Source organism: Zingiber officinale, chromosome 1B (assembly GCF_018446385.1).
Source record: "Zingiber officinale cultivar Zhangliang chromosome 1B, Zo_v1.1, whole genome shotgun sequence".
Lineage (NCBI taxonomy): Eukaryota > Viridiplantae > Streptophyta > Magnoliopsida > Zingiberales > Zingiberaceae > Zingiber > Zingiber officinale.
In genome coordinates this window covers 153104760-153176848 of record NC_055986.1, presented here as the reverse complement: position 1 = coordinate 153176848, position 72089 = coordinate 153104760, and the positions used below count along the sequence as shown (strand labels likewise).

The following is a 72089-nucleotide window of genomic DNA, read 5'->3' as shown; positions in this document are numbered from 1 at the left end:
GGTCGTTAAGCCCTTGCCTCTCCACATCTACAACCTCAACGTCTTTAGCTAGTGTTTGTTGAATATAAGTGAATGGAGAAGAGGTGGAAAAGGAAAGAGACTCCATTGTGAATGGGACTTTAGTCCCATATTGAGAGTTTCATGGCATGATGGTTGGTTTATATTGATTCACATGCATTGAGGATGTGAACAAATGCATGGGGAGAGACTCTCTCTCACGCATGGGTGCGCAAGGGGGGTGTAAATTCAGGGCCCGGATTATACTGAACCATGTTGACTCGACACTCGCAGGGCTCGGTCAATTTTCCCGGTGAGTCTCTTCGTCTATCCGATCGGCCTGTCTGCTCGCCTGGTTTGCCTTTCGTCGGACCTGTCTACTGCTTTGTCAAGACCTGCTCTGTCATGATTTGCCCGCTCAACGACTCAGTCCACTCAACACGTGCAGATCCCCTCCGCCCCGATTAGAACTGTGTCAATCAACCACAGGGAAAAGCTAGAGAAGTTAAGTGGACTAAACTTCAAGAGGTGGTAGCAGAAGATGCTCTTCTACCTGACCACGCTCAACCTAGCTCGGTTCTTGACCGAGGACCCTCCCAAGCGTGCTGAGGATGTTGATGCGCAGACCATCAGTGAAGTGGAAGCATGAACTCATTCTGAGTTCCTTTGCCGAAACTACATCCTCAACTGCCTTGCCGACTCACTGTACACTGTGTATAGCATGAAGATAACGGCTAAGGAGCTGTGGGAGTCCCTGGACAAGAAAAACAAGAAGGAGGATTTAGGAGCTAAGAAGTTCATCGTGGATCGATTCCTGGACTACAAGATGGTTGACTCCAAGACGGTGATCATCCAAGTCCAGGAGTTTCAGGTGATCTTGCACGAGATCCACTCAGAAGGGATGGTTCTAAGTGAAACCTTCCAGGTGAATGCTATCATTGAAAAGTTACCTCCCGGCTGGAAGGACTTCAAGAACTTCCTGAAGCACAAGGGGAAGGAGATGAATGTGGAGGAACTCATTGTTCAACTTTGCATCGAAGAAGACAACAAGAGTTCAGAGAGAAAACTATTCTCTCAGGCTACTATGAAAGCCAACGTAGTCGAGCGTGGTCAAAGCTTGAAACGAAAAAAACCCTAAGTCTTCCAAGATGGGACCCAGAGGAGGCATCAACAAAAAGAAGTTCTATGGGAAGTGCTTCAACTGTGACCGAGTGGGTCACAAATCTTCAGAGTGTAGGAAGCCGAAGAAGAAGCAGGAGGCCAACCTGAACGAGGGACCAGAAATGGGCAACCTTTGCGCAGTGGTCTCAGCAACCTCGGATATCATGGGCCAAGGAAAGGTGGTGCTGAAGATGACCTCGGGCAAGGACCTTACTCTAAACAATGGGTTGTATGTTCTGGAGATTCGAAAGAGTCTAGTGTCTGAATCAATGCTAAGCAAGCATGGCTTTCGCATTGTTTTTAAGTCGGGCATAGTTGTATTGTCCAAAACTGGAGTGTTTGTAGGAAGGGGTTATGTATCTAATGGGTTGCTTAAGCTCAATGTAATGGTGATTAGGCCTAAGATAAATAAAACTGAAAGCTCTTCCACGAATATGCTTGAGTTTTCGTGTTTGTGGCATGGTAGACTAGGATATGTTAACTACGATGTGTTGCGTAGATTAATTAATATGCAAAGCATACCTACATTCCACCTTGACCCAAAACACAAGTGTGAGATTTGTGTTGAAGCCAAAATGACAAGGTCATCCTTTCAACATATTGAAAGAAGTAACGAACCACTTGACCTAATACATACTGATGTGTGCGACCTAAAAGGTACGCCAACACGTGGTGGTAATAAATACTTCATCACTTTTGAAGAAGATAACACAAAATACTGTTATGTGTATCTTTTCAAAAATAAGGATGAAGCTATAGAGAAATTCACTCTATATAAGACTGAGGTTGAAAACCAGCCTAATAGAAAGATTAAGGTGGTTTAAAGTAACCAAGGCAGTGAATATGTATCACCGTTTACTGAGTTGTGTGTTGAACATGGGATCAGACACGAAACAACAACTCCTTATACTCCTCAGCAAAATGGAGGTGCTGAGCGAATTGAACTCTAAAGGAGATGATGAATGCTCTTCTATTGAGCTCTAGATTGCCAAAGTCAATGTGGCGGGGGGGGGGGGGGAAGCTGTGTTAACAACTAATTATCTTTTAAATAAGGTGCCCCGGAAGAAAATAGATAAGAGCCCTTATGAGTTATGGAATTAAAGACAACCGTCCTACAAATATTTACGAATGTGGGGATGTCTTGCCAAAGTGTTGATGCTTGATCCGAAAAGGATTATGATAGGACCAAAGACTGTTGATTGCGTATTTATTGGATATGCACAGAACAGCAGTGTGTATCGATTTTGTGTGTATAAGTCACACGTGCCGGAGATACACAGGAACTCGATAATCGAATCGAGAAATGCCTCTTTCTTTGAGCATGTGTTTCCGTATAAGACCCGTGAGGATGCTAGCTCCTCAAAACGGGCATATGAAACACAAGATGAAGATGATGATAAGGAACCTGCGGAGGTTGAGCCTAGACGGAGCAAAAGAGATTGGGTAGAAAAATCCTATAGCTCGAATTTTATCAATTTCATGTTAGAGAGTGAACCCCAAAGTTACTCAGAAGCTGTAGGCTCTTCTGATGGACCTTATTGGAGAGAGGCAATTGCATCTAAGATAAAATCTATCTTGAAAAATCACACTTGGGAACTTGTGGATCTTCCTCCGGGAAGTAAACCATTAGGTTGCAAGTGGATTTTCAAGAAGAAAATGAAGTCAGACGGCATGATCGATAAGTATAAGGCCAGATTGGTAATCAAAGGATATCGACAACGAGAAGACCTCGATTACTTTGATACGTATTCTCCGGTGTCGAGAATAACTTCCATTAGAGTATTGTTGGCTATTGTCGCTCTATGGAATCTCAAAATACATTAAATGGATGTAAAGATTGTCTTTCTTAACGAGGATTTAGAAGATGAAATCTACATGGAGCAACCTGAGGGGTTTTCTATGCCAGGACAGAAAAACAAGGTATATAGATTGGTGAAGTCATTATATGGCTTGAAACAAGCACCAAAGCAGTGGCATGAAAAAATTTGATAATGCCATGAAGGAATGTGGATTCAAGATCAATGAATGTGATAAATGTGTCTACATGAAAGTCACAGAGAGTAACTATGTCATCTTGTGCCTCTATGTAGACGACATACTTCTCGTTGGAAGTAATGATAAGATAATAAAATCCACAAAAGGTATGTTGAGCTCAAGATTTGATATGAAAGACATGGGTCTAGCTGATGTGATTCTAAGAATCAAAATTCTTAAAACAACAGAAGGACTTGTTGTTAGTCAGTCTCATTACGTGGACAAAATTCTTGAGAAATTCACCCAGGATGATACTGTGTTGCATGAACGCCGATAGATACGAGTTAACATCTATCGAAAAATTGAGGTGAAAATATCTCTCAGTTAGAGTACCCTCGAGTGATTGAAAGTCTGATGTACCTAATGAGTTGTACACGGCCAGACTTGGCCTACGTAGTAAGTAAACTCAGTAGATACACGAGTAATCCCAGTGTTGAGCACTGGAAAGGGATAACAAGAGTACTGAGGTACTTAAGGTATACTCGTGAATATGGTTTGCACTATACGAGATATCCTGCTATGATCGAAGGATACAATGATGCAAGTTGGATATCTGACATAAAAGACTCTAAGTCTACGAGTGGATACGTATTTACTCTAACATGTACAGTCATTTCTTGGTAATCTTCTAAGAAAACCGTAATAACCAGATCCGCCATGGAATCTGAGTTTGTAGCTCTTGACAAAAGTGGTGAAGAGGTTGAATGACAACGACAATTCTTAGAAGATATTTCTAGATGACCGAAACCTGTGTCGGTAATTTACATACATTGCGATAGTCAATCATTAATTGGTCGGGCACAAAGCCATCTGTATAATGGTAAGTCTAGACATATACGTCGTAGATGTAATACCATTAGACAACTACTATCCACGGGAGTTATCACTGTTGACTATGTGAAGTCGAAGGATAACTTAGCGGACCTGCTAACCAAAGGGTTAAATTGAGAGGTAGTTGCAAGCTCATCACGAGGAATGGGCTTGATGTCGTGGTCAGCGATTAGTACAGAGGACACCCAACCTATGCTGACTGGAGATCCCAAGAACTAGGTTCAAAAGGGCAACTAATCTGCACTGATTAGACACACTTTAGGGGATAGCCCAATGAAACAGTGACTAGACGAGGGTAAGCCGATGGGCTTTAATGATCAAGAAGAGCATATGACAACTCTTGTGGGATCACCTATGTGAGAAAGAAGTGGGACCACTTCGAAGAAAATTGGAGGTACAATTCTTAAAGCTTCTCACAAAACCAGGCGTGTTCATGGTCACTCATGAGAACTGAGTTGTATCAGGAAAAGTCTTGGGTGAGATTTGTCACTGCTTACACAGACGGCAGTATAGTTCGAGGACATCGTGTCTACTTTCATCTTGTAACCAACCAGATCTTTACAAGGGAAGATTCAAAGGGTAAAACCTACCTATCCTTTACTTGACTCAACTGTTGAATGTTATCACATACTCTATCTCCATTCATGTGGGGGATTGTTGAATATAAGTGAATGGAGAAGAGGTGGAAGAGGAAAGAGACTCTATTATGAATGGGACTTTAGTACCACATTAGGAGTTTCATGGCATGATGGTTGGTTTATATTGATGCACATGCATTGAGGATGTGAACAAATGCATGGGGAGAGGCTCTTTCTCTCGTGTGGGTGCGCAGGGGGATGCAAATCCAGGACCCGGATTACACTGAACCATGTTGACTCGTGTGCGGGCATGACCTGCGCGCGCCAAATGTCGGACCGGTCAGGGCAAAATTCGCCCAAGTGAAACAATCAACGTTTTACCACGTAAACCTTTTGTTGCTGTGTAACGGATGCATTAAGTTTGAGATTAATGCAGAATCTAAACATTCGAGTAATAATGATTGAAACAGTAGATGTTTCACTGCTCAACTAGTAATGGTCATTAATCGACCATTAACGCTGTCGTTGATCTAAGCTCCTATATAAGGAGGCTGCGATCACAGGCAGAAGACACACGCAGCGAAGAAAGCAAAAGCTCTCCACCACATTCCCCTCCTCTGTTGTGCTGCTCCTGCTCGATAGAGTGCCCTTGATAGCGATCAGGTGCCACACAGTTCGCCGTGACCACCGGTGCTAGGTGGGGATCACGGTCAAACCGTTGTATCTTGGGAAACAGACGACCCGAGTAAGCCTCGAAGCACAACCGGAGGTGGGGAGAATCTGTTTCAAGGAAAGTGCGACTCTCGCAGGCCTCGATTAGTTTTCCCGGTCAGTCTCTTCATTCGCTCGGTCGACCTGTTTGCTCGCCCGGTCTGCCTTTCGCCATACCTATCTACTGCTTTGTCAAGACATGTTCTGTAAGATCAGCTATGTCAAGACCTACCCTATCAAGACCTGCTCTGTCAAGACCTGCTCTGTAAAGACCTGTTATGTCAAGACATTTTCTGTCAAGACCTGCTCTATTAAGACCTATTCTGTCAAGACCTGCTCTGTCAAGACTTGTTCTATCAAGACATGTTCTATCAAGACCTGCTCTTTCAAGACCTGCTCTGTCAGGACCTGCTCTGTCAAGACAAGACCTGATCTGTCAAGACCTGCTCTGTCAAGACTTGTTCTGTCAAGACCTGCTCTGTCAAGACTGCTCGGTCAAGACTGCTCTGTCAAGACCTGCTTTGTCGCTCTGCAGACTGCTCTGTCAATACCTGTTCTACAGACCTATTAAGAATAGGTTGTCTAGTTCATGAGGCACCTTATCCCCCTCTTTTATAATCCCTGGTCTTGGTAAAAAAGGAAATTTTAATTAAAATTTTCTTTTAATCTTCTTATGGCCGGCCACATCATGGTATACTAAAAAGGAAAAAAATTTACAACAAAAATTAAAGGTTCATTATAAACCATGATGTTTACAAAAGGGAAAGTTTTAAACATAATTAAAATTTCCTTATTTGTTACCTCCCTCTCAAAGAGGAAATTTTAATAACAATTAAAATATCTCTTTTTAAATTTCCTATTGTACATGGCAATAAAGGAAAATTTTAAAAATTAATATCTCTCTCTCTTTTAAAACATGTAGACAACTACAAAAAATGAAAGATTAATTAAAACTTCTCTTTTTAAATCATGGTTACATAAAAGGAAAGTTTTATCAAAAATTAAAATCTTTCTTTTAAACATTATAGACAACTACAAATAAGGAAAGATTTTAACAAAATTAAAATCTCTCTTTAATCTTTTGTAGATAGCTATAAAAGGAAAGATTTTAAAATCTAAAAATCTCTTTTTAAAACCATGAGAATGACTATAAAAGGAAATTTTAAAAATAAAATTTCTCTTTTAAATCCCTTTCATGAATGGCTATAAAAGGAAAACTTTTAACAAAAATTAAAATATCCTTTAATCCTATATGTGGTCGGCCCCATGCTTGGACACCAAGCATGATTTGGCCGGCCACTTCTTGGGCTCCAAGCCTATACTTGGTCGGCCCCTTTGTTCCAAGTAAGGTTGTGTCCGACCCATTACTTGGATAAGAAGTGGATTTAGTGGATACAAGGTTTTATAGAGGCTACAACAGGGACCGAGAGGAGAAATTAGTTTTGGTCTCCCGATGAGCTTGAGCTTAGGGATGGCAATTTTCCCCGCGGGTTTGGGGCCCCGCGGGGAAAACCCGAAATGGGGATGGGAATCCCCGATTTTTCGAGGATAGGGCGGGTTCGGGGCGGGTATGGGAATACTATCCCCATCCCCGAACCCGCCCCGAATATTATTATTATTAATATTAATAAATAATAATATGATTTTTTTTAAAAAAATATTAATAATAGTGTTAATATTAATATTAAAATGTTTGAAAATATTATTAATAATAATATTATTAATATTGATATTAATATTATCATTAATAATAATTATTAAATAATAATAATAATAATATAAATTAAATTTGGGAATGAAGCGGGGATGGGGATTTGATCCCCGTGGGTTCGGGTTTGGGGAATCCCCGAACCCGAAAAAATGAGAACGGGGCGGGGATGAGAATGGCAAACCCGCCCCGCCCCATTGCCATCCCTACTTGAGCTTCCTGTGTTCGCCCCGACCACCCAACTCATGTTCATCAATAATAACTCATACCACTAAAGAGTTATTATTGAACTACCGCACCAATTCCAAATTACATTATGAGCTCCTTATTATGAGTGCATTAATCTCCCTGTGTTTAAGATATTGAATGTCCACTAATTAAATGAGTTACTGACAACTCGATTAATATCTAGCTCCAAGAGTAGTACCACTCAACTTCATTGTCATGCCGGATTAGGTCCACCTGCAGGGTTTACATGACAATCCTTATGAGCTCCTCAAGGGGGCATCATCAACCTAGATTACTAAGACACAGTTTCATTCTATAATCAACAACACACCATATAAATAATATCATTTCTCAACTTATCGGGCCTTTTGATTTAACGAGCTAAATCACACCCTTTGATAAATTAAAGAAATAAATATTAAATATACGTGCTTGTTATTATATCATGATTAAGAGCACGCACTTCCATAATAATAGAGGTTTTGTTCTTTTATATAGTCAGTGTAAAAAAAAATTACCTCAAATGGTTCTGCTCAATACACTCATAGTGTACTAGTGTAATTTTATAGTATAGATAAACTAATACCAAATTACACTGCAACCTCTCCAATGGTTTGTCCATTCCATCTTGGTTGTGAGCTACTATTTATAATTTATAAGGATCTGATAACATGATCTTCTGTGTGTCTCCTCACACCATGTTATCTACAATATAAATTAAATGGACAACTACACTTAACATAAATGTAGACATTTGACCAATGTGATTCTTATTTCTAAATAAATATTTATACAAAAAGCTAGGCTTTTAGTATACATTTCAACATGGAGGTGGGGGCAAATCTGTTTCAAGGAAACTACGACTCTCGCAGGTCTCGGTCAGTTTTCCCGATCGGTCTCTTCATCCGCCCGGTCGACCTGTCTGCTCGCCCGGTCTGCCTTTCGCCATACCTGTCTACTGCTCTGTCAAGACCTACTCTATCAAGACCTGCTCTGTTAAGACATGCTCTGTCAAGACCTGCTTTGTCAAGACCTGCTTTGTCAAGACCTGTTCTGTCAAGACATGTTCTGTCAAGACTTGCTCTGTCAAGACTGCTCTGTCAAGACTTGCTCTGTCAAGACCTGCTCTGTCAAGACTTGCTCTGTCAAGACTGCTCTGTCAAAACTACTCTGTCAAGACTGTTCTGTCAAGACCTGCTCTGTCGCCCTGCAGACTGCTCTATCAAGACCTATTCTGCAAACCTGCTCTGTCGCTCTGCTAATCTGCCGATCTGCCCGCTCGACAATACAGACCTATTGCTTGGCTGATTTGCCCACTCAGCGACTCAGTCTGCTCTTCTGTACGTAACATAAACCAGCCCCTACTGGCAGCCTGAGATTATCTGCTCAGGTCATCTCTATTGTAAGTTGAATTTAATTCGAGTATTTGAATTCAGCTAATACCCCGTATAACTCCGGCAACAGATTGTTTTGATCTAATGGTGTTTTCACATAGTCACAATAATGCGGCGGTAAAAGTCTCACCATGATAATGAGGAGATAAAAATCCATCTCGTACCAAAGAGCGATGATATCAAAGCTTTCTTCTCGTGACATAGTTTACTCTTCAATGAATAGCACACGTACATCAACGGCTCATCGAGAGTCATGTCTCTGATACCTAAGTCATCAAGGAGTCCAAAAAATATAATAGAAAGGAGGCATGATAAAAATAAAAAATAATAATAATAAATTTAGTTAGTCTCATTGACTAGTCTTGGAAATGACCGGTCCAATTCCATGAAAATTTCTCACCGACCACCAAGATAAATCAGAAAGTAAAAGTAGATGATGACGTAGAGAGAATCCTCCTCTTATATAGGTAGACAAGCTCAAATTAAGGACACACCTAATGGAGAAGTTTATGGGTCGCACCTCCTTGAAGGATTCCGTTTTAACAGTGGTGTCCTTTTGCGCATTATGATAACTATCATGTCCCTTCACATATCATCAGGTCATACCAATTACAAGTCAGATGGTTAGACCAACGGTCATAAAGGTGTCAATTCTGATAGATCGTCTCAAATTTAGGTCGGGTTAAAAAAAATAAAAAAATCTCATCTCAAACCCAATCCGAACATGAATACAACCTACAACCTCTAAATATAAATTGGAATCCAACCAATTCAACTAACCCGAATAATTTGAATAACCCGATTAAAATTTTTTATTATTTTTCTTAAAATTCTTTATTTTTATCTCAACCTTCTATAATTATATCACATTAACATTTATATTGATATACTTAAAAATATCTTAATCCGGATTAACCTGACTCAAAAATTTCTAAACTGACAATTCTCTAATCCAAATCCAACAATCCAAAAATTTGTAATCCGAATCCAATATTTTTCTGATGGACTCTGATCGGTTTTTTTTTAGACGACGAAGAGCCACTAGGTTGGCAAGTCATCTTGGTGAGTCTGTAGTTCGGCGATTCGACATCTCGGATCAATTTGACAGTTCGTATATTGATGATATATGCGTTGACCGAGTCTTGAACGTATCACATGACCGAGAAAATTATATTTTCAAAAAAAAATTGTTGAAGTATAACTAACAGATAATGATTTTTATTAAAACTAATTTAGCCAAAACAAGTGCACAATTATTTTTTAAAAATAATTGAATTTAAATAAATAGACACGGTCATTGCATTTCAGTCATGCATTTGAAATAGCCAAAAGAATTTTAGAACAATAGCTATGTAGCCGCTCAAATCAAAACAATCATTTTCTCTGTAAAAATTAAATTTAATAGATAGATGCATCCTACCAAGTCATTGTAATATATTCATGACTAAAAGAATTTTAAAAACTATCGTATAATCATTTTTATTTTTATTTAGTTTAAATAAGTAGATGCAGTCGGTGAAATTGGAAATCATTCACACTTTTAAAGTGAACAAAAGATTCAAATGGTCATGTAATAATTTTGGCTAACTAACTACTATGTGGTCATTTTAATTTTCTTTTTTTTTAAATATCTAGACAGTAAGATAGATTTTTAGAGCATCCATTTCAGCTACTCTATCTAAAAATTTTACCCTAAATTTCAGATAGGGTAACTAAAAAATATTTGCATTAACTATTCTATCTATTCTTAAATTTAAATATGATATAATAGTGATTCTCGAAATTTAGGAAATCAAACATCTACCTTAAAAGTAAAATAATATTTTTTTAATCTCTCTCCTTCCCCTCATTTCATAAATATAATAATAAAATAATAGAAGAAAAAGAAGAAAATAATAAAAAAATTAAAGATAATAGAAATTTTAGAGTAGTTGATATAGTGTCTAGTGAAAAATAATTATCTAAATTTAATAAAGTAAATTATTTATCCTAAATTTTAGATATAGTGATAGAAAAAGTAACATGAGTGCTCTTGCTACGTGAAAGTCATTTGAAGCCACTGTACTTTCAAAGTATCAAAATGACCATGTACAAGTTTAAGTAAAATTGTTATGTAGTCATTTTTGAGTCTTTTCAAAATCAAAACGCAATATAAGATGTTATTTAAGTCCGTTCGTGCCCTTAAAATTAGTAAGACTCAAAAATGGGCCAAATTGTTATATGACTATTTTATTTTCAAATTTTGAATCAAAATAAATCGATAGATTTTAGGAGGTCATTGAAGTTTACTTAAACTTTCAAAGTGGCAAAAAGATTTAAAAAATGATTATATAACAATGTTGCCAAAAATTACTTTTCAAATGACTAAATTTGAATTAAAATTTGAATTTGAATAGATTGATTCATTTTAGGAGGTCGATCATTATAGTCTACATATATTTTAAAGTGACCAAATGACTTATAATTAATTTTTAATATGAATATATGATGCCCTCTAGAGGTAGTTAAAGTTCATAAATGAAATAAATGAAAATAATTATGCATCAATTTTTAGCTAAAAATATTATATAATTTTTCAATTAAATTTCAAATGTGAACAGATATATATACTCTAAAAGTTCATTAAAATATAATCTATTTTATAAGTGATCATATACTCAAAATAAATCATATAATAATTTGATCAAAATTAGTATAGGGCTATTTTCTCCTATGATATTGAATCTATATTGATAAATGCACCATAAAAATCAGAAGAATCTATTTATGTTACAAATGTAGTAATTTTCTGTTAAAAAAATAAAATAATGAATTTAGATTCTAAAACGCAATTCTAGCTCATTTTTTACTTTTAAAATAACTTAAGTAATCACAAAAAAAAAAAAAAAATAGCTCAAACTACTATCTAAAAGGTTTGATGCACAAAACTATCCCCATCATGACCAATTGTAAGTAGGCTTAGAACATCAATATCAATTTTTCTATCACATCTCTCAAATTTAGGATAAATTATTCATTTTATTAAATTTAGATAATTATTTTTCACTACACACTACATCAGCTATCCTAAAATTTTTATTATCTTTATTTTTTTATTATTTTCTTCTCTCTTCTATATTTTTATTATTATATTTGTAATAGTAGAGATTGTAGGAAGGAGAGAGATTGGAAAGAAATATTATTTTATTTTTAAATTTGAAAGTTTTATTCTCTATAATTGAAGAAATGCTATAGCATAAATTTAAATTGAGAATTGAATGTGAATACATGTAAGTGGTTTCTTTTTGACAAAAAAAAATATATAAAAATTATGATAATAAGTGATTTTATATAAATTAGTGTGGATGCTCTTACTCTTATTGTAAGAGATTATTTGTACAATTTAAAAATACAACGATAATAATTGTACTATTGTCAAGGGTTTCTACCTCAAACTAGTATATAATTGACCAATATATTAACAATTTAGTTTTAAGAAAATAATTTAATGTATCACTTTGATCTCTATTAATTTTATAAATTTATAATTTATAACTTTTAAAAATATATATGATGTTTTTTAAATTTATAATCCATTTTTAAAATTTATAAATAATTTACCAAGATATAATGACTTCTAAAAATCATTTTATAAAATTTATTATTATTAAATTTATAACACTTTGCCCTTTGAATAAAACTACTATATGAATTTTGAATAAAATTACTATGTGAATTAAAAAAATTGATTAACTAGACGAAATAACGTCGAGCTTGAGATGACTAACCTGACCCCATAAAAATTTTCCACCGACCAAACACTTACAATGAACGGTCCAAAAATACAATATCCCTTAATTGCAAGTCTCATTTAAAAAAAAATCTCTATAAATATATTATAACTAAAAATCAAATCATAAATATATACCAGATAACTGAGTAGTGAGTACCCTTAGTCGTCATAGAGTGATTGAGCGCCAAGTAATAGTTTTAAATAGGTTAATGATAAAGGTATTAATGGCAGAATGCATCCTTTTAACATTTTAAAAAAATAAAGGGGCCCTTTTTATTGATTAAAGAAAAAGACATTTGATTTAAAAATTCTCAACAAGACGTACTATCACTCTCACTAAATGTTAAAATCTAATAAAATTCTCAAATACTAAGTTGTATTATAAAGCCGCAAACTGAAATTGAGAAGCATGCAGGTGTATGAATAGCCCTTTTAATGTTTTGCTAGTTGAAACAGACAATCTCATGATAACTCTGAGCCAGTTTGTGCCAAATCAAACAACAAAATTGTAAGCAGACAGCATCAATGCCTTTCTCAAAAGGGGTTGAATGTTCTCTTTTTGTGCTCATCATTACTACACAGGTTATGAAAGAAGCATTTCAACGGCGATGATGGTTGGAAGATCCTACTGTTCTCAATTTATACTTCCTTGTCAACTTAATCATGAAGGATGGATCTTCGGAGCTAACCACAGTTTGACCTTTTTGTCAGAACCAGATGTAGATAAGACCAAGGCAGGTGCCCCTCCTGAAAAGAAAGGACCAATCAGTTGAAAAGAAAAAACTTGAGATTGCTTGGCATGATAAGCACCACTCTACACATTCAAATGGTCATATAAGAATCTGATCTCACATTTATCAGAAATGATATCGTGACTGCCCAGCTCACATTAATTACAACGGAAACCCATTTTTTAACTAGAACTAGGTATCTAGCTCTTCAGGTTGACTAATCCTAGGTTGATCGGTCTGATCCTATGGAAGTTTTTCACCGACCATCAAGATAAATCCGGAAGTCCGGAAATGCTCGCAACAGGCAGTCCAGCAGCCCAACAACCCAGGTTTGTCATTCCACTAGTGCGTCTTAGCTAGGAATCAAACTGTGGGTATTTGGAAAGCTGCATGGGTGCCCTACACTGCAACGCAGCCCGGGGGCGCAATGGAAACCCCTTGTAACTTAATAGGTTGCAGATAATCAGAACGATTAAATTCTGCAATTGCAGATATTATATACTTAACAACTACATCAACAGAGAAGCATTAGGCTGGCACAATGAAAATCTCAAGCCCAAATGATCCTTAGACAACAAGCATAAGTTGTGAAAATATAGTACAGACGGAAATCATGAATAGAAAAGTAATCCACAGATTCTTACCCACAGGAACCGATTGAGCAGCCCAAGCAATTCCAGTAATCTGACCTGAAGGCGACAAAAATAAGCCAATTATTGAGTAAGGCAGCATAATTTTTTGCACTTAAGATGCACTAAGACTTTCAAGATCACGAAATTAATTAGCTAACTAGCATGATATCAGTGGCATGCCTAATGTTACTGGTAAATCACGGAAGATATACAGGTCTACTTGCTACACAAAGATCAGGCTCAATTGAGAAAGTTATTTCAGTAAACAGAGGTAAACAGAGTTTGGTCGGATTGAGAACGGGTGTTGGGTCAGTTCAACCAAACTACGAGGAGCTCAGTCAAAGTGGACCTGAATTGACCAAAGTAAATTAGGTTTGGGTTAGGTGGAAATCCTAACGGAGTTGGCTTCAGAAGTAACTTATGAGATATCTTTGGCAGAGAACAAATGGAAAAAGGGCTAAGGGCAAGAGATAGGTTGACCAAGGTGGAGATAGCGACAAGTTCACCTAAAGCCACCCCAAATTTGTTTTAATTAATGCAGTAGATTGTGAATTCCCTACAGTTTTGCCCTTAGCCTTCTTTTAGACCTTAAAGTAGATGCCCAGCTAATGGCAAGGCTCCACATGGTTTAGGGTTAAAGTGGGGGAGAGAAGAAAAAAAGAATAACTGGGGGAAGGGTCTGAGAGTCATAATGAAGGTAAAAATATGTCGTATCAAATTTTAAAAAAATGCTTGTAGAAAGCAGAACACAAAACCCAGTATCAAATTTTACAAAAATGCTTGTAGAACTTCATTCAAAGAGGTATTGTTGATGTGTAGAAAGCAACCCCACTATTCTTATGAACCGTTGAGATGCTAGCATGTGTCCATGGTAACCAGTAGTATGAATGAAGTTTAATTCATAGTTTCATACGTCGCTGACATTGCTGAAGTCGAAGAATTGGATTCGGATTAAACGCATCAGGTAGAGGTGATGATTTGGATAGTGTGGATTCAAATAGAGGTTGATTTGGATTTGTTTTGACAAGTTTATGGCCGAACCAAAATTTTATAGTCAAGCTGGGATGAATCAAAAAATGTTTCTGAGGAGTTCGTCCTCACCCAAACACCATCTCCTTTATTCTCTCCTATCAACGTCTCCTTCCTCTTCTTCCCCATAAGACGCCAGCTATCAGACCAACACCAACCATTTTCTCTCAGTCCCCTTTCCACTGGCAACCTCTCTCAACGGCCAAACCAAGAAGGAACACCAACACTCCTTGTTTTCTAAGTTTCTCTGCTTCCCTAAATGAGGTTATTGCTCACATGTCAGCCAAATTAAAGGTAAGAATTTTATGAATAAATTGTATGGTTGCTATTGGAGAATAATTCGTTATTTTGGATTAATCGCCACTTTTTATTCAGGTTTGATTGACTCAAGTGTTTCATATTAGTGAAACACCTACCTTGTTTCATCATTTATGGAAAAATTATGAGGTAAATATTTTATTTTATTATATTATTATTTTAAATTGTCATATCTAGCTTAAGATTAGAAAACAAATTGTTATTTAACAGTAGTAGATGTGTAATTTTGTAATCAAGGTAGTGGGATCAAGATTAGATCCGTCAATATTGAATTCTAGTTAATTTCTAGCTTTTATATTATTATCATTATTAGAGATTTATTTAGAGTTTTTACTTTTCATATTATATTTGTAGATACTCATTTGAGTGGAGCACATTATTTTTAGACACTTGGATCTTTTGTTGTACATTGAAATGGATTATACATGTTCTCTTGTACATTGGACATGAATGAAAATACAAAATGGATTATATAAATGTTTATAATTCTTTTTGGAAAAGAGATTACTAATATTTAAAACAGTGAAATAGGTTTTAAAATGAAGTAAAATATTGGGGGTTGAATACTGGATATTCTTTTCATGTTCACAAGTGGGCTTCTTATGGGGGATTAATACGGGAAGTGTTTATTTTTAAAAAATTAAAAAAGATATTTTGATTTACTTTTCAGTGATAACTATCAATAAACTATAAACTGCTTTCCCTTTCATTTATGTGTTGTCTTAGATGTTGAAACTTGTACTTTATGATACATACCGCATATCTGCTTTAGTTGCAGACCAGATGTTTCTATTCAATTAAATTAGTATAATTTACATTAAAAAGTTGATTTATGTTAGTCATTCGGTGTTCATAATTATGTAAATATTTAGAGTGAATCAATATTTTAAATAACAACAACAACGACAACCAAACTTTTATCCCACAAGGTGAGGTTAACTATATAGATCTTCCTATACCATTGGGCTTAATGCCTTGATCTCCTACTATATCCTTGTCTATAATTAAATGAAATTTTCTTGTTTTATCATTGCAAACAAGTCTTCTTTGATTTCCCTCTTCCTCGATTAATATGCGTATTTGTCATGCCCTCAAATTGCCTAACTAGGATATTTATTGGTTGCCTAAGTACATGTTCACATTATATTAAACACATCTCTCGAAGTTTTCCCTCAATAGTCCGACATTCTTTCTAATATTTTTATTTCTTTTTATGCCCATCATCCACCTTAACATTATGATCTCTGCAACTCTCATCTTCTTTTTGTATGTTCAATTCATAAGCTCAACATTTAGCTTCAAATAACATATTAAGTCTAGCCATTGTTTTTCAAAACTTCTCTTTAAATTTTAAAAGACCTTACGATTCATATAACGTGCTTCTCCATTTCAATAATCTTGCTTACATCCTATGTAAAACATCTCTGTGAACCTTGCATCCTTTTACAGAAAAAGATCCTAGATACTTGAAGCTATCAATTAAAGGTAACTCGTTATCTTATATCTTAACAATTGTCTTATTACGTCTAATACTAAATTTAAATTTCATAGATTATATTTTTACTCTACTAAGCATAAAACCTTTCACGTCTAGTATTTCCTACCAAGATTTAAACTTAACATTTATGTCTTCATGTGTCTCATCTACCAAAACGTGGCACGGAATAAGGATCAACGCGCTGACATGGCACGAGGACCAGTCAAGGATAAGCCTTGCGAGACTGATGTGGCCATGGATCGACGTCAAGATGCTGAGGTGACATAAAAGCACTAGCGGGATAGAGGATCGGTCGACCAATAGACCAGATCTAGATCTAGTTATCAAGACGATCGATAAACTGATCGAGATGATCAGTAGACCGATCCTAGCCTATAAAAGAAGGCTTGACTAGAGCCTTCAAACATCAACTGTCATAAGTCCTATCGCTCCACGCAACACTTTGTGCTACTCCGACAACGAAGTTGTACTAAGATCCATACCTTGTCAGTATATTTTTATTATTGTCTCGTTGTGCTTTTCAAATCTACGGAGCGGTAAACTTGTTATTGCTTCCGATCTTTTTGGAAGAGACAAATCTCTATCTCTGAACAATTGTTCGGAAAGAGATTGTTAGTGGATTGTCCAATTGAAAAAGATCAACGATCGCGGGCCCTAAACTAGCAGTTGGAGGCTGTAACCAAGTAAAAAAGAAACTGAGTCTTTACTATGATTTACTTTTGCACTGTGCTTTTACTCTGAGTTTGAAAATGATAAAATGATGTGCACTATTCACCCCCCCCCCCCCCCCTCCCTCTCCCTTTAGCGTTATTTTCGATTGTACACTAACATCTTTTTTTTCTAGAATTCTTCTAATAATTTCCTTTGGACTCTGTTATAAGATTTTTCTAATCAATAATACCATATGTAAGTCTTATTTCTTTTCACAATAATTTCCAGTCAAACGTAAGATGTATAAATTCTATTATCGACCTTCTAGACATAAATCTAAATTGGTTTTCAATACCTTAGTCTCCTCCCTTAATATTTTTTGAATCACTGTTTCCCAAAATTTCATAGCATGGTTCATTAGCTTAATGTCCCTAGAATTCACACAATTTTGTACATCTCTTTTATTACTATACAAGGACTAGAGTCCTTATCCTACACTACTCAGACATTTTCTTCATTTTCAATATTAGATTAAATAACTTTATAAGTCGTTCAATATCATATTTCCCTTGGCACTTCTATTAAATATCATATGATCCAATCATTTTTCCATTTGCATACCATTTAACACATGCTATACTTCTGAAATTAAAATTCTAATAAAAATTTAAATTTCTATGCTCCTCTCACCTACTTAAATTTCCTAAGCTAAGTTGGTCCCTAAACTTTCATTAAAAAAGTTGATGAAAATGTCAATTTCATCGCTCCTTTATTTACTCATCCTTCACTAGTACCCCATTGGATTCATCTTTAATATATCTTATTTGGATAAGATCCCTTGCCTTTCTCTCTCTTACTTTAGCTATTCTATAGATGTTCTTTTCTCCTTTTGTATCACGCTTCACTCACTGCTTTACTGCTTTTTTAGTTTTTTTCTTAGCTACAACAAGTTTTCTTCATTCTTACAATTGTACAATAACTTATAGGTTGTTTGTTTTTCCGTCACTTTCTATTGTTCTTTCTCATTCCACCACTAAGATTCTTTATAATAGAATATGAAAAAAGTTGGATTTTACCTTCCTACATTCCAAGAAGATAAATGAAGATATAAAAGATGGGAACAAACATGTATATCGATTTCTTAGAAGCTTTATCTTGGGAGGACCATTGGCAAAACTGCACTATCAACAAATGAGGATGCAATGAACCGTACATGGTTTGTTTCTAATAAAGAAAATAAACCTAATCCTTGAAAAGGGCTTTCTCACCTACCTATTTACCTCCCTATTGCATAGGGTGCACGCCAACTCTCCATTAGTTGTTGATGGACAAGTGAGATGAATTCCGAAGCCTTTTTTTTCTTATTTTTGCGAATGGAATTTCTTTGGTTTAATTTGGGACTCGCCGACAGATTTATTTTTTCTACCCTAAACCAAAAGGAAGTGATAAGACCAAACCAATCCTTATATTTATTTGTGGCCGTATAGGAACCGTATGAGGCTAAGGTCTCATGTATGGTTTTGAAATAGCGATGGGAACAGTTCTATTTTTATCGACTATAAACATAGGAACCTAGGCATATTCAATAGGCCAAGTAGCTCATTGACAATATCATTAGAACAATTATTCCAAGTATACTGAAAGGTTAAAGGACTAAAGGACTTCAAATTCACATGGGAAGTTATCTTTTGTTTGCATTTGTGGACAAGTAATCATATGATTTCCTTATGAAATAGAGCCTGTAGAGATCAATTTGATACTCAAGCTCCAAGATGAAGTATACTCTATTCATTTTCCACATACATAAGCTGACAGTTAGTCAAACAGAAGAATATTTTGTTGAACATGGGATTCACTAGCCAAGTTGTTGAAAGCATAGACTTAGAAATTCAATATAATCTTACAGCTCCATTCGCTACTCAAGCTCTAACATGCAGGATACACACTTTCCATGTTTATAAGCTGACAGTTACTTGATCAAATAGAAGAATATTGAACATAGGATTCACTGGCCAAGTTATTCAAAGCATAGACTTGGAAATGATATGGCAATTGTTCACTGAATGATGCATATGAAAGTCACCACCTAGTATATATCACGATTGTCAATTAGTATTGGAAGTGTAAAAGGTTAGGAATTGGCCGCATTGAATTAGTGGGATCAACAAAATCAAAAAAGATAAATATATATATGTATATATATGGAAACAAAAAACAAACAATATTTAATAATAACATAAAAGAAGATATTTTAAAATTTTAGAAAAAAATACATCATATTTTTAATTAAAATATAAATACCACAGATTAGATACGTAAAAGTAAAGCAATCTTTAGAATCTCAAAAGTAAATCTTACCTTACTGTATTTTTTTTAATCAAGACAATGGTTTTGCAAACTTGTAAAAGGGCTGCAGCTTCTTAATTAATTTTTAAATGACAAGTTGATAAATAATTTAATTAACCGAATGAAATTAAATTAATCAAATTAATTTATAGTAAAATTAAATTAATTGACTTATTGAATTAAACTAAATTCTGATTTGATTATGTTTTGATTTAAACAAAATCTCATTAAATTAAATTAAATTAAATTAAATTAAATTAAATAATTTAAATTAATTTACAAATTTATTAAATTTTAATTATGAATTAAATTTAATTTTATTAATTTATTTTAGTTAATTAAATTGTCATTTATATAATTACATAGCACCTCGTAGAATCCAAGTTGTTAGCCTTCCTCGTATATCACCACATGTAGTCCAAACCTCCTCTACCCATCTCACAAATTGCTACACATCATAGTCTAATCCTCTTTAGAGACCATCACATGCCACATTCCTCAATTTGGTTGATTTTTTATTTTTTATTTATTGATTTACACTGACATTTCACCATAGTAAACTTGATTACTCGAGATTTGATGAAATTCCACGGTAGTAAATTGATAGATTCTTAGCAAGATATTTGTGAAATCACTAGGAATCATATTGGTCAACACTACCTAGATACAACTTGAACGATTTGTATCAAGATCAAGCTTCAAAATCTCGAGCAACATTAGAGTTTGATCTTTGACTGGAATGATATTGTGTCAACGTTCCAACATGTAGTGTCCATGGAAATTGAAGATGAAAGGTGAAAAAAAATGGAAGAAAAAAAAGAACAAGAGAAATAATTATATACCTAAATTTGAACTGTGTTCCATCTAAAATAATATAGTTTTGACATTGTGCTCAAACTAAAAAATAATAAACAATTTTCAATTCATTTTGACGTGTTGTAGCATGCCAAGGGGTGTCCCATGTAATATGACATGATATTCAGCAACATAATTGACATAGAAATATAGGACAGATTCCACGTGCCAAGCCAAGTAGTATTGAGTTTTTGTAATTTATTAGAACGATATATTTCGACAATACTGCATAGCATAGTATGAGATTTCAAACCAATATCGAGATCGTTCAAATTTGCCAACCATGGAATAAATGACAGCAGCAGTTACTGGGCTAATAGCATGTCTGTGAACTGCAAAAGGATGCATTGACGTTTAGAAATATACATTTGACTGTTCATGAACTGATTCCCCAAAGGCAGTCAAATAACTGTGGATGAGGAAATACAATGTGGTATGCATTCCACTTAGAAATCTCAGCATGCATTATCCAGTTTAGTAATCTTGGACATCAATGAAAATAGGAGATATAGTTGCAAAGGCAGTATTCGTAAATGTACAGATGATTAGATAATTCACATACCGTCATGTGCTTTATCAGCTGTATCTAGAACTTTTCCAGTCTCAGCACATAACCATTGCAAAGTAGACCCACTAGTCGTTGCCAAAATTATTCCATCAGGTGAGACACTGATATGATCATAGTTAGAAACTAATCCTTTGGAATCATGAAGTGGAATTGGAAACACCCTCAAGGTCTTGGGATCCTCATCAAGATGATAACGGACTGTAGAATGTACCCATCAGATGCAAAAGACAGTCAGAAGAACAAATCCATGCAAATCATTAAACCATGACAAATGAAGCCCAAGATACATACAGCCCATCCAAGGAATACAACAAACAGAAGTATATGAGCTCATCTAAGCCCAATGATACATGTTTGCATAAGGAGTACCACCAAAGCTTCTAGTTTAGCTGATATCGAAAAAAAATACTAAATTTTGCATGAGGATGTAAAGTACAATGACATGGATGTTCTCAAGAAAAACAAATATCCAAAATTGAAAAACAAAGCAAATAAAGACAATCAAGTGTCTAGAAGAAAACAAAAAGGGTTTCTTATTTTTAAAAAAAAAAAAACTATGAAGTAGGTAGATCAGATGTAACAATGCTTCGGAATAGAAAGAGCAGCTATTGAGCAATCTGTTAAGACATAATGTTGCCATGAATCCATTTTTTGAATGAAAATTTACAAAAAAGAATTTTCACTACACATACCATTAATATTCCAAATTCGTACGGAACCGTCTTTAGAAGCTGTAATTATCTTCTCTGAATCAGGTGTGAAACACAAGCAAGTTACTGCACTCTGGAAAAGAGTTATGACAATTAATGTAGTATACATGAAGAATATCGTATACTGTCAACTTAAGTTGCAGTAGCAAAGAAGCCCATCTATATTTTTTAAACAAGCTAGCCATGGAATTGAAAATTGAATAACAGCAAAGAACAGTGATGATCCTAAGAAACCATCAATTTCAAGCAAAAATGTGCTTTGATGGCTGATGAATATATAGTGCACCAGAAAACTGAAATCCCATTGCAATCAATTAAACAGTTAATTTTGAAACCTGAGTATATCGAAACAAACAAAGCAAATATGATAAGTATAGTTTGCAGATCAAACATGAAAAATTCCAATTGTAAATTTGAAAGAAGTTAAGTCTAAGCAGCAATACAAAAAAATTGAGAAGAAGATAGTATTACAGAGGAGAGAGATATGAACAAAGAGGAAAGAATTAATTAGCATAGAAAAGATCAAGCACAACACCTTGAACCATGGACTAAATGTCATACAGATGCCAAATATGTATTATTCTAATCAGGGACAAATCCTGAACCTAGGTCGACATAAACGAGCTAAACCTGTGTTGCATATGTCATCCAGAACCATCATTATCTCACTCACAAAACAGACACCTATCCTCTGTCCATATTGGCAAGGCCACTCCAATAGCCAGCTGCTATTGGAAAAATTGATGATTGACCATTAATATTCTATCAGATGTTCAAGCTTTCTACCAAAATTGTAAAACACTTAGATAATCACATCAAATCCAGAAAGTCCACAATTGATCCTCCCTAATTAATTTACATTGCAAGGTTTCACTACTGTGCAAATACTATTTTGACAATTTAATTAAATTAGTTAATAATTAACTTTTTATTATAATTAGTTATTTTACTTAATAAATAATTAGATTGCTAAAATATATTTATTCTTCTATTTATATTTGAAAATTAATTTAATCACCTATTCTTACAATCAATTAAATTTTAATGTTTAACTTACATTTATGCATTTATAAATTGTATATTTCTTTCTTTTCATAAAGATTTACACATAATGTAGAATGTTGCAATGAGAAACAAGAGAAAATAAAAGAGCATTTGGTTTCATTTTCATTTTCATTTTTTAAAAAACACGCATTTTTCTTTTTCCTAGAAAATGACTTTTAGACATTCTTTATTTTCCCATAAAATGATATCTTTTTTTCTAGAAAACAAATGTAGAAATTGCCAACCAAACAATGTTTTCCCTTCTCAGAAAATGAAAATGGAAAATTTACAAACCAAACGCTGCCTAAGTGTTTCCCGGATCCTTTATAAACCAAGGGGCATATTTTGCTGTAAAATTCAACAATATTGGAGTTTGTAGACGCAAGAGACTTTCATTATTAAAAATGTAAATGTTGGTGCAATCTGCCCTTAGATGACTAGAACTGATCGTAGGTTTTGATATTTGGATAAAGAATTTAAATTAGGTTGATATGTGTATTTGAGTCATGCTTGAGAAACACACATAGTGACGTCTTGGCGCGGCTAAGGTCAATGGATACATGATGGCTTAAGGTCCGTGGAGATTAGAGAAGGATCGCGTGGGGAATCTGAAGGGTCATACGATGAGAGTATCAGAGTGCAGCTATGCTTGGGAAGTGAACTATGTAGACGAAGCATTAAGGATGACACATGAAACTAAGGATTCAGGTGTATTTGAAGGACGAGAAGCCTAATGAGAGATGACCTTATGGTCGAGAAGCTGCATAGGTAAACTCTTTGTAAGTTGAAAGTTGAGAAACTTGTACTCAAGAAAAGAAGGTAGATCTCAACCTAGACGAAGGCTGAAAGAGTTCTTATTGATAAAACCTTAAACCCCAAAAGGCAATTCGGGGCTGCTCAAGGCTTGTGGTTTGGTTTAGTAGACTGACAATTAACATCTGATGTCAACTGATGGTGGCTGAGTTAACTGGGCAGCCGACTTAGGCTGACAATTCCTACAGTATAAAAGCTAGAGAGAGTTGTTGAACTGCGTGATAATAGTAAGATTTGACAACAACTACAGAACATCAGTCAACTAACAACACAGTAGTACACTGAATTCTAGCAACTGAGATTGGATGGCTATAAGAAGGGTGAAGAGTATTTGTAAACTAATGGTTACAAATATACTCTTGTAATCAACTAAGCTCATTGCAATTCTTTCTCTTCTTCATTTGTAAGTCTCCTTGTACTCCATTGAAGTTCCCCACCTCCACAATTTGACCCAGAAGGAGAAAATATAAAGGGCTGTCGAGAGTCATCTACTAAAGAATCATAAGCCGTGGAGTAGAAACCTTGGAGGTTGACAAACTACGTAGCACGTGTTAGCTTTGTAATTTCTTTTAGCTTTCATTTTCATCGGCCCATAAAATTCTTGTCAGGTTACGGGTTCAAGTCTCGAAAATAACCTCTTATAAAATTAAGGTAAAATAGCATACAATAGACCCTCAGGACCTCGTATCGGCGAAAGATTCGTGAACCGAGCTGTCTTTTTTTTCATTTTCATCGTATATTCAGTTTATAAGCTATAACCTCACAGGGAGAAATGGTATGGTATCCACCCCCCGACCTTCCTACCATCTCATTTGCATCAAGTCCTAATAGTTGGTATCAAAGCTAGGTCTCTCTTCTACAAACTAATCGTCGAAAAAGCATGAAGAGACTGTTGGACCCCGTGGTAGTTTTGATGTGATCAACCAAGTGGGTTAGGTCCTGCTGTGTTTGATCCCTGTGTCTGAGTGTGCAGGAGCTTAGGAACACAGGAAGTCGAGCGGAAGACGCAGCTAGCGAGAAGGACGGTACGGGAAGGGAGCCGACGGGCTCGGTGCGTCCGAAGGACGAGAGAGCTGCGGAAGAGTACTCCGATGGGCGTGAAGAGCGTGCGCGGCGTTCGAGGGACGTTAAGCCGGGACGGAAGGCTGCTCGAGGAGAATGCCGGGAATTGAGTTCGGGTGAGCCCTATTCCGGTTGGCCGCAATCACCCAAAAGAACGGAGCGTCGGAAGCTGAAGAAACCAAGCTGGAAATTAGGCTACCAACTTGGAGGCGCCCTTGAAGGCGCCTTCAACCCTGTTGAAGGCGCCCTCAACAGGTCAGTTTTGACCGTTTGCTTGCGGATAAAGTTTTATCCGCTGACCGAGCTGGAGGCGCCTTGAACCTTGTTGGAGGCGCCTTGGACCCTCGGGGGATAGACTTTCCAGGAGCTATAAAAAGGCCCCTGGAGGTAGGAATTCAACAACTCAAGCAATCAATCTGTAAGCAATTCCTAGCGGTAGTTCTGAGCAATTAGAGTGTAAAAGGCTTCTCCGCCTTCAGAGAAGGAGAATTTTCTTAGTACGCTTTTCACTGCCCTGGATTAACAACCCTTTTGGTTGTAACCAGGTTAAACTTCTGTTTCTGCTTTTATTTTCTGTCTTTATTATTTTACTACTGCATTTATTCTGAGTTGAAATCCGAGGAGGGTAATTTCATTTTTTGTTTACAGCAATTCACCCCCCTCTTGCCGATCTCCGCTGCACCAACAAGTGGTATCAGAGCCTGATCGCCTCAAAAGGACTAACCGCCAACTGAAGCACTACGATCAAGACGATGGCCGGAGCAAACATCCATCCCCCGAAGTTCGACGGAGACTTCGCCACATGGAAGCGCAAAATGGAGGTATTTTTTAAAACCGAATTTGACATTCTGTTAATAATGAAATATGGCTATACAGTTCCGAAAGACAAGGAGGAAAATACCTGGACGAAAAAGGAGCAAGCAGATTTTGTCGCCAACGGAAAGGCTGAGTTCCACCTACTAAGCGTTCTACCGCCGCAGGAGGTAAATCGGATCGGAAGCTACGATTCCGCGAAAGATCTCTGGGAAAAATTCCTGGAGCTTAACGAAGGTACTTCCGAAGCGAAGCTAGCGAAGCGCGACATCCTCCGGAACCAGTTAACGAACCTCCGAATGAACCAAGGCGAGAAGGTAGCGCAACTCCAAGCGAGAATCAAGGAGCTAATAACGCAACTAACGAACCTTCGAGAAGAGGTAACCAACCGGGATTCTATCCGATACGCGCTCAATGCCTTCCCGAGAACTCCAAAGTGGGCCTCCTTAGTAGATGCGTATTACATCTCTAAGGACCTCAAGGTAAGTACTTTAGAACAATTATTTTCCACTTTTGAACTTCACGAATCTCGAGTTTCAGAACCCAACGGAGCAGAGAAGACAAGTCAGAACATTGCCTTAAAGACAAAGATGAACAGTTCTGACTCCAAAGCCTCAGTCGACGAATCCGAAGCGGCACTACTGGTAAGACGCTTCAATAAGTTTTTTAGTACTAATAAATTTAAATCGCAGAGGCATCATCGAAAGAAGAGGACGGTTCGCTGCTACAACTGCAACGAAGAGGGACACATCAAAGATGACTGCCCAAAGCTAAAGAGAAAGGAGAAAGAAAGGGTAAAGTCAAAATACAAGAAGTCAGAACCCTCCAAACACAACAACCTAAAGGCCACGTGGGATGATTCGTCATCCTTCGAATCGGAAGTCAAAGAATTTTCGGGATTAGCACTGATGGCCAACCATCAGCTAGAAGAAACGTCCAGCTCAGAGATGAGCATCGACGAAGGGGGAGGAACGTCAGAAGAAAGCTGTAGTGAAGGGGGAGCGTCACCAGATCAGGTAAGTCATGTACGCAATCTAACCCCGAATCAATCTTTTCGATTTATTAAAACTTTTTCTAGTGAATTAGATAAATTAGAAAAAGAAAATGGAAATTTGAAATCAGAAAATGAAAATTTAAAATTAGAAATTGAAAAGTTGAAAAAGGATGCATGCTTAAAGAAATTTCCAAATTCAAAAATTAGAATTTATGGTAAATTAAATTGGTATATAAGGAAGCATCAAGGTCAACTTAGGAAAATATCAAGAAACTATGTACCCCCTAGATTTTTGAATAATCCTGTAGGAATGAACCTCTATTGGGTTCCAAAATCTGTGCTTAATTAATTTTTCAAAAATTAAAAGCTTACAGTGAGAAAATTAAACATTGAAATTCTTTATGGAAACTTTGTCTAAGGAAGTGGTTGTTGCTCCAATAACCAAGAAGGCCTAGTGCCTCGCCACGACCTGGAAGCTAAAATATTGAAAGAAAATGTTTAATTAACTTTCTGAAAAAGCATTAAACAAGAATTAAATAATGCTTTGAAAGTTTATCAAATATTGTTAAAAAAAAAAAAATCCTTAAATTTTTTTTTTGAAAATTCTAACTTAGAAATTTGTTTTATAATATTCTAAAAAGTTCATTCTTGCTTAGATATTTTTTTTAATTCAATTTAACTTGAATTTTTTTTAAAAAAAAAATATTTACTTAGAAATTTTTTTTTCAAAGATTTAGTCTTACTTGAAAATATTTTACTTAAGACCCCATTTTTGCTGTGATCAAAGGGGGAGAGAAAAGTACAAGTTTAGGGGGAGTTAGAAAAATTTAAAATTTCTTTTATTATTTTTATTTAGGGGGAGTTAGACAAATTTAAAATTTCTTTTATTATAAAAAGTGTTGCAATTTTACAAATTGCAAAAATTATGTTTAACTATTTAGTTTAGTAATTTTTCTTTAAAATTACTTTTTATGTCTATTTTAACCCTAACTTGAACTTGGGTTGATGCACATCAAAAAGGGGGAGATTGTTGGACCCCGTGGTAGTTTTGATGTGATCAACCAAGTTGGTTAGGTCCTGCTGTGTTTGATCCCTGTGTTTGAGTGTGCAGGAGCTTAGGAACACAGGAAGTCGAGCGGAAGACGTAGCTAGCGAGAAGGACGGCACGGGAAGGGAGCCGACGGGCTCGGTGCGTCCGAAGGACGAGAGAGCTGCGGAAGAGTACTCCGGTGGGCGTGAAGAGCGTGCGCGGCGTTTGAGGGACGTTAAGCCGGGACGGAAGGCTGCTCGAGGAGAAGGCCGGGAATTGGGTTCGGGTGAGCCCTATTCCGGTTGGCCGCAATCACCCAAAAGAACGGAGCGTCGGAAGCTGAAGAAACCAAGCTGGAAATTAGGCTACCAGCTTGGAAGCGCCCTTGAAGGCGCCCTCAACAGGTCAGTTTTAACCGTTTGCGTGCGGATAAAGTTTTATCCGCTGACCGAGCTGGAGGCGCCTTGGACCCTCGGGATAGACTTTCCAGGAGCTATAAAAAGGCCCCTGGAGCTAGGAATTCAACAACAACTCAAGCAATCAATCTGTAAGCAATTTCTAGCGGTAGTTCTAAGCAATTAGAGTGTAAAAGGCTTTTCCGCCTTCAGAGAAGGAGAATTTTCTTAGTGCGTTTTTCACTGCCCTGGATTAACAACCCTCTTGGTTGTAACCAGGTTAAACTTCTGTTTCTGCTTTTATTTTCTGTCTTTATTATTTTACTACTGCATTTATTCTGAGTTGAAATCCGAGGAGGGTAGTTTCATTTTTTGTTTACAGCAATTCACCCCCCTCTTGCCGGTCTCCGCTGCACCAACAGAGACGATGACTGACTTAAGCATCCATCCACCGAAATTTGAAAGAAAATTATCTGTGTCAAAGCGATGGTGGTATTCTTTAAATTTGATTTTGATATGATGCTTATTATAAAAAATGACTTTGAGATCAGAGATACCTAGGGATGCCAAAGGAAAAGAATTGAAGATGAGTAAATTGGATAAAGAAATAAAAGACTCAGTGTATTTTATATGAGGGGCACTTTGTATAAGCTGGTTTATATTTTGTATGAATTGGGAGCAATTTACATGAACTAAGAACACTTCATATGAACAAGCAAAGGTTGCATTACTTCTTGATGTTAGTAACTTTAATGAAACTTGAATTCAGGTGAGGCTTATAAGATGAAAGTGTGAAGACAATTCATAGAATAAAAGGAGGATATGAGTTCTTTAAATGTTCTTCCTTATAAGGTGAAGAGACCTTCCTTATAAGTTGAGTAGGTTCACTTAAAAGGTGAAGAGGCCTTCCTTATAAGATGAGTAGGTTCCTTATAGGTGAAGGTGTCTCCCATATGAGTTGAAGTTTTCCTCATAGAGGGAGTCTGTCCTTACAGTGTATGTCACCCTAATAAGGTAAATCTCCCTTATAAGATGACAAGGTTTTGTTTATGAGGTGAAGAGGTCTTTAATTTTTGAGCTTGGGAGATTGGTTTTCTTCATAATTATAAGTAAAAGAGGTTTTCTTAATTAGATTAGGGAATATCCCTTCAAAGGTGAAGAGGTAGAGATGTGCTTGGCTGAAAACAATTTTATAGACAAGTTGAGATTTATAAATGACGTAGGTTATAAGGATAAGGTTAGTTTCAAGAGCTCAAAAGTGATGACGGAGATGAAGAATTAGGATCTCTCTGCTAGACAAATCACCTCTTAACGTGGCACACAAACTTATTTGTAGGCATATAATGTTCACATTTGAGGTAGAATTAATAGTGTTTAGTGTGGGACTAGCTGTTGCATGAGAATGGGGAAGTAGAAGCTTATAGTAGCCACAAACTGCAAGCAAGCCTGGGAATTACTAGACAATGATAACCGTGTGACCATTTATGTAGCAAAGTGGTAGCTGAAATAAACAACTAAAGGACTGGGAACTGTAGTTTGTTCAGACCAAAGGAGAGTTGAATGTCAAAGCAGACAGGTTAGCCAAGGAAGCATGAAGAACCTGGTGTAGCATTATGGAGCACAGCCACCCACTCGTGGGTACAAGACTTGCCAGGATGTGATTATGTTAATGAGAGCATGAACACTGATGTACTAGATAATGGTTGATATTGAGAAATAAAATTCTATCCCATTTATCAAAAAAAAAGTTTATTTACAGGCTTTTACAATAGGTATTGGTCATTTGTCAGGTTGTAATGCCTACTGTACTATATATAGTATGGCACAAGTCATAGTATGTGAACGGGTAGTTACAAATTACTCCTAATGCCCAATCTTTTACCCTCTTCGGGAGATATGTTAGATTCTTATTGGTGGATATACCTAATAAGTATTTAGCTCTTAATAAAAGCATGAGGTCACTATGTTGAACATAGGTAACCTAATGTGCAAATGATAAAAATTCATTAATACAATGATTAAATGTTGCTTCCGGAAAAGATGAGATACATTAAAATAGTTAAATATACCAAATTAGCACATTGGACAAAAATACAGGGATATGCCTAGAGAAGTAGAAAATACAATAGATCAGCTGAGTCAAAACTGTGCCAACTTATATTAAGCATTGATATTAGTCATAGAAAGAGTTTCATTCTAAGCTAGCCTAAAAGTAAAATTATTGTCGTGTGACCTAGTAGTCACGGGTTTGAGTTGTAGAAACAGCCTCCTGCAATGCAGGATAAGGCTGCATACAATAGACCCTTCCCTGAGATCCAGGCGGGAGTTTCGTGCATCGAACTGCCCTTTATAGAGTTTCATTCAATCCTAAGACCAAAATAAGGATAGAAATCTCTTCCATATGATATGAAAATTTAGGTTTAGATTAATATATAATTGAATTGCTCTAATTTTTGTAGCTACTGCTAGGCTGGCATTAGAGAAGCTGAAATAATGACTTGAGTTCTTATTGGCACCTACTCTTTGTGATTAGAAGAATATATGACAAAAAAAAACTATGAAATTACATTCACGACACTGCTATATAGGACATAGGTGATTGAATGTGTGAATCCTCGGGGAACAATCCCCTAGGGAATAAAATCCCTCCCACTTAGACGTCACTCCGTCACTGTGATTTACTTCCCTTCCAAATACCTTGGGTGGGCAGGGAGGTACATATCGGGTGAGCACATCACCTTTTGCCACAATAGGTGATTGAACATGTCAATGATTGAAATTAATTATATAACAAAGATAAAATGTTGCTACGGTTTTACAAAAAATAATTAAGCAGTTAAATGCTATGAGTAAATGCTAGGCTAGCGAAAACATCTAGAGAAATAATACAATAGGTTGGCATAATCTAACATGCGTCAACCTATCTACTGAGTCAAGATAGACTACATCAGGACCAATATCAAAAAATTTAATCTTTTCTGTGAACCATCTAACACATTTTTAGGAGTATGCTAATAGTCACAATCAGTAATCTTATATTTCAGAAGATAATTGTGTAAATTGCAAAAGAATATCTGACCACAGAATTTGGCCTGGCTAATACTACAAGTTGGATTCTACCACAAAATCAGCTGAATTCGAAGGCTTTTAAACAACTCGACAGTTAATGCAGTCCTGAATGATTCAGACTAATATCTCTTACCTTATGACCCTTGAGCTGCATAACTTTGGAAACTTCCTTCACTGAAGCATCTTTAGAGTAAACAATCTCCCAAACCTAAAATAAATTTACAGCATAAAAAATATTTTAAAAAATAGAATCAAATTGAAATTTATGAGTGATTTTCCAGTGTTATTGATGTGACTACAATGCATATACCGTATTCCTGACTAGATTATCTTCATCAAAAGCATTTCAGGTTCTGAGACCATTTAAGCAACTATTTTTTTTATTAGTTTATAGAAACTTCCATGTATATATTAGCTCAACTATTTCGAATGAAAGAGAAACAAACCTTCACATCAGCAGTAAAAGCTGCAGCAGCTAGAAACCGTCCATTTTGTGATAATGCAGCCATGTTGTTTTTAAGCTGGTTTGTATCAACAACTCCCAGCTCCTTCCCACTTTTTCCATGCCAAAGTTTGATGCTAGTATCTAAAATTAAATATGCAGTACACTATTCAACATAGTTTCTTCAAATAATAAAGGATAATATCATATATCATGAACAATACTTTCATATAGGTTCTATTCACCGAATAGTTAAAGATACTTTATAATCAACCCTGGAATGTTGTAAAACCAAAACAATCCCTTGAAAACTGTCACTCCCCTGCTAAAGGATATTTCTTTATGAAAGATCATTGTGTAGGCACAATGACTTAGGAATTAAATCTTCAAAACGGGTCCCACTTCAAATACTAAATAATACGACTCCACCTTCAATGCCAAGCTTATACCAATTTCAAATTTATCCTTGTCAAGCGAGCAGGAACATCATAACCAACATGTCCCACGATTATACCATGTCAGCTGTATTAGTCCCAATTATTTGGGTAAACTACAAGTTAGATGGAGTTTTTTTCTCCATTGAACTCAACATAAGACTACATCACTACTAATATTCAATTCTTAAATCACTCTTTATTTATTAGCTAGAGTGATCTATGATCTCCCTCCATCGCACCTTCAACTCTAATTGATTTGCCAAACTAAAGAATCAATTTGGCATTTTTGAGCACATAGATATCATCTTAAGTCTTAACATAGCTCTTTTCTTCCTTTTTATTATATGTTGAAGCTACACTAAATTGCTTCAACTTTTTAAAATATTTTTAGTATTTCCACACATTCATCTTAAGCTTCTCATCTTTGCTATATTAACTTTTTTTGGTTGTCTTCTAATTGCTCAACAGCTTTGATTTACAAATAGAGCAAGACCTGCCAATCTTATGAATGTTTCTATACAATTTAAGAGGCACATGATTATCACACAAGATTCAGCCAACGCATCTCATAAGTGGCACAAGTGGGAGGAAAAGTACACTGATCTATTTCCAGAATGAGAGCTTAAATTAGTTCCCAATGCACTAAAAGATGTTGAAGTAGCAATCAGCCTAGACTACACATCTCTAGTAGATTAAACGAACCTTTAAGAGATTGCATCATGTCAATGATGTTTATTATGATTCTTGTGGACCTAAGGTATCACAACCGTAGCATAAAGTTATGGATCATAAATATACATATTCAAATTGAATACATATTCATAGTCAAAAATATATACATATATGCATGCTGACCATAAAAATACATATCCACGTAAATGCATTTGCATACGCATGCTGAGTGCACACATCTACATACACATGCTAAGCGCACCAGTAAAAAGGTTCAAAGCTTCAAATCCACAGAACTCAGCGCTACAAGGATCCATGTACAAGCAACTGTGCATGCAACTTACTAACTTAGCACTACACTCATGCAGTACATTGCAAAATTTGATGTGCTGCCCAGAAGGACTTTATAAGTCAGTGTACTTGGTATAAAATGTTGTCGAATTGTAATTGAGGGCATAGTTTGTAAAATCGCAATCATGGATCATAGGATCGCATGATCCTGGATCGTACGATCCGGAAGCACAAATCGATCCTGAATCATGCAGAATCGACTTTTGTAGTAGGATCCGAACCAAATCGGTAGGATAGTAACAGGTTCGGAGCATGAACAATGGAAACTTTGAGAGATCATAACTTTTGATTCGGATTGAACCACATGACCCGTAATATATCAAATCGAAGCTCGTTCAAATATCTATAGTTAGTTTAAAGGTTTACCCTTAACCGCCAAATTTTAGATTAAAAAATATCATTTAAATCCTTTTCGGATGCCTGGAAGATTTTGTCTTTTTTATTATCTTTTTTCGTCTTTTGCAAAGTTAAGGTTAGGGTTTTGAAATTATTTAAATATCTATTTAATTATTTTTGAGTTAGTTTTTATCAATAATATTCTGTCATTTTTTTCTTAAAATGATGAGTTTTTGAATGTTTATTGTCTAGTATTCTGTGGAACCAGCGGGCCTTTAAAAGATTATTTTCGATATTCGTGTTCAAATCAAAGAATTCAATAGCTTCATTTACGATAGGTGTTTTGTTGACCTTTAAATTGGATCATCTTGTAAACCAAGGCAACATTCTTGAAGTTGTTTATTATTATTATTATTATTATTATTATTATTATGTTAATAGAAATTTTATAATCTTTCATTTTATGAAATGAAAATATAAATATTATTAAATACTACTATGCGCTATGTTGTTACAGGCGCGAGGCACACCGAGGCGCAAAGGGGCTACTAGAGCCCGAGGCGCGAGGTGCGCCCGAGGCGCGCGTCTCTTGAACATAAGGTTGATGACTATTAAACTATTGACACACTATTAATATTCCACACACATCAATATCAAATATGACAAGCAAAGCAACACTATAATAAAATTAATAAAAGTTTCAAACTTTCAAGTTCAACTTTCTAATTTAAACTAACAAAGTTCATCAAAACAAGCATGATAAGTTAAATTAATCATCAAGCTCAAGATCATCCTCATTGTATTCTTCTTCTTCTTTATCTTCATCTTCTTCAAATTCAATTTCTTCTTCTTCTTCTTCTTCTTCATCTCTAAGTCTTAGAGATGAGTGTCTCATAGAGGAAGATGTATTTCCCTTCTCAACTTGTTTAGGCCTAGCATGTGAACTAGAGGTCATGGATGCAATATTTTTTCCTCTAGTACAATATTCAAGCTCTTCAGCTCCACTAGCCCTAGCAACAACATCCCATGTTAAGTCATCACCTTCAAAAATCAACTCATCTTCTTCATTATCACTTTCTCCATCCATTCTACCCATCAACCATTCATTACTATCATCAATATCTGTCAAAGAGATGGGGTTAATCTTATCACGTGTATCATACCGAAGTTTTAAGGCACGATTATATTTCACAAATACCAAATCATTTAAGGTGTTGAGCTAGCCTATTCCTTTTTTTGTTGTGAATCTATAAAATGTCAAAAATCATAATAAGTATAATAAAATAGCAAAGAATATTTTCTACTTATAAAAGTAGCATACTAATAGTATTAAACATTTATATTTATTACATACCTGCTCAAATACACTCCAATTGCGCTCACAACCAGAAGCACTGCAAGTGAGGCTAAGTACTTTAATAGCAAACTTTTGCAATTATGGGGTATTTGCTCCATAGCATTCCCACCATTCTGCTGGAGATAATACTCTTCTATGTCTAATTGCCACATTCCTCCCAAATAGCGCTTCTGCTTTTCAATATATAGAGAGCTAGGTAGTGATTTTATCTTGCTCGGCAATGCTTGAAACCAATCTCTCCATAGTTTCAAACAAATCATTCACCACTTCTCCACAGATATTTGAATCTGTGTATGAATAAAAATATTCTGGATTCAAATAATGTCCTGCAGTATGCAGAGGCCGATGAAGTTGACATTCCCATCTCGCATCAATGATCTCAAACACTTCTTTGTATTTCTCTTCTTTCTCCTTAAAGGCCTTCATAATTGTTTCTTTTGCCCTATCCATAGCCTCATAAATATAGCCCATTGCAGGTTTTCTTTCGCCATCAACCAGTCTTAGAACACGGCCTAAAGGGCCATATATCTTTAAAATATGCACAATACTGCTCCAAAATCTAAGTGTCATGATGATTTTAGCTACCTTCTTCCCCGATGCTTCTTTTGCCCATTTACTCTCTGTCCAATCCTTTGAAATGAACATTTTTCTTAAATTTTGCTTTTGTAGGTGCATTCTTTCAAGTGTGAGAAAAGCAGTAGCAAATCTTGTGACACCTGCCCGACAAAGCTCTTTTTGTCTTGTGAATTGCCTCAACATATTTACCATGCTGGGGCGAACATAAATGTAAGCATTCACACTCATTGCCTTCTTCAATGTTGCTTTAAAATCAGGCAATTTCCCAACATCTTCTAAGATCAAGTCGACGCAGTGAGCAGCACAAGGAGTCCAATACAAGTGTGGTCTTTTTGCTTCTAATAATTTTCCTACAAAAGAAGTTAGACAAATAAATAAGTTTAACATATATAAGAAAAAACATATTGATAATTTGATGAGAAAGAATTATATAGATTCTTACCAGCAAGCACATTGTTACTTGCACTATCCGTAACAACTTGAGCAACATTTACTTCTCCTACACGCTCCACAAATCGATCAAGCAATTGAAATATTTTCTCTCCAGTCTTTGCATAATCAGAAGCATCAACCGATTCGATGAAAACTGAACCTTTAGGAGAATTCACTAAAAAATTAATTAATGTTCTCTGCCTTTTGTATGTCCACCCATCTGCCATCAAACTACAACCATACTTGGCTTATTGTGTTTCACATGACTTAATGTAATCATTTGTCACATTATCAACAGCCTTTTTTTAGAAAAGGAACCTGCACCTCATGATAACTAGGTCCTTTTAGACCTATACCATATTGGCCAACAAAGTCCAACATTCTTTTGAAGCTTGAATAGTTAATGGCATTAAAAGGAATTGTCGCATCATACATCTACTCAGTTATAGCCATACAAGCTTTTTCCCTCAATTCTTTCTTATATGCCTCATTTATCGTAGTTTGTCTTTCTTTACCCTTTCTGTTTTCAACATTTTTTTTTGTACATTAGGAGCAAAATACGTATCCATTGGACCTATTTGTCTGGGCCTTTTTTTGCATATTCATTGATCTAGAACTTGTACTTGTACTTATAGGCGGCACAACTTTAGCTCCAATATCATCCATATCAATATCATCATCAAAAGGGTCTACATCCTCAAAGTCCAATATCGCAAGTTTAGACAGATTACTTTTCTCCGTCTTTTTCTACATAAAATTTTTAATTTCTTCACGTACATGAGACGGATATTTTTTGCAAGTCGTAGTATTTCGAAACCCCCCCAACAAGATGTTGTTTTGCACGATAGATACCCCCTTTTGTAACTTTTTGACAAAAGTTACAAATTAAATCATTTTTATTGTCTAGATTAACTCTTTGAAAATAATTCCATCCCGGATCTTTTGATATATATGTTGGAGTATCACTACTACCTTCCATGATAATTGAACAAAAAAATAGTCTGATAAATTAAAAATAAAATAAAATCAATATGGTACCAGCAATAAAAAAGTATTGTACAGTCTGTACCAGCAATAGCAAAATAGTAAAAAACAAAAAGCAAAACAAGACAAACAAAAATGAAAAAACAGTAAAAAAATTAAATATTGGACAGCAGCACCAATACGAACTAATAGAAGTGGAAAAACAATACCAAAAAATCCAAAACCGGATAGCAGTAGGAAGCAAAAACACAACCTGCAAAAATCAAAAAAATAGGAAACCAAAACAAAACAAAATCGGACAGCAGCACAACAGAACACGAACTGGACAGTAGCACAGTAAAGCAGAACACGAACTGGACAGCAGCACAGCAAAGAAAAGAAGACACAGAATTGCAGAAGAAAAGAAGATACAGAAACGAAGAAGAAAAAGAAACGAAGAGATGAAGAAGATGATAACAGACGAAAAAGAAGAAGAAGAGACGAAGAAGACGAAGTGAAGAACAGAAAAAACAGGAAAAAAGAAGGAAAACATACTTGGGTTTCTTCCTCAGCGATGGCGACGACGGATGAAAAAGGGTTCAGGTTTCTTCCTCCCTTCCTGCGTTCTCTTCCTCCCTTCCTACGTTTTCTTCTCCTATTTCCCGTGCCCTAATTCCAAACAACATTGATTTGGAATGTTTTTTTTTGTTTAAAATCCATATTTGTTCACGATCGATCACGGCGCCTTGATCGCGCCTCGATCGCGCCTTCGTTGAGGTGCAAAGGCGCACAAGGCGCGCGCCTGGCGAACAGCGCCCGCCTCGCGTGGGAAGAGGCGTTCTTCCCAGCGCCTTGTGTGCCTAGCGCCCCGGGCGCGCCTCAGGCGCGCCTTTAACAACACAGACTATGCGAGAATTAATTTAAATTTATACAAGTAATAATGTAATTTGAGATGTTGAGTGTCGACAGTTGCATATATATATATATGTAAAATTATTAATCTATTTATATGTAAATGAGTTTTTTAAATTTTTTTTTCTGATTATTAATCATGTATCATAAAATTTCAAGGGTTTTTGGTAAGATTGTATGATTCTACAATCTGATCCCGACCGATCCAATTCTGATCAATTCTGCATGTGACCACAATTCTACAAACTATGATTGAGGGGATAGCTACAAATGTCATCTGGAAACCATTTAGTAAACAACTTAAATGTTGCCATTGCTTGGTAGACTGTCTACTGCTTTTAATTTCTTTTTCACATTCTGGTTCTTTAATTTAGTTTGCCTCACTTTCAATAAACAATAAATTTATAAAGAGTCAATTGCTATATACCTTCAAGAACATGATAATAATATTCATCAACTTTTAGAAAATGTAACAAATATTAGCCGATGTCAAAATTTGTAATAATTTTATGCATCAACAATTAGAAATGAAGCAATTATATCAAAAACTTAGAAATATAACAAATATACTAAAATCAATATTAACACTCGTAGACATCAACATTTAGAAAACAATTATATCGATCAGTTAGTGTGTTGTTCAGAGTAAAAATTAATTTATTTTATTTAATTGCATGTCCATGTCAAGGTTTTAAAAAGTGTATAGAGATAATAATCAGTCAACCACATATGCAGTATGTGGGCACATATGACATCAATAATAAAACACATGATATTAACAAAAGTTCACAACTCTGAATAATTAAGATAAGCAATGCATATAAAAGAAAAAATTTAGAACTAAGAGACTTATAAGAGATCTATAAAAGAGAATACTCAACCTAGTGATCTATAGAAGAGAATACTAAACCGCATTAGATGACAAAATGTTTAATGCTTAGAAATATGTGAGCTTAACAATTAACCAATATATAAATTGTTTATACAAAAAGCTTCACAAGAGTTTAACCTAAGAAACTTATAGGAGAGATTATCTAACAAAATTTATAATTATACACATCTTAATGCCCTCCTGGTAGACACCCTCACTCTTTTCTCATTATTTCTCAATTATATTAGGTTTAGACTAGTTTAAACAACCCATATTTTTTTTTAATAAATTTGATCAATTTGATTTGGACTTATCTAAGGACTCAGCTACATAAGCAACTCAAATAATGACTTGCACAAATTGCATATTGAACTCTTTGGCCCTAACTCACCCCTTGGTCATATAAACCATAAGCTGTAGCTTGGACTGAATATATGTGATATGTAATGTGGTCCTTTTAACATGACTCAAACAGACTTATATAACTCTGCTGGCAATCTCACAAGAGAAGGGATTATGATATCAGTCTGGGCTTGGGATTTAGTTACGAGGCAATCTAATGTTTGATGTTGTATTTGCAGTTAATAATCATACTCTTCAGTGGGAAATTCAGGAAAATCACTCATGGTGTGATGCTCATTGATGGGGCAAGAGAATTCACAAAATATCCACTAAAGAATTATATAATTCTGTTGTGTTGATTGAACTAGAAATTGAAATATGTTTTCAACACCCATTGTAGTTGATTCTAATAATCACGTGTGCCTCATGCCCCACTATCGCTGCTGCTTGAATGCTTCAGGCATAGTAATGAAAATTGATTTTGAGATCAGGATTAGGACTGCATACTTAAAGAATCTAAATATCAGTTGCATCGAATTGATAGAATCAATGAAATCATAATGGACAAAGAAAATTTAAAAAATGAGAAAGTAATAAAATTATTCACATATCTACAGATGTTCTAAATCTTAAGACAAATCTATTATATATCATTATATAGCAAATAATTAAATAACCCAATATAAAAATAATATAGCAATTATTAATATAAGATTAATACCACAACAACAATCAAGTCTTATCTCACTAGGTGGGATCGGCTTTATATGGATCCTTTTATGCCATTAGACTCTATCCCCTACTATATCATCATTTATTCTTAAATAAATTTTATCTTATTTTATTGTTGCTAACCAAGTTTTTTTTGTCTTCCTCATTTGACGTGCATGTTTATCATAGTTTCACACCATCTAACTAGAGCATTTATTAGACGTTTAAGTACATGCATGTACCTCTTAAACGTGTTTCTCAGAGTTTTCCCTCATATAATATAACAAGTCTAACTGCGGTTTTATAGAAGTTTCCTTTAAAATTTAAAGGTATTTTACGATCACATAAAACATCTGACGCTCTCCTCCATTTCAACTATCATGTTTGTATTTTATGTAAGACATCCATCGTTTTGCAAAAATGATCGTAAATATTTAAAGCTCTTAGTTCCAAGCAACTCGTTATCTTTTATCTTAACAATTATCTCATTATATCTAATATTGCTAAACTTAAATTCTATATATTCTATCTTTATTCTACTGAGCCTAAAACATTTCTCTTCTAGTGTTCTCTGTCAAGATTCTAGCTTAGCATTTACTCCTTCACGCGTTTCATCTACCAAAACAATATCATCTGCAAACAACATGCACCACGGTACTATGTCTTGAATGCGTACAGTAAGTTCATCCATAATTAGTATAAAAAGATAAGGACTTAGAGTTGATCCTTGATGTAACCCTATTTTTATTGGAAATGTTTCAGTTACTCCGCACCGTTACATCTTTATACATATCTTTAGTTCAATATATGTTATGCTAATATCTCTCTTTTCTCGAATTCTCCGTATAATTTCTCTTGGAACTCTATCATAAGCTTTTTCTAAGTTAATGAATACCATATGTAGATCTTATCTTTGCTCCCGATATTTTTCAATTAGTTGTCTAGGAAGATGTAAGCTTCTATTGTCGACCTTCCAAGCATGACCCAAATTGATTTTCTATCACCGCGATCTTCCTTAATTTTTTTTTATTACTCTTTCCTAAGGTTTCATGGTATGACTCATTAGTTTAATACTCCTATACTTTGCACAATTTTATACGTCTATTCTTATATAAGGGAATTAGAGTACTTATCCTCCATTGATTAGGCATTTTTCATTTTCAATATCATGTTAAATAATTTTGTAAGTCATTTAATACCTTGTTTTCCTAGGCACTTCCATAACTCTATAAGAATATCATCTGGTCCAACGGCTTTTCCATTGTGCATCTTATTTAAAACTTGTTCTACTTTTGAAGTTTGAATTTTACTATAAAAATTTAAATTTCTATACCCATTCGAGCTACTTAAAGTCTTAAATTACCTAAGTTAAGTTGGTTACCTAAGCCTCTATTAAAAAGTTGATAAAAATACTTCTTCCACCGCTCTTTTATTTCTCCATCATTTACTAGTACCTATTGCATTCAATTTTAATACATTTTATTTGGATAAGATGTCCTCCTTTCTCTCACTTTAGCTATTTTATAAATGTCTCTTTCCCCTTCTTTTGTATCTAATTTTTGATATAATGTTTAAAAGTTTCATTCTTTGCTTCATTCACTACATTATTAACCTCTTTCTTAGCTATTATATATTTTCTTAAGTTTTCCTCGTTCTTACAAATATATAATTCCTTATAAGTTTTTCATTTTTCTTTAACTTTCTCTTATACTTTCTCATTCCACCACGAAGATTCCTTACTTAGTGGTGCATGTCCTTTTGACTAACCGAGTACACTCTTAGCTACTATTTTCAACTTTATATCATCTTATCCTATGTCGTATTAAAGTTATCATATATTTCACCTAATGTTTAGAAGTCGTATGTATTTTCTTTCTATTGATACTATATTTGAGGCGTATATCAAACACTACTAATCTATGCTGGATAATTAAGCTTTTTCCAAGGATGACCTTGCAATCTTTAAAAACCTTTCTATCTCTCTTCCTAACAATAAGAAAGTCAATTTACGATTTATTATTTCAACTTTTGAACGTGACCATGTGTTCCTCTCTTTTCTAAAAAAATATATTAGCTAATATAAGGTCATATGTTATTACAAAATCTAATATAGTTTTCCCTTCTTCATTTCTAGTTCCAAGCTCATAACTCTATGTACCATCTCATATTCCTCATTTTTCACTCTGACATGCCCATTTAAATCACCTCCTATTAAAATCATTTTATTTAATGAAATGTTTTGTAATATTTCATCTAGGTCGTCCCAAAACCTTGATTTGGTTTTTTATCTAATCCTACTTGTGATGTATATATGCTAATTATATTCATAATTTTTCTCGCTACTATTATTTTAAGTAGCGAAAACCTTGATTTGGTCGTCTTAAAACCTTGATTTGGTCTTCCCAAAAACCTTGATTTGGTTTGTTAAGTTCATGAAAGAACTTAACAAATAGAAGATCAATAAATCCTTGAAGTATGTGGTAACCAAATTTATATGTCACTTCCATATAACTCTTAGGATATAAGGAGTTTATGATATTTAGGGCCAACGATATAACTATATTTTTTGACAAATGTATTGGTGAGGATAGAGATGAACTACTTTGATGAGTGCAGGAAGATAACTATCCCACAATAAAAGTAAAATTATAAGAAATTTATTAAAATTGAATAATATTTTATATAATGGTTTAAGAGCCTTTTTATAAACTAGAAAAAAAAAACAAAGACTTATTGTTCTCTAATTATTGGTAATGTTGTTAGATCGTCTTAGTTACAAATAAAATATTTGCTTTCTCTTGCTCAGGTTAGTGAACTGGTAGAGTTGTTGCCGTATGACTTAATGATCATGAACTTGAGTCACGAAAACAACCTCTTACAATCAGTATTGTAAATGACGGTAGGCGGTGGCAGTCAATGACCGCCTACCGCTTCGGCCACCTAGGTGGTGTCTAAGCGGTTGAATTTTTTTTACTAGTTTTATAGATAATATTATAAATAATCATTATTCTTTATAATATTTACTTTTAATAAAATATATTAATTAAAAATTAAAATTTTAATTTAAACATTTAAAATATATATATTAAATTAATAGGATAATTTTATTAGACTTTAATTAAGTCTATTTAAATTATCTCAATCATACCTAGAAGCTGATTAAAATTATTAACCTAAAGTTATTTAATTAAACCCTAACTTTCAACTTGCCCATGTACCCTGTTTCGGTCAAGCGATGAGTCTGACACGTCGCCAGGACCATGCGGTGAGTTCGAACGTGTCATCGAGACAGCGCAACATGGGAGGACGTGTCATCGGGTGCGGGCGACAAGTCTAAGCTCGTTCTCAGTGCCCATTTGATGCCTTTGAGCCCATCGTTAGCGACGATTCGAACCTAGGCGACTATCCGTGCTGTCGCCGTGGGGCGACGCCAGCCTGGCCGCCATGGGCAACGCTTCGGGCCCGTCGCGGGCAACGCTTTCGCCCGCCGGGCCTAAGCGACGATCAACACATCATGGCAGAAGCAACACCAACGACGGCAACAAAGGGTAGTTCTAGGTGTGTGGAAGGAGGTGAGTCACCATACGGGTCGATGCCTACTAGCACTACATGCCAAGCTTATACCAATTTCAAATTTATCCTTGTCAAGCGAGCAGGAACATCATAACCAACATGTCCCACGATTATACCATGTCAGCTGTATTAGTCCCAATTATTTGGGTAAACTACAAGTTAGATGGAGTTTTTTTCTCCATTGAACTCAACATAAGACTACATCACTACTAATATTCAATTCTTAAATCACTCTTTATTTATTAGCTAGAGTGATCTATGATCTCCCTCCATCGCACCTTCAACTCTAATTGATTTGCCAAACTAAAGAATCAATTTGGCATTTTTGAGCACATAGATATCATCTTAAGTCTTAACATAGCTCTTTTCTTCCTTTTTATTATATGTTGAAGCTACACTAAATTGCTTCAACTTTTTAAAATATTTTTAGTATTTCCACACATTCATCTTAAGCTTCTCATCTTTGCTATATTAACTTTTTTTGGTTGTCTTCTAATTGCTCAACAGCTTTGATTTACAAATAGAGCAAGACCTGCCAATCTTATGAATGTTTCTATACAATTTAAGAGGCACATGATTATCACACAAGATTCAGCCAACGCATCTCATAAGTGGCACAAGTGGGAGGAAAAGTACACTGATCTATTTCCAGAATGAGAGCTTAAATTAGTTCCCAATGCACTAAAAGATGTTGAAGTAGCAATCAGCCTAGACTACACATCTCTAGTAGATTAAACGAACCTTTAAGAGATTGCATCATGTCAATGATGTTTATTATGATTCTTGTGGACCTAAGGTATCACAACCGTAGCATAAAGTTATGGATCATAAATATACATATTCAAATTGAATACATATTCATAGTCAAAAATATATACATATATGCATGCTGACCATAAAAATACATATCCACGTAAATGCATTTGCATACGCATGCTGAGTGCACACATCTACATACACATGCTAAGCGCACCAGTAAAAAGGTTCAAAGCTTCAAATCCACAGAACTCAGCGCTACAAGGATCCATGTACAAGCAACTGTGCATGCAACTTACTAACTTAGCACTACACTCATGCAGTACATTGCAAAATTTGATGTGCTGCCCAGAAGGACTTTATAAGTCAGTGTACTTGGTATAAAATGTTGTCGAATTGTAATTGAGGGCATAGTTTGTAAAATCGCAATCATGGATCATAGGATCGCATGATCCTGGATCGTACGATCCGGAAGCACAAATCGATCCTGAATCATGCAGAATCGACTTTTGTAGTAGGATCCGAACCAAATCGGTAGGATAGTAACAGGTTCGGAGCATGAACAATGGAAACTTTGAGAGATCATAACTTTTGATTCGGATTGAACCACATGACCCGTAATATATCAAATCGAAGCTCGTTCAAATATCTATAGTTAGTTTAAAGGTTTACCCTTAACCGCCAAATTTTAGATTAAAAAATATCATTTAAATCCTTTTCGGATGCCTGGAAGATTTTGTCTTTTTTATTATCTTTTTTCGTCTTTTGCAAAGTTAAGGTTAGGGTTTTGAAATTATTTAAATATCTATTTAATTATTTTTGAGTTAGTTTTTATCAATAATATTCTGTCATTTTTTTCTTAAAATGATGAGTTTTTGAATGTTTATTGTCTAGTATTCTGTGGAACCAGCGGGCCTTTAAAAGATTATTTTCGATATTCGTGTTCAAATCAAAGAATTCAATAGCTTCATTTACGATAGGTGTTTTGTTGACCTTTAAATTGGATCATCTTGTAAACCAAGGCAACATTCTTGAAGTTGTTTATTATTATTATTATTATTATTATTATTATTATGTTAATAGAAATTTTATAATCTTTCATTTTATGAAATGAAAATATAAATATTATTAAATACTACTATGCGCTATGTTGTTACAGGCGCGAGGCACACCGAGGCGCAAAGGGGCTACTAGAGCCCGAGGCGCGAGGTGCGCCCGAGGCGCGCGTCTCTTGAACATAAGGTTGATGACTATTAAACTATTGACACACTATTAATATTCCACACACATCAATATCAAATATGACAAGCAAAGCAACACTATAATAAAATTAATAAAAGTTTCAAACTTTCAAGTTTCAACTTTCTAATTTAAACTAACAAAGTTCATCAAAACAAGCGTAATAAGTTAAATTAATCTCAAGCTCAAGATCATCCTCATTGTATTCTTCTTCTTCTTCTTCATCTTCTTCAAATTCAATTTCTTCTTCTTCTTCTTCTTCTTCATCTCTAAGTCTTAGAGATGAGTGTCTCATAGAGGAAGATGTATTTCCCTTCTCAACTTGTTTAGGCCTAGCATGTGAACTAGAGGTCATGGATGCAATATTTTTTCCTCTAGTACAATATTCAAGCTCTTCAGCTCCACTAGCCCTAGCAACAACATCCCATGTTAAGTCATCACCTTCAAAAATCAACTCATCTTCTTCATTATCACTTTCTCCATCCATTCTACCCATCAACCATTCATTACTATCATCAATATCTGTCAAAGAGATGGGGTTAATCTTATCACGTGTATCATACCGAAGTTTTAAGGCACGATTATATTTCACAAATACCAAATCATTTAAGGTGTTGAGCTAGCCTATTCCTTTTTTTGTTGTGAATCTATAAAATGTCAAAAATCATAATAAGTATAATAAAATAGCAAAGAATATTTTCTACTTATAAAAGTAGCATACTAATAGTATTAAACATTTATATTTATTACATACCTGCTCAAATACACTCCAATTGCGCTCACAACCAGAAGCACTGCAAGTGAGGCTAAGTACTTTAATAGCAAACTTTTGCAATTATGGGGTATTTGCTCCATAGCATTCCCACCATTCTGCTGGAGATAATACTCTTCTATGTCTAATTGCCACATTCCTCCCAAATAGCGCTTCTGCTTTTCAATATATAGAGAGCTAGGTAGTGATTTTATCTTGCTCGGCAATGCTTGAAACCAATCTCTCCATAGTTTCAAACAAATCATTCACCACTTCTCCACAGATATTTGAATCTGTGTATGAATAAAAATATTCCGGATTCAAATAATGTCCTGCAGTATCAGAGGTCGATGAAGTTGACATTCCATCTCGCATCAATGATCTCAAACACTTCTTTGTATTTCTCTTCTTTCTCCTTAAAGGCCTTCATAATTGTTTCTTTTGCCCTATCCATAGCCTCATAAATATAGCCCATTGCAGGTTTTCTTTCGCCATCAACCAGTCTTAGAACACGGCCTAAAGGGCCATATATCTTTAAAATATGCACAATACTGCTCCAAAATCTAAGTGTCATGATGATTTTAGCTACCTTCTTCCCCGATGCTTCTTTTGCCCATTTACTCTCTGTCCAATCCTTTGAAATGAACATTTTTCTTAAATTTTGCTTTTGTAGGTGCATTCTTTCAAGTGTGAGAAAAGCAGTAGCAAATCTTGTGACACCTGCCCGACAAAGCTCTTTTTGTCTTGTGAATTGCCTCAACATATTTACCATGCTGGGGCGAACATAAATGTAAGCATTCACACTCATTGCCTTCTTCAATGTTGCTTTAAAATCAGGCAATTTCCCAACATCTTCTAAGATCAAGTCGACGCAGTGAGCAGCACAAGGAGTCCAATACAAGTGTGGTCTTTTTGCTTCTAATAATTTTCCTACAAAAGAAGTTAGACAAATAAATAAGTTTAACATATATAAGAAAAAACATATTGATAATTTGATGAGAAAGAATTATATAGATTCTTACCAGCAAGCACATTGTTACTTGCACTATCCGTAACAACTTGAGCAACATTTACTTCTCCTACACGCTCCACAAATCGATCAAGCAATTGAAATATTTTCTCTCCAGTCTTTGCATAATCAGAAGCATCAACCGATTCGATGAAAACTGAACCTTTAGGAGAATTCACTAAAAAATTAATTAATGTTCTCTGCCTTTTGTATGTCCACCCATCTGCCATCAAACTACAACCATACTTGGCTTATTGTGTTTCACATGACTTAATGTAATCATTTGTCACATTATCAACAGCCTTTTTTTAGAAAAGGAACCTGCACCTCATGATAACTAGGTCCTTTTAGACCTATACCATATTGGCCAACAAAGTCCAACATTCTTTTGAAGCTTGAATAGTTAATGGCATTAAAAGGAATTGTCGCATCATACATCTACTCAGTTATAGCCATACAAGCTTTTTCCCTCAATTCTTTCTTATATGCCTCATTTATCGTAGTTTGTCTTTCTTTACCCTTTCTGTTTTCAACATTTTTTTTTGTACATTAGGAGCAAAATACGTATCCATTGGACCTATTTGTCTGGGCCTTTTTTTGCATATTCATTGATCTAGAACTTGTACTTGTACTTATAGGCGGCACAACTTTAGCTCCAATATCATCCATATCAATATCATCATCAAAAGGGTCTACATCCTCAAAGTCCAATATCGCAAGTTTAGACAGATTACTTTTCTCCGTCTTTTTCTACATAAAATTTTTAATTTCTTCACGTACATGAGACGGATATTTTTTGCAAGTCGTAGTATTTCGAAACCCCCCCAACAAGATGTTGTTTTGCACGATAGATACCCCCTTTTGTAACTTTTTGACAAAAGTTACAAATTAAATCATTTTTATTGTCTAGATTAACTCTTTGAAAATAATTCCATCCCGGATCTTTTGATATATATGTTGGAGTATCACTACTACCTTCCATGATAATTGAACAAAAAAATAGTCTGATAAATTAAAAATAAAATAAAATCAATATGGTACCAGCAATAAAAAAGTATTGTACAGTCTGTACCAGCAATAGCAAAATAGTAAAAAACAAAAAGCAAAACAAGACAAACAAAAATGAAAAAACAGTAAAAAAATTAAATATTGGACAGCAGCACCAATACGAACTAATAGAAGTGGAAAAACAATACCAAAAAATCCAAAACCGGATAGCAGTAGGAAGCAAAAACACAACCTGCAAAAATCAAAAAAATAGGAAACCAAAACAAAACAAAATCGGACAGCAGCACAACAGAACACGAACTGGACAGTAGCACAGTAAAGCAGAACACGAACTGGACAGCAGCACAGCAAAGAAAAGAAGACACAGAATTGCAGAAGAAAAGAAGATACAGAAACGAAGAAGAAAAAGAAACGAAGAGATGAAGAAGATGATAACAGACGAAAAAGAAGAAGAAGAGACGAAGAAGACGAAGTGAAGAACAGAAAAAACAGGAAAAAAGAAGGAAAACATACTTGGGTTTCTTCCTCAGCGATGGCGACGACGGATGAAAAAGGGTTCAGGTTTCTTCCTCCCTTCCTGCGTTCTCTTCCTCCCTTCCTACGTTTTCTTCTCCTATTTCCCGTGCCCTAATTCCAAACAACATTGATTTGGAATGTTTTTTTTTGTTTAAAATCCATATTTGTTCACGATCGATCACGGCGCCTTGATCGCGCCTCGATCGCGCCTTCGTTGAGGTGCAAAGGCGCACAAGGCGCGCGCCTGGCGAACAGCGCCCGCCTCGCGTGGGAAGAGGCGTTCTTCCCAGCGCCTTGTGTGCCTAGCGCCCCGGGCGCGCCTCAGGCGCGCCTTTAACAACACAGACTATGCGAGAATTAATTTAAATTTATACAAGTAATAATGTAATTTGAGATGTTGAGTGTCGACAGTTGCATATATATATATATGTAAAATTATTAATCTATTTATATGTAAATGAGTTTTTTAAATTTTTTTTTCTGATTATTAATCATGTATCATAAAATTTCAAGGGTTTTTGGTAAGATTGTATGATTCTACAATCTGATCCCGACCGATCCAATTCTGATCAATTCTGCATGTGACCACAATTCTACAAACTATGATTGAGGGGATAGCTACAAATGTCATCTGGAAACCATTTAGTAAACAACTTAAATGTTGCCATTGCTTGGTAGACTGTCTACTGCTTTTAATTTCTTTTTCACATTCTGGTTCTTTAATTTAGTTTGCCTCACTTTCAATAAACAATAAATTTATAAAGAGTCAATTGCTATATACCTTCAAGAACATGATAATAATATTCATCAACTTTTAGAAAATGTAACAAATATTAGCCGATGTCAAAATTTGTAATAATTTTATGCATCAACAATTAGAAATGAAGCAATTATATCAAAAACTTAGAAATATAACAAATATACTAAAATCAATATTAACACTCGTAGACATCAACATTTAGAAAACAATTATATCGATCAGTTAGTGTGTTGTTCAGAGTAAAAATTAATTTATTTTATTTAATTGCATGTCCATGTCAAGGTTTTAAAAAGTGTATAGAGATAATAATCAGTCAACCACATATGCAGTATGTGGGCACATATGACATCAATAATAAAACACATGATATTAACAAAAGTTCACAACTCTGAATAATTAAGATAAGCAATGCATATAAAAGAAAAAATTTAGAACTAAGAGACTTATAAGAGATCTATAAAAGAGAATACTCAACCTAGTGATCTATAGAAGAGAATACTAAACCGCATTAGATGACAAAATGTTTAATGCTTAGAAATATGTGAGCTTAACAATTAACCAATATATAAATTGTTTATACAAAAAGCTTCACAAGAGTTTAACCTAAGAAACTTATAGGAGAGATTATCTAACAAAATTTATAATTATACACATCTTAATGCCCTCCTGGTAGACACCCTCACTCTTTTCTCATTATTTCTCAATTATATTAGGTTTAGACTAGTTTAAACAACCCATATTTTTTTTTAATAAATTTGATCAATTTGATTTGGACTTATCTAAGGACTCAGCTACATAAGCAACTCAAATAATGACTTGCACAAATTGCATATTGAACTCTTTGGCCCTAACTCACCCCTTGGTCATATAAACCATAAGCTGTAGCTTGGACTGAATATATGTGATATGTAATGTGGTCCTTTTAACATGACTCAAACAGACTTATATAACTCTGCTGGCAATCTCACAAGAGAAGGGATTATGATATCAGTCTGGGCTTGGGATTTAGTTACGAGGCAATCTAATGTTTGATGTTGTATTTGCAGTTAATAATCATACTCTTCAGTGGGAAATTCAGGAAAATCACTCATGGTGTGATGCTCATTGATGGGGCAAGAGAATTCACAAAATATCCACTAAAGAATTATATAATTCTGTTGTGTTGATTGAACTAGAAATTGAAATATGTTTTCAACACCCATTGTAGTTGATTCTAATAATCACGTGTGCCTCATGCCCCACTATCGCTGCTGCTTGAATGCTTCAGGCATAGTAATGAAAATTGATTTTGAGATCAGGATTAGGACTGCATACTTAAAGAATCTAAATATCAGTTGCATCGAATTGATAGAATCAATGAAATCATAATGGACAAAGAAAATTTAAAAAATGAGAAAGTAATAAAATTATTCACATATCTACAGATGTTCTAAATCTTAAGACAAATCTATTATATATCATTATATAGCAAATAATTAAATAACCCAATATAAAAATAATATAGCAATTATTAATATAAGATTAATACCACAACAACAATCAAGTCTTATCTCACTAGGTGGGATCGGCTTTATATGGATCCTTTTATGCCATTAGACTCTATCCCCTACTATATCATCATTTATTCTTAAATAAATTTTATCTTATTTTATTGTTGCTAACCAAGTTTTTTTTGTCTTCCTCATTTGACGTGCATGTTTATCATAGTTTCACACCATCTAACTAGAGCATTTATTAGACGTTTAAGTACATGCATGTACCTCTTAAACGTGTTTCTCAGAGTTTTCCCTCATATAATATAACAAGTCTAACTGCGGTTTTATAGAAGTTTCCTTTAAAATTTAAAGGTATTTTACGATCACATAAAACATCTGACGCTCTCCTCCATTTCAACTATCATGTTTGTATTTTATGTAAGACATCCATCGTTTTGCAAAAATGATCGTAAATATTTAAAGCTCTTAGTTCCAAGCAACTCGTTATCTTTTATCTTAACAATTATCTCATTATATCTAATATTGCTAAACTTAAATTCTATATATTCTATCTTTATTCTACTGAGCCTAAAACATTTCTCTTCTAGTGTTCTCTGTCAAGATTCTAGCTTAGCATTTACTCCTTCACGCGTTTCATCTACCAAAACAATATCATCTGCAAACAACATGCACCACGGTACTATGTCTTGAATGCGTACAGTAAGTTCATCCATAATTAGTATAAAAAGATAAGGACTTAGAGTTGATCCTTGATGTAACCCTATTTTTATTGGAAATGTTTCAGTTACTCCGCACCGTTACATCTTTATACATATCTTTAGTTCAATATATGTTATGCTAATATCTCTCTTTTCTCGAATTCTCCGTATAATTTCTCTTGGAACTCTATCATAAGCTTTTTCTAAGTTAATGAATACCATATGTAGATCTTATCTTTGCTCCCGATATTTTTCAATTAGTTGTCTAGGAAGATGTAAGCTTCTATTGTCGACCTTCCAAGCATGACCCAAATTGATTTTCTATCACCGCGATCTTCCTTAATTTTTTTTTATTACTCTTTCCTAAGGTTTCATGGTATGACTCATTAGTTTAATACTCCTATACTTTGCACAATTTTATACGTCTATTCTTATATAAGGGAATTAGAGTACTTATCCTCCATTGATTAGGCATTTTTCATTTTCAATATCATGTTAAATAATTTTGTAAGTCATTTAATACCTTGTTTTCCTAGGCACTTCCATAACTCTATAAGAATATCATCTGGTCCAACGGCTTTTCCATTGTGCATCTTATTTAAAACTTGTTCTACTTTTGAAGTTTGAATTTTACTATAAAAATTTAAATTTCTATACCCATTCGAGCTACTTAAAGTCTTAAATTACCTAAGTTAAGTTGGTTACCTAAGCCTCTATTAAAAAGTTGATAAAAATACTTCTTCCACCGCTCTTTTATTTCTCCATCATTTACTAGTACCTATTGCATTCAATTTTAATACATTTTATTTGGATAAGATGTCCTCCTTTCTCTCACTTTAGCTATTTTATAAATGTCTCTTTCCCCTTCTTTTGTATCTAATTTTTGATATAATGTTTAAAAGTTTCATTCTTTGCTTCATTCACTACATTATTAACCTCTTTCTTAGCTATTATATATTTTCTTAAGTTTTCCTCGTTCTTACAAATATATAATTCCTTATAAGTTTTTCATTTTTCTTTAACTTTCTCTTATACTTTCTCATTCCACCACGAAGATTCCTTACTTAGTGGTGCATGTCCTTTTGACTAACCGAGTACACTCTTAGCTACTATTTTCAACTTTATATCATCTTATCCTATGTCGTATTAAAGTTATCATATATTTCACCTAATGTTTAGAAGTCGTATGTATTTTCTTTCTATTGATACTATATTTGAGGCGTATATCAAACACTACTAATCTATGCTGGATAATTAAGCTTTTTCCAAGGATGACCTTGCAATCTTTAAAAACCTTTCTATCTCTCTTCCTAACAATAAGAAAGTCAATTTACGATTTATTATTTCAACTTTTGAACGTGACCATGTGTTCCTCTCTTTTCTAAAAAAATATATTAGCTAATATAAGGTCATATGTTATTACAAAATCTAATATAGTTTTCCCTTCTTCATTTCTAGTTCCAAGCTCATAACTCTATGTACCATCTCATATTCCTCATTTTTCACTCTGACATGCCCATTTAAATCACCTCCTATTAAAATCATTTTATTTAATGAAATGTTTTGTAATATTTCATCTAGGTCGTCCCAAAACCTTGATTTGGTTTTTTATCTAATCCTACTTGTGATGTATATATGCTAATTATATTCATAATTTTTCTCGCTACTATTATTTTAAGTAGCGAAAACCTTGATTTGGTCGTCTTAAAACCTTGATTTGGTCTTCCCAAAAACCTTGATTTGGTTTGTTAAGTTCATGAAAGAACTTAACAAATAGAAGATCAATAAATCCTTGAAGTATGTGGTAACCAAATTTATATGTCACTTCCATATAACTCTTAGGATATAAGGAGTTTATGATATTTAGGGCCAACGATATAACTATATTTTTTGACAAATGTATTGGTGAGGATAGAGATGAACTACTTTGATGAGTGCAGGAAGATAACTATCCCACAATAAAAGTAAAATTATAAGAAATTTATTAAAATTGAATAATATTTTATATAATGGTTTAAGAGCCTTTTTATAAACTAGAAAAAAAAAACAAAGACTTATTGTTCTCTAATTATTGGTAATGTTGTTAGATCGTCTTAGTTACAAATAAAATATTTGCTTTCTCTTGCTCAGGTTAGTGAACTGGTAGAGTTGTTGCCGTATGACTTAATGATCATGAACTTGAGTCACGAAAACAACCTCTTACAATCAGTATTGTAAATGACGGTAGGCGGTGGCAGTCAATGACCGCCTACCGCTTCGGCCACCTAGGTGGTGTCTAAGCGGTTGAATTTTTTTTACTAGTTTTATAGATAATATTATAAATAATCATTATTCTTTATAATATTTACTTTTAATAAAATATATTAATTAAAAATTAAAATTTTAATTTAAACATTTAAAATATATATATTAAATTAATAGGATAATTTTATTAGACTTTAATTAAGTCTATTTAAATTATCTCAATCATACCTAGAAGCTGATTAAAATTATTAACCTAAAGTTATTTAATTAAACCCTAACTTTCAACTTGCCCATGTACCCTGTTTCGGTCAAGCGATGAGTCTGACACGTCGCCAGGACCATGCGGTGAGTTCGAACGTGTCATCGAGACAGCGCAACATGGGAGGACGTGTCATCGGGTGCGGGCGACAAGTCTAAGCTCGTTCTCAGGCCCATTTGATGCCTTTGAGCCCATCGTTAGCGACGCATTCGAACCTAGGCGACTCATTCAGGCTTGTCGTCAGGGGGCGACGCTTCTAAGCCCGTCGCCAAGGGCAACGCTTTCGGGCCCGTCGCCAAGGGCAACGCTTTCGGGCCCGTCGTCGGGCCTAAGCGACGCATCTGAACACATCGCGGTGGTGAAGCAACACCAACGATGGCAACAGTGGTAGTTCTAGGTGTGACGGTGGCGGAAGGAGGTGAGTCACTACATGTGGTTGATGCCTACTAGCACTACATGTGGTTGATGCCTGCCTCCTGCCCAGGCAACCACCTCGACTGTCATTTAGAACACTGCTTACAATGTAGGTAAGGTTGCTTACAATAGACCCTTCCCCAGAACCCTACATTGGTGAGAGCTTCGTGCATCGAACTGCCCTTTTTTTGTTAAGGTTAGTGCAACGCCAAATGCACAAGTTAGCTTTTCTCAATCATAATTAGAGTGTTGCGACCATAAAGTATGAGATGGTCGAATACTAAAGGGGGTTAATAACAATTATACTTGCAATTATGATTCTAACTACTCTTGCTACAATCTTTAGCAAGATCACACAAGTTACCCGACAAAAGTGAAACAAACTTAAAAGCAAGCAAACCAAATTGCTAACATGTGGTGCTTCCATAGTTCAACGGCCCCAAAACTCCTACTCCATGCCTTATGGTCCATCGATAGATCACTCCTCGAAAGTCACAATCTTTCTCCTTCTCAGTCAACTATCGGAGATCGAGAAATCTCTTATAATGTGCAAGCATTATAAGAATACAAGAGATGCTTAGAGTACAAGGGGAAAGACTTCCGATAAGGTCTAACTGACCACTATTTCATTAGCCTTCAATCCTCCACAGAGCTCCCCTTTTGTAGTCTTCAACTCTTCTTCATTCTCCATTTGTTGTAAGCTAATGTCACATATCAATCATCACTTGAAAGCACCCATCAATTGAATGATTGCACATCACTTGATTGTAATGTAGCTTTGTCAAGCTGTCAAATCAAATAGCTTCTTCTTGCTTTCCAGCTATAGCTTTGATTGACTAGATCTCAACATCAATTGGCTAATCCCAATTCAATCGATTGGCCAATTGACTAAACCACAAATAGAAATATTTTATTCACTAACTCCTCAATTGATTGGCCAATTGACTAAACCACAAATAGAAATATTTTATTCGCTAGCTCCTCAGCCCAAGTAGACTAAGTCCACAGCTCTTTAATCGATTGGATTCACTTCAAGTTGATTATAACTAATCCTAACGAACCAGTTTCATAACTAAGTTGAGTTCTACCCTCGCCCCATGCATATAAGTCAATCAATTCTCACACCTTACCGTCGGAGCTTACCTTTGCGACTTGATTTCACTGTCAAGTTACTTGTCCCTCACAAGCACTAGAACCCTTGGCTCCATGTTGTCATCTTTCATGCTTCACATACATAGTTCTCCTCCATTAATTGTGGTTAATACTACCCCTAATGCTCCTCACTTTGTAGTCCCTCAAATACTCAATGCCATCCTTCTTCAATACAAGCTGCTAATTTAGCCATGCCCAGTCATCGCAACTTGATTTTGCTCCCAAATCGTCTCCCACCATGCTACTCGTCCCTCAAATGCACCCAACGCTATCCTCAATGCTCCTTATCCTGCAATTCCTAGGATGTTTCATGCTATCCTTCTCTAATTACTATGGATCTCGAGCCATCGAACTGCCAACTTGGCCAAACCAAGTCGCCATGCTCTTGAGTTGCTCCAACACCACCTTAGTGTTTCTATCCTCGGTCACCTAATGTAATCTTTTCCAATCTCTTTGGACGTCCGAATCATTAATGTTGGAAAGAAATGATAAGGAATCAAAATAATATTGCAAAGAGATGATAAGGATCACTGAAAATAAGTAATAGAAATAATGTTGGAAAGAGATAATAAGGATGATTGAAAATAAGGAATAAAAATCATAATCCTTCAAATTAGTTATTATGTAATTCTTTGGCTTAATTATACCAATATTTTCCTAAGTTAGACACAAGGCAAAGATCATAGAGTTTTATGTATCATAGCCAAGTCCCGATTACACCAAGAGTTTACCATGGATTTGTCAAAGTCCCTTTGGACCGTCGTTGCAACTTCGAATATGAATTATTCTCTACAAATTACCCAACACAAACTAGATGGGTAGAATTTAAGAGAATGATTTTAATCCGTTCTTGGTGATTCAAGAAAAGGAAAAGTGGGTTATCTAACTGGTGAAACACGAATCCCAAAAACCAATGATGCAACGTATAACGCATAGGAAGTTGAAAATTCCATTGTCATGGCTTGGTTGATTAATTCAATGGAGCCTCAAATTGGAAAGACTTATCTATTCTACAAAAATGCCCAAGAAACCTAGAATGCAGTCCAAGAGATACTCAGATCTTCAAAAAAACATCCCAATATTTTGAAATCCGATCAAATTTGCGGAACATGAAGAAAGCAGGAATCAAGTAATGATGAAGTCTTCCACTCCCAACGTCGTAGAAGAGCAACTCTAAGGATCTGCCTTGGCAGCCACTTGACCACAATTCCATAAACAAAGAGAAAACCAAGCCAAATAACACCAAAGAAACTTGTTGGGACATTCATGGAAAACCCAGATTGGAAACCACGAAATGATAAAGATAAATAGATTATTGATACCGGTGAATCTAACCACATGACGGGGCAATGCATATCTTTTTCGAATTACAAAATATGCACTGATGAAGTGAAAGTTTCAGTGGCAAATTGGAAATACAATTACAGTGGCAAGGATCAGACACGTTTTCGTTCAAAGACTTCGGAAATCTGTCTTGCATGTTCCAAGTTTAAATTACAATTAGCAAAATACTAAGGATCAAGACTGTAAAGTAACATTTCTTTATGATCGTTGTGTATTTCACGACTTATCTTCAGGAAGATGATTGGCAATGTTGAAGAACTATCCCACTAGTTCTTCCCTACAACCAAAGCCACCAGTTAGTCTCTCTGTCCCTAGTTCAATAAATTCGGAGGTATTCTTATGGCATAGACGTCTAAGACATCTAAGTTTTCAATATTTGAAACACTTGTATCCAAAATTATTCCTTAATAATGATCCATCTTTTTTCACACTGAGTCATGCATCCTTGCTAAGCAAACCTGAAAAAAAAAACATATCCATGCACAATTATCAATCTTCAAAACCATTTCATAGATGACCATTACTCGTGCTTGTTGGGTTGGGTCTATCTCCTCAAACATAAATATGATGTCGAATATGTGTTTCCACAATTTCATAAAATGATAACGAATTTATTCTAATGTAGCATCTACATACTCCACACAGATAGTGGGGGAGAATACTTTGCTCACTACCTTAGGGATTACCTTCTCCAAAACATCATTTTTCATCAAAGCTCATATCCATTTACACCTCAACAGAATGGGATTGCAGAACGGAAAAATCGACATCTATTAGAGGTGGCAAGAGCTATCATACTTACCAATTATGTCCCTCATCACTTTTGGGTGACTCTATCTTAATTAGAGCCTACCTCATCCATAGGCTTCTATCAAAAGTCCTTAAATTTAGCACACCAATCAATTATCTCTAAAAAAAAAATTCCCTCATATCCATTATTTTAACTCTCTTACCAAAACTATTTGTATGTCCAATATTTGTAAATGACAACAGTCCTGCACATATGAAAGTTGACCCAAAAGCCCTCAAATGCAACTTTATTGGCTACTCACCCACTCAAAAAGGATACAAGTGCTACCATCCTATCATAAGAAAATTATGTGTCCTATGATGTTACATTCTTGGAGGATGAGTCTTTCTATTCTAATGATTATTTTCGGAGGGAGAATTCAAGGGAAGCTAATCACAAAGAACCTTCAATCTTTTTACCTATGTCAACCTTATTCATTAGGACTCCCCCACCTTCATCATCACATGATGTAATCTCATAAATTAGTCCAGAACCTTTAGAACCTTTGCAGCCTTTACAACAATAAAATGAAACAATTCTTTATTCAAGGAGACCCCAAGTTACTCAACAAGTCCAATCAACAAAACCGATGGCGGATCCACCACAAGATCCACAAGGAAATGTTCCTATAGATGATCTAGACGTTCCCATTGCCCTAAGAAAGGGGATAAGCAAGTGTACTCAACATCCAATTGAAAGATATGAATCTTATGTCGGTTGTCTAACAATCACAGGCATTTGTCCCTTAACTTGATCATGTGGAAATTCCTACAAATATATATGATGCCTTGAAAAATTCAAAGTGGAAGGTTGCTTATTTTGAAGAAATGAAAACACTGAATGATACTGACACATGGGAAATACTAAATCTACCCAAACGAAAGAAGGTAGTAGGTTGTAAATGGTTAAATGGTTTTTTTTGGGTCAAAATAAGGCTGGAAGGCAAGATAGAGATACATAAAGCACGTTTGGTGGCTCAGGGGTATACACAAACATATGGGTTTGATTATAAGGAAACATTTGCACATGTTGCAAAGCTAAATTCTATAAGGATGCATCTATCCTTTGCAGCAAACTTAGACCAAGAATTGTAGCAATTAGATGTTTCAAATGCATTTCTAAATGAGACTCTTAATGAATTACTACCTGTTCGAGAACAAGGAAACATCAACATTAGTGAAATTGAAGAAATCCCTATACGGATTAAAACAATCTCCTAGGGCATCGTTCACTCAATTCAGCATTGACATGAAAAGCTTTGGGTACAACCAAAGTCCAGCATTGTCATGAAAAGCTTTGGGTACACACAAAATCAAGCAAATCATTCTCTCTTCGTCAAACAGTCAAGGAATGAAAAAAAAAATCTATTTTGATTGTGTATGTTGATGATACGGTGATCACGGGTGATGACAATGATGAGATTGCAAACCTCAAAGGGCTGCTATGATCTGAATTCAAGGTAAAAGACCTTGGAAGACTCAATATTTCCTTGGAATGGAAATAACTAGAAACAAAATCGGGATTTTCATTTCCCAAAGGAAATATATCATCAATCTACTAAAGAAACAAGAAAACTTGGTTGTCGTTCAACAAGTACTCCAATGGAAAAAAAAAAAAATGGAAGCGACAAAATACAAAAGATGATGCCCCAACTGATAAAGAGCGGTATCAACATCTTGGAAAATTAATCTATTGTAGTGGACCAAATTCTTCGATATTTGAAAGGAATTCCAGGGAAAGGTATGATGCTTAAGAAAAGTAATAATAGAACAGTTGAAAGATTTGCCAATGGATTGGGTCGATTCAACTTGAAGATAGACACTCTACTACGGGATATTGCGTAAAAGTTTGCAGGAATGATGTTACATGGTGGAGCAAGAAGTAGTGCAAAGGCAGAATTTCAAGTCATCGCACAAGGGATGTGTGAATTAATTTGGATTGATGTTGACCTTCTTACTAAATTGTTGCTGAAGAAAATGTGTCCAAATCGGGAATGATCGATATACATTCACAAACTTGAGGAGGGAGTGTTGGAAAGAACTGATAAGAATCACTAAAAATAAGGAATCAAAATAATGTTGGAAAGAGATGATAAGGATCGTTGAAAATAAAAAATCAAAATCAAAATCAAAATCCTTCAAATTAGTTATGATGTAATTCTTTAACTTATAGGGATTTTTTCCTAAGTTAGACGTTAGACAAACATCACAGAGTTGTATATATATTTGTATTATTTTTCAATGAATTAAACACAGATTTCTTCATAATTCTTTTCTTTATTTCAATTAAGCGTGGCATTTTGGCCTTGTCAAGTCATCATACATTATCACCTCAACCTCGTCAAGTCATGAGCTTTCTAAGTTCGTAATGTGTTCCTGCAAGTCCTTGCATACTCAAACACATATATCAAAATACAAAGTAAGGCTTAACTTAAACCTTTTGCCTAAACATGAAAACCCAAAGTCGCACTAGACCACTTAAGACGCGATTGAACATAGAGTATGCACAACGTAAATGTAAGAACAATAAACACAAAGATCAATTCACTAACTCAAAAATATAACATGGTTCGGGCCTAAGTCCTACTTCATGGTCTAGCGATCTATTAGATGGATAAAACTAAAATTCCCACTATAAAAAACTCCTTGCCAATCACATTAAAACATGTTGGTCGCATACGACCACTCAGAGTATGATTGCACCAACATATACGACCAATCCATCCTAATAAAATACAAATTTTCTACTTTTATTTTGATTATGTTGACAAAGAAACTTACAACTTTAAAAATTAAACTTTAAACTTCCTAATTAAATCTTACAACTTTAACTTTTTAATTTAAAACCTATTCTTAAACAACATCATTCTCAGTCACTAAAAAAAGCTGTACATAAAAAGAACATTTGCATCACCAACTCTATATAGCATAATTTTATCATTGTATTCCTTTGGTTAGTCCTTCCAATAAAGAAGTGGTGTATTTTTCTTATAATGAGTTGACTTTTATTTTCTTTCCTTTCAATTTTTCAATAAGAAGACATTCCAACAAGAGGTTGAAATGCTCTATCTTGTGCAGCAAGGAAAAATCAATATGTAAGGGCGAAGTCTTGAATACAACAACAACCAAATCTTATTACACTAAGTGGAGCCGGTTATATAGATCCTTCTATGTTATTGCGTTTTATCTCCAACTATATCATCATCTATATTTAAATAAATTTTATCTTGTTTTATTATTTCTGACCAAGTCTTTTTTTTGTCTTTATCTTCCTCATTTGATCTGCGTATTTATCATAGTTTCATATCGCTGGGGCATTTATTGACCGTCTAAGTACATGTCTGTACCATCTTAAACGTGTCTCTCGAAGTTTTCCCTCAATAGATGCAACTCCGACTTTCTCTCTAATACTTTCATTTCTTATTCTATCAATCCTCGTATATCCACACATTTACCTTAACAATTTCATCTCTGCAACTATATCTTCTATTCATGTACTCGAGTCATAAGCCAACCTTCGACGTCATATAATATAGCAGATCTAACCGCAATTTTGTAAAACTTTCCTTTTAAGTTTTAGAGGTACTTTACGATCACATAAAACACTTGATGCTAACCTCCATTTCAACCTTATATCCTCCATTTAAGTTGTAGGGTGAAGTCTTGAATAGCTCGGTAAATTATATATTTTCTAATTTAAAATTTGAACTATCATTTACATAAGTTAACCAAGTAAGCATGAAAATTAAGCTTCTCACTACAAGATGGTGAATAAATGTAAATATTTTTAAGGAGTCATTATGGGATTTTTTTGGTTAATTAATACATAGACATAACCTTTATGATTCTCCTTTGGTCTACAAGGTGTATTATATTTTTTATAATAATCATTAATGAAATTTTTATGAACAATAGATCTCTCAGCTCTATGGAAAAAAGTAAGTAAAAAACTAAATTGATAGTCTAGCAAGCTTTAGACTCAAAAATGACTATAAATAAACACACCTATTCATGAACCTATCACATATCGTAAAGTTGTTTCCAATGTTCAAAGGTAGCACGTTGCGATAGAACTTGTCACTCTCTTACAAAGAGTGGCACATGGATTCTTCTCACTTTTTCTCCAGCAAGTCAACAATTGGATAAAATTAAGTTTATAAGGTGAAGACTAAAGTAATAAATGCATTAAACATTATAAGGCATCTTGTCACAAAAGGTTTTGCTCAAAAAATCGAAGAGATAATGAAAAAAAAACTTTTTGCAAATTGTTTGCAAAACATTTATTCATATTCTTTTAGTGATTGCTACATCTCATAAGTGGTAGGTTTATTAGATAGATATGAAAATTTTCTTTCTTATTGTCATTCTCACCAAAGATTATATGATTCCGCCCCATAGATTGTCTCACAATCTTAATTAAATATGCAAGTTATGACAAACTTTATAGTCTTAAACAAACATCTACCCCCTATGTATGTTTGAAAAAAAATTCAACTACTTTACAATACGATTTCATCAAAGTCAGTATGAGTTTAAATTATCTATTCAAGTTACTTCCAAAAGTATTGACAATAAGGTTAATACAAACAATGACTCTAAAAGGATTTAAGTCACCAAGAATTTTTTTACAATCCCATTTGATCTTTGCTGACTCCCTTACTTTTGGTGTATCGAAATGAAATTCAATTTAGATATGTTTCATCTCACTTATGTGAAATATACTTATAAGTCGTTATCTCAAGCAAGTATTTCTAATAACAAATTTGCACATTCAATACTCCACTAATGGAACCCTTCTTTATTATCCTTCTCAATAGAGACAATTAGTAGGTCTTATTTATCTCATGATTGCTAGGTAAACAATGCTTTTGTGTAATTTGGTTAAACCATGCTATGTTACTTTGATGTATTAGCATTAGGGTTTAAGTTACGTGTTTCTTGTGGTTTTATATGTACATCAAGTGTGCAAAAACTAGTACATCTAGAATAAGGAGCTTGTTGTCTTTGAGCTAAAAGGTTCGAATCAAAGTGTCATGTAAGACTCAATGGCTTGGCCACCTAGAACAAACGATAGAGCTTTGAAGATGTTCAAAGGGCTTTATGACATAAAGTATTTAGTACTTAAAGTTGCAATCATGGAAATCATAGAAGACTCGAGGGCATGGAGAATGAATCAAGTGGTCGATGCTTGATAGCTCAATGTCCTAGATCGAGAGAGTTGTAGACATGTGAAATTATGAAAGTGAAGTTTTTTGCATTTGGAAACATTATCATATCAATGTATAATTGACTAGGTAGTGAATAGGCTACTTAGGGCTTAGTTGTGAATCTCTTGGCCAAGGGACTATTGTCCCAAGTCATAGTTTGTCAATCAACTCAAATCTCAGGCTTATGATGGTGTTAGCGAAATAAGGGGATTGTACAATTGTACAAGACTAGAATACCATATTCCAATTGATTCAGCCAATTGACTAGATTTCACAATTCCAATTAAGTGGATAAGAGTCTGAGCAACAAAAAAACCTATTTGAGCTCATGTAGATTGGAAAGATGCACAATCAAGTTGAAGGATGTGCAATCAACTAAAAATAAAGTCATTAGAGTAAAGCATTCACAATTGAGTGATCCAGTTGACTAGACTAGTATTCCGGTCAATTAGAGACCTAAAAATCATATTTTCTAGGTGAACATTGAGACTAATGGTACATAATCTCTTAGAGAGCCTTTAGGCACACATAAGTTATTGAAACCATCTAAATTGTGTGGTGCATAAGGAGCTTATTTTGCTCTTTTTTGTTCTTTCACATCCTTTCACAACTTGGAAATTTGTTTGAGAGAGGTTATAAGTAGTTTATCCTATTTCCTCTTGTGAATGGATCATTAATAGTGGATTTACAAGGTGATACAATGGGAGCATCATAAATGTTAGAGTAGGAGTGACTTCTTCAAACCGGGTTATATTCTAGTGCTAGTGTCATATTTATTTACTTTATTTTATTGCATTCACACTTGACACAAATCATCTCACACGAGCTTAATTGTCTTTTTTGTTTGAACGAGGAATGATCCATTTAGGGCCCCCCCCCAAGTCAAACCATCAACAACCCTATAGGTGCCATAAGAGCAAGTACTCATGAAATTAAAGTCATATTCAAGATCAATGGTCGGAATCAACTTTTATTGACCTACATTTGACATAATATTACCATTTGGAAGATAAAAATGCAAGCCTAGCCTACTACCAGATTGATTTAGATATGGCACTAGACCATTAGTAATGAAAGAGGGGTATGTAACTCCAAAGATAAGGATTAATAGTTGCATGATTTCAAATTTTGTGTCGTACCGAACGAAATTTATCGTTCCGCCTGCCAATCGGCATGACCTGCGAGGGCCCACACGAGGCCTCACAGCCGCATAGAGGACTCACGCAGGGCCCATGGTCGCATGGAGGCTTCGCGCAAGTCCTCTCTACATGGCCGCACGAGACCAGGATGTCGTGCAAGGCTGTTGAATTTTTTTTCAATTTTTATTTTTTTCTTTATTTTTCTAATAGTTAATTCTTTCCCCCTCTTAATTATTTATCCTTCCTCCTCGTATTTTAATTTCTTTTTTATTCCTTTCATCCTTAAACATGGAAAAAATTCCTTTTATTTTTTTTCCTTATTCCTTTCCTCCTTAAACACATAGGAAAAAAAGTACTCCATAAACTAATTAAAATAAATTTAATTTAAACTTACCTATCCTAATTATTATGTCTAGACTTTATTTAATCCTAAATTGACTTTTACTCAATTTTAATTTTTAAAATATTAGTTTACCTGATAGTAAGTATTTATAATAATTAAATATTATAATAATATTTTTTAATTAATATATTTTATATTTAAAAAAGTACGGGGCACAATACAATACTGAAACTATATCATTTTAGTCGTAAACCAAAACTCCGATACGACTTGAAATTTTAAATCATAGACAATTGATTAAAATAGAGCCAATGGTTAGTACAAGAGCAAAGGAATTATGAATTAAGCTTATAAATCTGCATGAAGGTTCCTGAAATTCAAGGCTCTTAAAATGGATCTCCTTGGGACAAATTGCAACATTCAAAATGGAAGATAGGTCTTGGCACAAACGCATGCAAGATTCAAGGCCTTAGTGGCCTCACAGCAATCAGAGAAGGAATCACAAGTTAAGATAGAGGAATACTCTAAAAAAATTTTACAAAGAGCTCAATGTCGACATTAGTTGTGGACTCTTACGCCACGGTAAAGAATCTAGACACAAACACGTTGGAAGGTTGGAGGACATGTTTGCCACCATGGAATTTTGTAAGGCAAAGGACATGATGAACACAGGGATGAAAAGCAACACAAGATTGTATGTGGCTCAAAAGGAAGATAAGAAGGAAAGCTCATCATCATCATCACTAAGGAAAGTCATCAAGAAATTTAAGAAGTTAAGCACAAGCGGCATCAAAAGATTACTAAGCATAGAAAAAGGAGCAAAGAAAAGAAGAGAGTTGTACCTTGCTACAATTGTCACGAGAAAGGTATATCAAAAGTGTCCAGAATTAAAAAAGAGAATGGGTAACGTAGAAAAGTGGGTAAGGTAAAGAAGAAGAAAAATAAGCACTTCTCTCTAAAAGCCAGATTTGATGAAGCATCTTCATTGGAAGAAAAAGAACAAAGGTTAACAAAGAACTATTAGGCCCTAATGGCACTCAATCAAGACAAGTCATTAAGAAGAATAAGAAGTTAAGCACGAGTGATATTAAAAGATCAAGTATAGAAAAAGGAGCAAAGAAAAGAAGATAGTTGTAACTTGCTAAAACTGTAATAAAAAAGGTATATCAAAAATAGGTACCTAAAATTAAAAAAGAGAAAGGATAAGGTAGAGAAGAAAAAGAAGAATGAACAGATCTCTCAGGGCCACATGTGATGATACATCCTCTATCAAAGAAAAAAACAAAGGCCAAAGAAGAACTACTTGGCCCTAATGACGCTAATCAAGGAAATCCACCAAGAAGAATAAGAAGGTAAGTGACATCAAAAGATTACTAAACATATAGAAAGTGAGAAAAATAAATGAAGAGAGCTGTAACTTGTTACAATTGCAATGAAAAAGCTATATCAAAAGGGAGTGTCCAAAATTAACGAAGAGAAAGGATAAGGTAGAGAAGAAGAAGAATGAACACATCTCTAAGGGCCACATGGGATGGAACATCTCTTTCAAAGAAAAGAAACAAGGCCAAAGAAGAACTCTTTGACCCTAATGGTGCTAGATAGAGTAAGCAATGAAGGAGCAAGGTTTTAAAACCATTTTCTATTTCAGTGCAAGTATGTCTTGTTTATTTATTTTATTCCGCTAAGGTTTTCAAACCACATTTCTAACAATTTATTATTTGTGTTGTTTGTACGAGGAACAATCAATTTATTTTAAGTCAATTCATGGTTACACCACCTTCCATTCACTATGCAACTATGGTACATATTTTTTGATACATTTAAGGGGCACACATCAAGGATTATAGTATCTAGCTACTTTTGATTTCCAATCGTCCCTGACTCACAATGGGTAGACAAGATTGATTAATGACCATATATCCTCCATGACTTTTGTATTTAAGGTCCTCTCTTGTTTTTTGAATGGGAAAGAAACTACCTATTGTACCTTATTTCATACCTCAACTAAAGTTCATAGGTTTTATCATTGTCAAGCATGGGAGCTAGGCTCTCTAAACCAACTCCTATTGTAATAACAAAAGTGCAATTCATATTTCCCCTAACAATATGCCTCACAAGAGGACCAAGTATATTGAAATTAAATGCCATGTTGATTATTGATCTTTCTTTTGCCACAATTACATAATAGATTGACTTACTAAGGCACATGTAAAGAAGCAATTTATTTATCTTCAGTTCAAATTGCATTAGCAGCATATCTCCAGTTTGACAAGGGTGTTAAAGGAAGGCATGCTTTCTGAAAGTTGCTTATATTTTTTTTTGTCAATTATTCTTTACTATTTTTCTCCAATGTTTCTGATATTCTTTTCCTACTTTGTTGATGTCATGTGTAGAGGATTCACATCCTTGTTCGAGGATGACACTATTGTATATACATATGTGTGTAGATTCATCAAACAATAGCATACAACAATTTTCTGATTTTCTCTCCACAGTTAACAGTAATCCTTTCATTATAAATGTATTGCAATTTTCTAGGATATCCAACCTTGATGCACTCCATTTGTCTATACCATCATCCTGACACAAATTTGTAGCCATAATTTCTACCTTATAGCAAGAAACTGCAATCACTAATCATTGAACAATAGTCTACCTTCCGAGCATGACGCAATGATGGTGCTCCCATCTGCACTGCCATATGTTGCAGAAGCTGTAGAAAGATTTATCACGGAGCTCTGATCATGTATCTTCCGGTGCTCCCACTTGATCTCAGGAAGGGGAAGCTTTGCCTGCTGGTTTCCATCACCAGAGGGCTTGGCAGCTACATCCGCGTACAAGAAAAGAGATGAACCCAACAGCATCTGAGCTGCCACAACAACAGAAGAAGATCCGTCAGAGAATGCAATCGCAGTCGGGTGAGCACCGGCTGGCAAGTTGATCCTCAGAGACCTATGGTACAGGATCACCAAATAGATTAAAATAAATGATAGAAAGCATTGGCAGATCTGCTTCATTTGAGAATTAAACCGAGATATTCGTACTTGAAACTTTTACTAGAGGCGTCATCAATCCTGAAAACCCTAATAGCACCATCGGAGCATGCTGCAAATAGTAATATCTAATCGTAAATTATTTTGATTAGTAGCAAGAACGAATAGAAATTATACCGAACTCACAGGTGGCTAGGTTACGACCGTCGGAGGAGAAACTGACGGCGGTGACCGAGTCTCCGTGGCCTTTCAAAGTGTTGAGGTCGAGATGATGGTGCTTTCGAGTGTGACTCTGCATGGCCAGGAAAAACAATTATAACTAGTTCAAAAGTGGATCGATGCCGACTGAGGAGGAGGGAAGGAACCTTATCAACGACGGAATGGAATTGAGGCTTGTGCTGATGTCCTTTCTTGGAGGCAGCAACGGAGGCGGAGGCGGAGGGAGAGGGAGGCGGTTTAGTGGCGTCGGAGCGCTGCTGTGTGGCAGAGGCCGCAAGGGTGGAGATTTCGACTCTCCTGCGGCGGAAGTAGTCGGCGAAGAAGAGGAGTACGAGCAGGCCGCCGACGATGGAGGAGATGAGGGGGATAGAGAAGAAGGAAAAGTCTGCAGTTTCCATCGATGAAGCGATCGATGCGAGGGGAGAAGGGGATGTGTTTTTTCCTGAATGCGTATGTAGCTTGGCGAAGTCAGGATAAATGGCGATCCGAACAGAAGTGGGGTTAGTTTTGGCATCCGGCTAAAGGCAAAACACTCCAAAGGTCAAATCTCCATGTCTATAAAAGAAAATATTATAATTGGATCGTAGCTGTAATATGATTGTTATTAGTTATGATTTCTTCTTTAATTCATCATCGTTTTCTCAAATTATAATTTAATTAGGGATAGATAACCGAAAGTCATCCTGCTCGGTGCTCAGTGCTCGGTGCTCGGTGCTCGATAACCGGGGCACTTGCCCACCTTTGACTGTCTCTGGGTTACCTCTTGTCATCCGTACCGACTCAAATTATAACATGAAGAGAGGGTGAACCCAGAGAGGGATCGTAACTAATTACGATCAGATCGTGACCACGATCCCGTCGGAATGGTAAGTGGTGCATCCCTAGTCCACTTTTTTATGGACCAGGAGATCTGGCCTCTTTAGCATCACGTGGCAAAAGGCGATTATGCTTGTCCCAGCGTCCCCTCTAGTCCGCCCCAGGACTAACACGAAGAAGATAAATCGTGGTAACTAAGCGGCAAGTGGAAGGGGGTGAAACCAGCACCTTGACATCACGAGACGACTGTGAGTAGACCCACACCCAGTTCGGAATTTAAATTTGATGATCCAAATTCCACATATGTCGAATTAGTTAGAGAGTGGCAAATTAGTTAGAGAGTGGCAGAGTTATTATAATTGAATAAGGGATCAATTTTTAACAGACGCATGTATTAAAAAAAAAAAATCTTTCTCATCCTCTAATCAACTTGGCAATAGACTATAACATCATAATTTATCTCCCTTCGCATAACTTGGAGATTGACATCAATGTTGTTCGTTTGTTTTTAGACTGTACATTAGTTTTGTCTTTCTTTTATTTTTGCTTTTTTTTTTGTTATTTTATTTTTCTGTATTAGAACTTTAAGTGGAAGAAAAGGGATGTAGGAAGTAATGCTCCCAACTACACGGTAAAGAAAGACCTATTTTGACAAATTTCATCATTTAGATCACATTTTCAAATTTTTAATATTTTTCATTCCATTTTTTTTGGATTTTATTTCCCCTTATTTCTATTTTTTTATAGTCCCAAAAATTCAAAAATATTGTTAGGGTTCAATTATTTCATCTTATATATACATGCATTTTATCTTGTAGATTCTCCCATGTCTTTTGATTTTGTTTGTGTCAATATTTAAGGATAAGACCAGGAAATCTCTTATGTGAACAACTATGGATGTCTAATATCAGTATTTCAGTGTGTGGTCAATATTTCAGATTTGATAAGCAACATGATGAATAACACTGAAAAAAACTCTCAGAGAGTTTTGGACACCAAATTTGACAAATCAATCCTTCTGCATTTATTACTCTGAATTGGAGGTAGACTTCGAGTTATGGCAAATCATATATTTATTACTGAAGTTTCATCAACTTTCTAGCGAGGACCCAACATATATCTGTTGGTGCGGGTAGCACTAACGGTCTAACCCAGGTTTTGATGAATAACAAATAGGTTAAGTTAGTTGTGTTGTTGTCTGACACTTTGATCGAGTGTGCAGGAGAAGTCCAGACAGGTCGACGGGCTGACCAGATGTCTGGCACGAAGTCCAGCTAGGTCGACGGGCTGACCGGATAGCTGGTGAGAAGTCCAAGCGGGTCGACGGGCTGACCGGACGCTTGGCGAGAAGTCCAGCTAGGTCGACGGGCTGACCGGATAGCTGGCGAGAAGTCCAAGCGGGTCGACGGGCTGACCGGACGCTTGGCAAGAAGTCCAGACGGGTCGACGGGCTGACCGGACGTCAGGTAAGTCACTGGAGGGGCGAGGACGCGTTCCGGGAAGGGAACATTAGGCGTCGATCCGGCTTAGATCCATTTCGGATATCTAAGCCGAGATCGTGACTAGATTCCGGAAAGACGGAATCTAAGTCATACTCTTGATGCTAATTTTATTACTTAGCGTATCTGTAAAAATGTGCTAACAAACCGTGTTGCGAGGTTTATTTGCCTCGCACTAACACCGCTTGCGGTGAGGAATGAGGGTCCGGCGCGGAATGGCTCCGGCGCCGAAGTCCGCTGGAAGGATCCAGCGCCCGAGACAAATTTTATCCCGGGACGACGCTGACACTTGGAGCATGCTGGTTGGGAGTGTTACGTCACATTCAGCGCCGGAAGGATCCAGCGCCGGGCAAAGATATAAAGAAGCCCAGGCGGAGCTCAATATATCGGTCTTCCGAGAACTCGAGTCCAATCACTCTGCCTCTGCGCTCCAACGACGTTCACAAAGCTCCGACGACTCACTCCGGCTCTCTTTTTAATTCATTGTTTGTCGGTTAGCTTTGTTTTCTTTCTTTTCATTAGCAATATTTGTACGTAAATTGTAATTATCCGAATTGCTAGTGAATTGCCCAACGTAAGTACTCAAGGAGTACGGGCCTTCGAGTAGGAGTCGTCACAAGGCTCCGAACGAAGTAAAAATCAACAGTGTTCATCTCTTTACTTCTTTACTTTTTCGCTGCGTTTTAACTCGAGATTTTCGAATCGATATTCACCCCCCCTCTATCGAATTCAACGGTCTTACAATATCTACAGGAATTTCATATGATGTGCTTTAGATTGAAACCCCATGGCATATCAAAAGAAGATTTAGATTGAAATTATATATTAGCCTTCGAGCATTTCCATTCTCACTGACTGATTTAGCAAAAAATTGATTATATTGTCTCCCATCTAATTCTATCACGAGTTGATTCGAGATAAAGAAATCATTTCTAGCGAGGTTTTTTCTTACTTTTAGGACCGCAGCTATCCTGAGGAGAGGGAACATCGTTACAGTTGAAGACCAATGACTGCGCAAACCACGCTGGTAAGGATGCCCGACTGAAGTTGATGATAGAGATGAGCTGCAACTCACCACTCGCTGGGATGCCGCCTCCACCTTCTTCACTGACAGAGAGCTCCGACTGGGATGCAAGATGGAGAAGAAAGGTCTCGCCGAAGAAACCACTCTGGCTCTACCCGATGGCCGCCAATGTTGCAACTCCGTCAGAAGTCGCTATTGTCACTTCTTCTACTTCAATAGGGAAAGAGGAAAGGGGCGCTCACAATTTTGAGAAGAGAAAACGCAGTAAACCAAAGCCACCAACAACCCTTGAACTGGGCCCATTTTGAGCCTCCACTGAACCAAACCAAACTGAATTGGTTGGTTTAGACCAAAGCGGACCAAAGCTTGAATGAGAGTTTAAGGTTATTCAAATTGGGTTTTTAAATTAGGCTCTTTCTTCTCCTCTAAACCTCTAACGATTGAACTCAACCATCACTTGGACCAAACAAGTATTCTTCTCCTCAATTGTTGTTGTAGGTCCTGGTACAACCGACAAGAGGAGATAAATTATCTGAAATAATAATTATACCCTTCTCAAAACTTTTGACTTATATTAAGAAACACTTGTTAGAAAAATAGAAATAAATTGCATGAAATGAAACGAGACTACCGAATTTACTTGTTTTGCAACCTAGTGTGCTAATCCAAGACAAGTAAACCGTACTATCATAACTTCTTTATTGAGCAAATTCTCGGAGGTGGAGAAGCCCAGTACAACGATTAATAGCACAAAAAATAAAAACAGAGATTAGAGACTCGAATACAAATGTTGTCTTGAAACGAAGAGGACCAGAGCTCTATTTATAGCATTCTGGTCGAACTAGTCGTTTTGCTGACGTGACATCTCTGAGCGCATGGACCCGCTCCGAGTGCCCCCAACTATGCGCCTTATCTACTCGCAACAACTATTCAACAGTGCGATGATAAAACTTTATCATCGTCGGAGTACCTGGACTAGTCTAGGCGCTCAGAGTGCTGCTGGCGTTGACCCGAACATCATCCGCAGCAACGTCTCCTTGACGAAGCGCCTGGTCTGATCTTAGGCGGTCCGGGTGCCCAGACCTCTCAGGGCGCCCTGAGTCTAGGCGCCTAGACAAGTCAACACTGGGTTGACTTGTCTGGTCTTCTACTCCGGTTGCTTAGATATTCTTGCTCCACCGAGGTACTCTTCTGCAACTTCTCATTCCTCAGATACACTGAGTTCGTCAACTCACTTCCCATGTCATCCTTCTCATCCACCGTGTCTCGACTTCTTGTATTCCTAAATTTCTGCACACTTAGACACAAGGATCAAAACACAACATTACTTAACTTGACTTGGTTGACTACACTAAAAATGAGTCCGGAGTGCTTACAATCTCTCCCTTTTTGATGTACATCAACTCAAGTTAAGTTAAAGTTAATTAAAACATAAAATAAATAATTATTGTAATAATACAATAATTT

General features: G+C 35.5%; 2 protein-coding genes across 2 annotated transcripts; both read right to left on the bottom strand.

The window, feature by feature from the left end:
* Nucleotides 1-12773: 12773 nt before the first annotated feature.
* LOC122043469 (transducin beta-like protein 2) lies at nt 12774-70586 on the bottom strand. The gene is made up of 11 exons (XM_042604091.1): nt 70551-70586; nt 67430-67801; nt 67251-67356; nt 67116-67176; nt 66728-67023; nt 31419-31558; nt 31106-31180; nt 21735-21825; nt 21037-21240; nt 13790-13834; nt 12774-13161 (listed from the first exon to the last, which is right to left on the bottom strand). The coding sequence occupies exons 1-11, from the start codon at nt 70584-70586 to the stop codon at nt 13076-13078; spliced, it is 1512 nt and encodes a 503-aa protein (XP_042460025.1). The 3' UTR covers nt 12774-13075.
* On the bottom strand, nt 34568-40345 carry LOC121985386. The gene is made up of 2 exons (XM_042538815.1): nt 35586-40345; nt 34568-35493 (listed from the first exon to the last, which is right to left on the bottom strand). The coding sequence occupies exons 1-2, from the start codon at nt 35800-35802 to the stop codon at nt 34760-34762; spliced, it is 951 nt and encodes a 316-aa protein (XP_042394749.1). The 5' UTR covers nt 35803-40345; the 3' UTR covers nt 34568-34759.
* Nucleotides 70587-72089: the final 1503 nt, after the last annotated feature.

Coding starts and splice junctions, on each gene's coding strand:
- LOC122043469 (XM_042604091.1), bottom strand. CDS start 70,586: ATGTTCCCTCTCCTCAGGATAGCTGCGGTCCTAAAA. Junction 67,024..67,115: donor GCCTCTAGTAAAAGTTTCAA/GTACGAATATCT, acceptor CCTGTACCATAG/GTCTCTGAGGATCAACTTGC. Junction 21,826..31,105: donor TGCAGCTCAAGGGTCATAAG/GTAAGAGATATT, acceptor ACTCTTTTCCAG/AGTGCAGTAACTTGCTTGTG.
- LOC121985386 (XM_042538815.1), bottom strand. CDS start 35,802: ATGGCAGATGGGTGGACATACAAAAGGCAGAGAACATTAATTAATTTT. Junction 35,494..35,585: donor AAGTAACAATGTGCTTGCTG/GTAAGAATCTAT, acceptor CTTCTTTTGTAG/GAAAATTATTAGAAGCAAAA.